The 72,089-nt window shown below is 42.0% G+C and overlaps 1 pseudogene; it reads right to left on the minus strand.

Moving 5' to 3' along the window:
* Positions 1-24,204: 24,204 nt before the first annotated feature.
* Positions 24,205-24,317, minus strand: LOC130041109 (uncharacterized; annotated as a pseudogene).
* Positions 24,318-72,089: the final 47,772 nt, after the last annotated feature.

The raw sequence follows: 72,089 nt of genomic DNA on the forward strand, positions 1-72,089 counted from the left end.
CCTGTTAACACTTTTCTTAAAGGGAAGAGGATTGAACAGTTAGAATGTGGAGCAATTCTAATTATGTGGGCTGCTGAAATAAGATTAGCAACAATTGAAATGCTGCAAAACAGACATCTCAGAAGCAGTTAAGACAAGACCAAGCATCGGTGACTGAGGAGTGTAAGTCTCTTCCCATCTGGTTTATAATAGAACGATTAAAATACAACACATTGCCTGGGCCCACCCTGAAGAACGGCTGACTCTCACTCTTTTGTCTTTTTCATGCTCAATAACATCAAGGGCAAAAAATTAAGCGCCCCTCCCCCAATTCTGAGGTCCATATGTCTTCCATGTATATAGTGACTGATAAGGTCAGTGTCACCGGTAGGAGAAACATGTCACACTTCCCCCTGCACCTTTAACCAGAAGCCCCATCACTGTGTATCTGTGAACCTGGAAGCAATATTCCACAAAGAACAGGGGTGCAACCCATCCAAACACATGAATGAACAGGCCAACGCCAGCCTGAACAGTCAGCCATCATGTATCACTTGATCACTTGACATCCCATTACTCATCGATTTGCTCAAGCGGGCACCAGCAATGTCTCCATTCATCCCTGTCGCGTGCTAATGTAGCCTAATGGCATCTGCTCATTCTAGGAACACGAAGAGCCTCAAACCGATTGTTCAGAGTCTTGAGGAAGAAATCTGACCATCTCATAGGTGGGCTGACTGACAAGCCAGTAAAATTTCCTTCTATGAGAGAAAAGTAGTATTCACAGCCCTTGGCCCTTTGAAGCAGCTTTTGCTCTTTCATCTCCAGATTATCATTTATCTGCCAAGATGTATGCATGTAAAATCTCTTGGACTATTATAATGAGGTTCCACTTAGAACTACTGGCAAAGTCAGAGGACACATTCTATGATGTTGGCCAGCTCTCTGCCAATTCACTGGTGATCTGTAAGTAAATATGGTATCAGAGAAAGGTCTGTCAAGACCATGGAAGTGAGAAGCAGCTGAACTGTGTTAGGGTTCTCTGACAACCCAGAATGCCAATGCTACAAAGTAATGCAAATAGGATGGGGTGAAACAATTCAGGGAAAATGGATATGTAGATTGATCAGCTGGAGCAATAGCACAGTGGGTAGGGCATTTTCCTTACATGTGGCCGGCCCGGGTTTGATTCCTCCGTCCCTCTCGGAGAGCCCGGCAAGCTACCGAGAGTATCACACACAGAGCCAGTGCTGAAAATGTAGCACTGTAGCACTGTCCTCCCATTTTTCATCGATTTGCTCGAGTGGGTACCAGTAACTTCTTCATTGTGAGACTTGTTGTTACTGTTTTTGGCACATTGAATACTCCATGGGAAACTTGTCAGGCTCTGCCATGTGGGCGGGATACTCTCAGTAGCTTGCCGGGCTCTCCGAGAGAGACAGAGGAATAAAACCCGGGTCGGCCACATGTAAGGAAAAACACCCTACCCACTGTGCTATTGCTCCAGCTGAAAATGAAGACACAAAAAACTCCTAAAGTCTTGTACTCTGGGAAACTTGCTTGTTGTAGCTAGCTCTGGTTTAACTAGTTCAACAATTTCAACGACATTATATATATTAGGATGCACAACATGTGGGAAAATATTTTCCCAAGTGTGCTTTATAATCATGAGTTAAAATACCCGAACAACCTGGAGAAGAGGAGATTTTCTATACTCTAAGTAACTGAGACAGATGCTCAGAGACCTAATAATCTGCATTTATATCAGGTACTTAAGGTGACTCTGCTGTATTCTAAAGTAGATATTCAAGTGCAGAAGGATGAAACTGCACTCTCTCCTACACCACACACTGACATCGACTCAGAATATATTACAGCCTTGGAGGTAAAACTGGAAACCATCAAAGTTTTCAAAGAAACAGAAGTAAGCTCCTTAACACCAGTCTCAGTCATGATTTTTTGGATTAGACAACAAAAACAAAGGCAATGGAAGAAAAAAAATTTTTTTTTAATCTACACATGGGACTCCAAGAAACCAAAGGCTTCTGCACGGGACAGGAAATGGCAACAAAAATAAAAGGTGGCCTCAAAAACAGGAAGAGCTGTTTTCAAATCTTGGATATTGCTTTTAAAAAGTTAATGCTCTGCTGAAAATAGACTATAGACCAAACATGATTGCCACTCAATGTTTCTTTTGCAAACCACAACACCCAAAAGGAGAGAGAGAACAGAGGGGAATGCCCTGCCACAGAGACAGGGTGGGATGGGGGGGATGGGGGGTGGGAGGGATACTGGGATCCGTGGTGGTGGGAAATGAGCACTGGTGGAGGGATGGGTGTTTGATCATTGTATAATTGAAACCCAAGCACAAAAATCTGTAAGTCTGCAACTGTACCTCATGATGTCTCACTATTAAAAAATTTTATAATAAAAAATTTTTAAAAGTTAATGCTCACATACTAAAGAGCTCGTATAACTCAACCATAAGAAAATATTTACAAATAGCTAAAGTACCTGAGAGGTCTTTTCCCTGGAGATGATGTTCATATGATACATGAAAAAAAATGTCAACATGACTGTTTGTGAAGGAGATGCAAAGCAAAAGCACAGTGAACTGTCCCCTCACTCCTGTTGGAATAACATTCCTTAAAGTCAGAGATAACAAGAGTAAAAGAGGATCTGGGAAGAGTTGGTGGGAGTTTGGGTTTATTTCAACCACCAGGGAAGAGGATGGAAATGGTTCAAAACATGAAAATACAGGATCACGGAGAGCTAGTGCACAAGTGGCCCAAGTTCGCTCTCTGGAACCTTGAGATTCCCTGGCCACCCCCACTCCCAAAGACTGGACCAGAATAGTCCAAGACAGATGATCAGAGATCTAATAATCTGTATTTATATCAGGTATCTTAGTTGATTCAATAAAATATAAATATATATGCCATAAGATACAGAAATCCCACCTCTGAGCCTCCAAAGATCCAAAAGATATGAGATAAGATGAAAACAAGTTATAAGAGAAATGGCTGCATTCCCATGTTCATTGCAGCATTATCATTTTTTAAAATTTTTTATTAGTGAATCAACGTGAAGTACAGTTACAGACTTACAAACTTTTGTGCTTGCGTTTCAGTCATACAATGGTCGAGTACCCATCCCTCCACCAGCGCCCATTCTCCACCACCAATAGTCCCAGCAACCCTCCCAACACACCCACCCTGTCCCCTCCACCCCACCCCGTCTCTGTGGCAGGACATTCCCCTTTGCTCTCTCTCCTTTTGGGTGTTGTGGTTTGCAGTGGAGGTATTAAGTGGCCATCATGTCTAGTCTATAGTCTACTTTTAGCCTGCATCTCCCATCCCGAGCGGACCCTCCTAGCATTCTTTACTTAGTGGTCCCTTCTCTATCTGAGCTGCCTTTTCCCCCAGCATGCGAGGCCAGCTTCTAAGCTGTGGAGTAATCCTCCTGGTACTTATCTCTATTGTCTTTGGGTGTCAGTCTCCCATTCTGTTACTTTATATTCCACAAATGAGTGAAATCTTTCTATGTCTGTCCCTGTCCCTCTCTTTCTGACACATTTCACTTAACATGATACTTTCCATGTTGATCCACCTATATGCAAATTTCATGGCTTCATCTTTTCTAATAGCTCCATAGTATTCCATTGTGTAAATGTACCAAAGTTTCTTTAACCTGCCATCTGTTCTCGGGCACTCAGTTTTTCTTCAGATTATGGCCATTGTAAACAGTGTTCATTGCAGCATTATTTATAATAGCCAAGATATGGGACAACCTAGTATTCATGGGCAAATGAATGGACAATAAATATGTAACATTTGTATGTGTGTATTTATAAATATCATAGCGATTAATTCTCCTATCACAAAAATATTCCATTGTGAAGGCAATATGCTAAATGAAAAAAGAAGAGATTGATATAAATGAAACATCACTTATATATGGAATCTGAAACAAAATAAAGCCGAACTCCTACAAATGGTACACAGGAAACTGACTGACAGGCACGGGTACGTGGGGCATACAGGGTAAAGTTTGTATACAGGAAATATAAACTTCAGCTATTGGGTAAATAAAGTCTAAGGAGCTGATGTGAAAGATGACGACTTATATAACACAGGGCAATCTAACTGAAATCTGAAGAGAAAAGAAGAGGAAAAGGAGGCAGATATAGCAGCCAGGGAAATAATATATGGGTGCAAGATGCTTGTTTTGCATGCAGTTCAGTTTCCAGCACCATACGTGGTCCCTTGAGTATGAGTGACCCCAGAGCACAGACTCGGAGCAAGCCCTGAGCCCCACTGACAGTGACCTAAAAGGAAAGTGATGGGGAGGGCAAAAAATAAGAATGTAGCTCTGAAAAACTTGTTTTTAATAACTAATTGATGCAATAAATAGACGAGCAAGAAAAACCTTGTTCAGTGACATAATCTTGCATTTTGTAATGTTTTGGCAATTTTCCTTAAACTAAAAAAAACAACAAAGCAGAATGAAGAAAACGGCCCACAAATGCATCCATTCAAATAACTTACTTCCTCAACTAACATTTTCAGACAATTTTATGGAGAAATGCTAATTTTGGTCTGTAATATTATTTTGTCAGAGTGATAGCAAGAGCTCTGATATATTATCTTAGGTAAAGAAATTAAAAACAAATGGCAATTAAGCTTATTTTTCATTTGTACCAGGTTACAATTCTTTCTTTCTGGTGTCTGATATTTTACCACATAGCTCACTTGGCATGTGATTCAATTATCACAAATGTATGCTTTTAAAATTTTATCTTGGGCTGGAGTGATAGTACAGTGGGTAGGGCATTTGTCTTGCATGCAGCTGACCTGGGTTCAATCCTCAGCATCCCATATGGTCCTCCAAGCACTGCCAGGAGTGATTCCTGAGTGCAGAGCCAGGAGTAACCCCTGAGAATCACTGGGCATGAGCCCCTCAAAAATAAAATAAAGTTTGATCTTAGAGGACATCTTAAAGAAAGCAAGTATACCCTTAATATAGAATACCAAGTAAGATATACATTGCATGCAACCCCACCAACAGCAGATTCTGTGGCCCATGGAAAACCAATTCAGCATGAAGAGCAGAAAAGGGCCTTTCCATTGAGGAAGTTGGACGCACAGGACTAGTTCTGTGCTTCAGTTGTGAAAAAAAAAAACACAGGCTGGCATTGTGCTGCCATTTAAGGTTGACACTTCTCAGTGTGGATTCATTTCTTTTTTGTTTGTTTCTTACATAATAGACATCCCCCCTGGGCCAGCAGGGCTTTCCCCACCTCTTTATCTCACTTATTATAGCAATGATTACAGTCAGTATAAAGATTTATTTCAGGGCCCAGCAAATCTTATTGGAGGCTCAACAGCTAAAGTGGCAGAGCAGAATGGCCCCCCAGAGAAATGTGGAGAAAACACTGATGTAGTATGTTCATGGAGGGAAAAGGATAGTTTGTATGTGTTAGTTGAACACCATTCTACTTCTTTGGGGGATTACTGGAAGATGTTTTGGAATTTGGAGCTCCTAGGAATTTAGGAAAAGCTTTCTCTGCGCCTTCTGGAAACAAAAAACCTCATTTTAGATGCAGGAACCAGGGTGGCAAAATTTAAGAAAGGTAAAATGCTCCGCTTTCTTGCCCATTTACTACCTCAAATATCTGATACCAATACGGACCCATCCCCTGGGGGCAGAAGAAGATAAATGAGGTTACTGTTCCTCTCTGATATACTGAAGAAAACAGAGGATCTAGATGGGATCAATACCTCTCAATGACATCTTGAGTTTAATGTACACAAGAAATGATGGAGTTGCTCGAGGAGGCCTCTGATACTCTGGGGCATTTCTCTCGATGATCTCTGCTGTAAAGGTTAGAAAAGAAAGAAAGAAAGAAAGAAAGAAAGAAAGAAAGAAAGAAAGAAAGAAAGAAAGAAGGGAGGGAGGGAGGGAGGGAGGGAGGGAGGGAGGGAGGGAGGGAGGGAGGGGGCATTTCTCTCGATGATCTCTGCTGTAAAGGTTAGAAAAGAAAGAAAGAAAGAAAGAAAGAAAGAAAGAAAGAAAGAAAGAAGGAAGGAAGGAAGGAAGGAAGGAAGGAAGGAAGGAAGGAAGAAAGGAAGGAAGGAAGGGGGCATTTCTCTCGATGATCTCTGCTGTAAAGGTTAGAAAAGAAAGAAGGAAAGAAAGAAAGAAAGAAAGAAGGAAGGAAGGAAGGAAGGAAGGAAGGAAGGAAGGAAGGAAGGAAGGAAAAGAAAATTGGGTTACGCTCTCAAAAAAAAAATTCAAGACCATTTCCAAAGTGAAACTGTGGGCCATAATCTCTTAGGGGACTTGCTTAAAGCGATGCCATTGGAAATCGGTTCCTTAGTTTCCCTCATGTGTACTTTGTTGTATCTAAGACAATGGTGATAGCATGGACGTTGTCTTTTGGACGTGACCAGAGTCCATGCTCTGCCCCAGGCTGGATGCAGAGGATGATCTATTGGTCTGACTCTGCCAATCCCTACACCAGACATGATGAAAGACAATGAAATGTGTTCTTTGTGGGGCCTAGGTTTTTCAGGGGACCCAAGCTACTCATAGTTGCTACCTGTCTCACAGGGAATTCAGAGTAGGGAAGGGCAGTTATCCTAGAGAATCGTATCCCTGCCAATCAAAGTCCTCCAGAAGAAAGGAAAATGGATACTGGCTTGACAAAAAATAAAAGAAAATACCTTTACAACTTCATATGTGTATGCTGCTATTTTTCAGTATCTATTTATCCATGTCTTTTTGTCTTTTCTTATTCCAAGAAGCACTTAGCACCAACTAATTGATTTCAAGAAACCCATATGGTAATTAAAGAAAGATGAGCTCTCCATACTACTACTTCACCAGAGTAAACATTTTTCACGTAAGTAGGGAAAAGTGAGGCCCATTTGCTTTATTTTTTTAAACTATTATATTAATATAGGGATGGCATAAACCACCAGGAAATCTAGAAACAGATCCAAGTGTTACCTCTGAATTTTTCTGTTTCCTTTATTCTTATTCTCATTCTTCTCTATGTACACCAAGGAAACAGCATAAAAGCTTCATGGATAGACCTAAACGCTATATTTCATTATAAATAAAATGAACTAGTGACAGAAAGACAAATACGATATGGCCTGACTTGTAAACACTCAGACTCGGAGAAAACAGAAGTTCAGTAGTGATTTACAAGGGGTGGAGAAGGCAGAAATGAAAGGCAATAAATAAAAAATTACACAGCTGTCGTTATGCAAGGGAGCTAAATTCTGGACTCACCATGCAGCCGACTTCCTATAGCTACCAAATCCGCATCAGACACTCAACACGTACTAGCACTATGACACATCATGCTATTACGGTAGTGCTCAATGAGTCTCATGATGTGTATCCCAGCACTGCATTTACTTGTCTCATGCATTGCTATGCCATCCTAACTCTTGTATTTTGCTCTGTCTAGTCTGCCCCACCCACCACTTTCTGGATCTAAAAAGACAGTTCAGCAGAAAGCAGACCAGTGGAGAATGTCCTGCAGACCCTGAAGAGTTCCACACCTACGGAGTGCCATTCAGCAGCTGCATCAAATACCTAATATATTTATCTCTTGAGCACGACACAGTGTTACTGTCTTGACCACAGATGCTCAGGGCAGATAAGCTGACTGGGGGCTGGGAATGAGTCAAGCATTGTCTCAAGGCTCCTGGCTTCTTCCCTCTCCCTCTCCTGCTTTCATTCTCCAGACTGGCCCTAGGGAACACAGAACAGCTGGCCTGCAGCACTCCTGGCTCCACACAGCTCAGAAAAAATGCAAAATAGAAAGGGTACACAGGGAGCATGGCTCTGCCAACTTGCGTGCTTTACCACTCTTTCCTGGAATCTCTACGAAATGACTTCTGCTTACATCCCATGAGTCATTTTTATCTGTTAGATTGAAAATTAAAGGAGTTTTTGTCTCCCTTTGTTTATCTGTTTTTCAATCAAGATACACCCTATACCTTCCTTATTTTCACTCTTCGTGTATTTTTAAATTATTATTATTATTATTACTATTATTAATGAAAATGGGCTGGAGCGATAGCACAGCGGGAGGGCATTTGCCCAATTCCTCCGCCCCTCTCAGAGAGCCCTGCAAGCTACCGAGAGTATCTCGCCCGCATGGCAGAGTCTGGTAAGCTCCCTGTGGCATATTTGATATGCCAAACACAGTAACAAGAAGTCTCACGATGGAGACGTTACTGGGCCCGCTCGAGCAAATCGATGAACAACGGGAGGACAGTGACAGTGACAGTGACAGTGATTAATGAAAATGGAGACTACTAATAACTATATTAATTATGATTAAGATAATAGTCTATTACAGTTACATTTCTTTTAGTAAGATTATATTATGCTATTTTCAAAATTAATTGACTTTAAATAAAATGATATATAATCTATATAAAATTGTGCATAACATTTATATTAATATTATGTATAAATTTATTCATCTATCTTTTATGCATTAATTTTATATTAATTGGAGATACACACTCTTCACACACAAGTGGTTATTTTAAGGAATGGAATTATTAAAGATAATTCCCTCCCTTTGTTTCTCTAATCCTCGAGGTGCTGAAGCAAAAGAGTATTTGTCTTACTTTACTTGACTTGCAATAACAAGAATTATCTGGTACATATTTTTTCAAACATTAAATTGGGTGTGGGTCTGGAGATAATACAGTGGATAAGGACTTGCTGCATTTAATCTCTCACACTCCCGATAGTCCCCAGAGCACCAACAGGAGTCACTCATGAGCACCAGAGCTGTGGTACCCAAAACAATAACAACAGAAAACTCTGTAGCACTGTCCTCCCAATGTTCATCGATTTGCTCTAGCAGGCCCAATAACGTCTTCAATTTTGAGACTTCTTGTACGTCACGGGTAGCTTGCCAGGTTTTGTGGTGCGGGCGAGATACTCTTGGTAGCTTGCCAGGCTCTCCAAGAGGGACGGAGGAATCAAACCCAGGTCAGTCGGCCAGGTCGGGTGCAAGGCAAATGCCCTACCACTGAACAGAAAACAAAAATACAAAAAAAAAAAAGTTAGCAGGGAATTTGGAATACAGACATTGGTTTTGTCTCCAATAATCATTCCATTGTTGGAGAGCTAGACGCTCACTGTGTGGTCAGCACTGACCCATGCTGACAGTCCCTCCACACTGACTGCCTTCCTCAGTGCCCACCATCAGGAAAACCAACCATCGCTAAATACAGTTCAGTTATTATAGTGCTTAAGTCATATAGAGCAAACATAGAGTGGTTCTGACTTGGTGATGTGTGGCATTTGGAAACAACGTGTAGACACATGTCTATGTAGAAATATAGATATGAATATTCACATATGCAGAGAGGAACAGATACACAGTCTGAGGAATGTGTAAACATATAAATACCCAATGGGAAGACGCATTACTCAGAGCCAGTTGCCTTGCCATCCTTCTCTTCTTCACTTTCTCCTTAAAATGTGTGAGCTGTCCTGTAGCACGGGCAGGGCAATGCTTCTTACAGTTCAGTACATTACTGTCTGCCTAGAAGCTGAAGGAAACTTCAGATTCTTGGAAGTCATCTTCCAAGCTTTCAATGCAGTCACCTGCAGAGGGCCAAAGCATGTGTGTACTTACCAATCGACGTGTGGGGGGCAACGGGGGTAGGGGTCCCTCTTGCAATCCTCCCCTAAGCCATCTTATTGATGTTGCAATGATTAGGGGTGCACACACAGACACATATACACATGGACATACACAGACACAGGCACACAAGCATGCAGACACCCGCAGATACATACACAGCTGGCCATAGCGCTCAAACATTTGACTGCGGTGCTCAGAGGAGTCATGCTGCTATTTAGATGCACTCGCAGGCTTGCGTGTGTGTGTGTGTGTGTGTGTGTGTGTGTGTGTGTGTGTGTGTGTGTGTGTAGGGGGCGGAGCTGACAGGGTGAGGAGAGTCTCACATTTCTGGCCGTGATGCTCTCATGAATTTCAGCCCTGGCTGCTCACACATGGCTGGCTTCGAAATGTCCAGGAACTGCTGAAGAACCCCAAGCTCACCTGCTGCCACGGAGATCCCAAGGTCTGAACCCCGCCTCATACCTGCAAGCCCGGGGCTTTAGTCACCGGCCATCTCTGGACCCTGGGCCCACATCTTTCGATTTACCCAAACACACAGCACTTGGTCTGCACTATTATTAGCATGCACTGCACAACACAAAGCTTATGGGTCTTTTGTTGCTGTTTTTCTCTGTTAGTTTTGGGCCTTGAGAGCTTGTGTGGATGCTGGAACAACAGCTACTCCCACATCTCTGTCTGAAGAATAGTCTGCCTCTGTTCGGGGAAGGCAGTCCTCTCCTTCTGAAAGTGCAACTTAGTGAGGGATGCTCCTGACACCCACCTACCCAGCTAGGTCAGTGAAATCAACCCTGGCAATCAGTGGGGTGACAGATGTCGCAGCCAGATCACCCTCACTTCCACGCTTTGTTCTGAGGTCACACTCTGGCAGTATTCAGGGCTGACTCCTTATTCTGAGCTGAATAGGATCACTCCTGGAAGTGCTCAGGGAACCATCCGTGGTGCCAGGCTCAGCGATGGGCAAGGCAAGTGTCTTAACCCTTGTACTATCTCTCTGACTCAAAAGCTTTTGTATATTTGCATAAGTTAAGAATGAGCTCATCAGGGCTGGAGTGACAGTACAGTGGGCAGGGCGTTTGCCTTGCACGCGGCCGACCCGAGTTCGATTCCCAGCCCCCCATATGGTCCCCTGAGCACCGCCAGGAGTAATTCCTGAGTTCAGAGCCAGGAGTAACCCCTGTGCATTGAAAGGCGTGACCCAAAAAGGAAAAAAAAGAAAGCTTATCGATAACTCTAAGTAAATCTAAAACACCCAACTTTCTGCCATGAGTGGAAATGCTGTCCTTCTGTCCTTCCTACTTTGTCTGCTCTCCTGTTTTCCTCTCGCGTCCATGGAAATTGTGAAAGTACAATGCCCTTCTGTTGAGTCCTGTCTGCTTTTTCTACCTGTGGGATCTAAAACTCTACAAAGCTAAAACTCAACCTCTAGTCTCATTGGGTGTTTCTTTAGAAACTTTCCAGGAAAAAAAGTCCTGATAAGACCTTGCACAAATGAAAATAAAAACCAATTCCGTTTTAATCTCATCCAGCTTTGATTGGACAATAAACATTAAGGACCCATTTAATGAAAAGAAGTACCCATATTTTAGAAGATAATGGTACCGTAAAATAGAGACTCCGCACCACAAATGGGCAATATGCTTTCCCAATTTCTTGAGGAGAAAAGGTTTATTAGCCAGAGTCCCAGCCAGAGGTTACTGCCTTGTTATTGGAAGCCAGGCTATTTAGTTTCCTGCTACCAGATGAGAAATCTGAGCATGGCTTTCATTTATACAGCAACACGGGTATCCAAGTTCCCTAATCTGCTATTAATTTCATCTCATTGGCTTCTAGGGCTCATTCTTTACCTGAGTTCATTAAATTATGTGTGTGTTTTCAGGTCAACAGAAGCAAAAGGACTTCTTATTAATTTGAGGGAATAGTGAAGCATAATAAACTACCTGGAAGCAACTGTTCCCTGGGCATAAATATCCACTTAATGAAGAACCAACTCTTCATCTGATTCAAAGAATCCTTCGAGTCAGATGCTGGTACTCACTAACGTATTCCAGCCTGGCTAGCTTGTGCCTTCTTTCTCAACCTAGTTTCACTGGAAAGTGACAAGTATCACAGTTCTGATCTTGTAGATGGGAGGGTTTCACAAAACAATGTCACCTTAGTTATTTGTCTGGTGGTGCCAGGGACTGAATCCAGGTGTTACAGGCTCAGGGCAGCCCTTGGCTCTGTGTCACAGGTGACCCCTGAGTTTGGTGGTACTCACGGGAGCATATGCAGTGCTGGGGATCAAATCAGCATAGATCGAAGTGGCTGCCTTGCCTCTGGTACTCTCCCCAGCCCTGAACACTGTCCTTTTCTAAGCAGACAGGCACTAGGCATAAAGACGCCATCTGTTCTTTTGTAGTGTACAGCAATCATCGCATCAATTGTTTGAATTCTCTGAGTCACAAAAAAAAACCTCTGGATTTTCTTTGGATATAAAGTATAGCCAAAATTATGAAAGTTAATCAAGTTGACCCTGCAGCATCCAGGAAGACTGGCACTAGGGTCCATCTTCCAAACATTTGAACCTGAGGCAGGTGTAAGTGACTCAAGGTATTCACCCAACAGAAGGACCCTTGAAAGAACATCTGTTCTGTTCTGGCCTTCAGGCTGTGGTTTGAAATGACTGTGATCATTTCTAAAGTTTCTATCTCGACCATTTTGTTTAATGCTCTGAACTATTGCAGAGTCTTCTCTGTAAAAGTACGAATGATACTTTGCTCAGACTTACTCAGGGTCTCTTTTCATGGCTTAGTAACTAAGATCACATGTGAAATGAGGAGCAAGTACAAAATGTTAGAATAGGACAAGCCCCTCCCTCCAATCCCTGCATAGTCCCGAGAGCCATGCTTCCAAAGCAGATGCTAAGGAGAGATTCTTCTTCAAATTTTTAAGGGTATATGTAGATTTTTTCCACCCCAAAACTGCTACATATCTCTAAAATCTTGTCATTAAAACCTCTATGTCCCCCTGATGAATGCAATCTTTCTATGTCTGTCCCTTTCTTTCTGACTCATTTCGCTTAGCATGATACTTTCCATGTAGTACCATTTGTATGTAAATTTCATGACTTCATCTTTTCTAACAGCTACATAGTACTTCATTGTGTAGATGTACCAAAGGTTCTTTAACCAGTCATCTGTTCTCAGGCACTCCGAACAGGTCTGCCACTCATGATTGCCTCTTTTGCCAACCACAGACCCAAAAGGAGAAAACAAAAGGGAATGCCCTGCCACAGAGGCAGGGTGGGACGGGGGGATGGAGAGGTGAGGGATACTGGGATCAGTAGTGGTGGAGAATGGGCACTGGTGGAGGAATGGGTACTTGATCATTGTATAACTGAAACCCAAGAACAAAAGTTTGTTTAAGTCTACAACTGTACCTCATGGTGTTTCGCTAATAAAAATTTTTTAAAAAACCTCCATATCAGGTTTATGTCTTGTCATACAAATATTTTTAATGAGTTAATCCTAGAAATAATACTAAGTGAGGGTTTTAGAGGTGGTATGGTGGACAGACACACACCTTGCACACAGCTGACCTGGGGTTCAATCCCCAGAACCCCATATGTTTTCCCAAGCTCTGCCAAAGGTGATCCTAAGCACAGAGCCTGAAGTCAATCCCTGAGCACCGTCAGATGTACCCCACTCCAACAAGGTACTTCTAAATTATAAGGAACTGCAAACATTTGAGCCAATATGACACTGCTCTAACTATAATTTTTAAGTAGATTATTAAGTATTGGAAATAATTCAAGAGCTAAGAATCACTGAGCATTGTGGGAGGATGAATAGGAAGGTCAACTCCATTCCCAGCCTCTAACACATATGACCATTGAGCCTCGATCTTTATTGCTCTTCCTATACTCTCTTAAAACACCTAATTTTTTCTTGTCTACCTCTGTCAGCTCTAAATCATACTGATTGGGGAATGAAAAGTGGCATTGGTTAAAGGTTCCTCCCTTTGAAAAGATGGAGTCAAATATTCTTTCTTACCATGGTCCTGGAATTGTTGGATAAGTATTTAATAGCCAATGCAACTAATCCAGAGAGTAAGGTGCTACCTGAAAATGAAGGGGGATTATTTCCGGAGAGCCCGGTAAGCTACCGAGAGTATTCAATATGCCAGACACAGTAACAACAAAGTCTCCAATGGAGACGTTACTGGGCCTGCTCGAGCAAATCGATGATCAACGGGAGGGCCTTTACTTACTTTACTTTACTTTTACTATTTCTGGTACTTTGCTGAAATTACAAGTGGTAATGATTGAAAACGTATGTATATTTGGCTTATAAGTAAAGTGAAAATAACTTAAAAAGGATGAATGAAACTCTTGTCTACATATATAGTCTCTAGTCAATTTTTAGGACCGGAGCAATAGCACAGTGGGTAGGGCATTTGCCTTGCACGGCGGCCCATGCGGCTGACCTGAGTTTGATTCCTCCACCCCTCTCGAAGAGCCTGGCAAGCTCCCTGTGATTTATTTGATATGCCAAAAACAGTAACAAGAAGTCTCACGATGGAGACGTTACTGGGCCCGCTCAAGCCAATCGATGAACAATGGGAAGACAGTGCTACAGTGCTACTCAATGCATTAGTGTTTGGGCAACGTTATCAAAGAATAAGAAGTCAGCCATAAAGAGTACCAAAGACCATTTCAGAGAAATATATTAGTATCCTCACAGATTTCTCTTGTTTTCCTTTACTATACATCTCTCTGTCCAACCTTCAACTTAATGCACTATAATAACTTTTTCTAGCTCATCTCTATACAAAAAATAATAATCAGAAGCTTAAAACATGCCTTTTAGACAGCATCTGCCAATGCTGTAAATGGTGCTTGGAGCATCTAATACAATAAGAATAGCTGTCCTTAGTAAATAAAGAGCTCCATAATGACACTCGACAATAACAATTTACATCTTACTTACTTAGCTGCACATTCTATTACCCATATCCAAACAAGAAATTAGTATTCCTTTCGAATTTTAAATCCTTAAAACAGGATATAAAATGATAAATGAGAAATAAACAGCTTTCCTATAAAAGGATTTAGTGATGCTCAAGGGAAATTTTTTTTAAAAAAACTAGAATTAAATTGAATTGCACTGGGGTAGGGAAATCATGGTTGCTTTCAGTTTGCATTTTGGATGTGTAACACCATGGCATAAGCAATAGATTCTTGTTTTATTCCCTTTTTTTTCAGCTGTCAAACAGCATATAAAGCTTTGAAAGTTTGCTAGCTATATGGTTTAAATCATGATAAAAATCAACACCTAATACTCAGAATGCAATTTACAGGGGCAAGTCTTGCAGATATTTCTGGAATCCGTGGAAACTCCTTCCTGGATACCCACACCCCAATATCTCTGAAAGGTAGGTGCTATATTAAATTTCTTTTTTTAATTGAGGCAATATTGATTAACAGATCTGTGTATGTTTGGGGAGTGTAAATTCATACATCAAGGTAGCAATAACTCTTCCCCAACTCCATTCCACCTCTGGTCAACTGTTTTACCCAACATTTCCCCTGCCCCTTGCCCCAAACACTCCTCTCTCTCTCTCTCTCTCTCTCTCTCTCTCTCTCTCTCTCTCTCTCTCTCTCTGTCTCTCAACCTCAGTACTACTGTCAGAATAATCTAAGTGCATGGTTTTATTTTACTCGGTCTCTTTGTTCACTTTGTTTCACTACATTCCACAGAGGAGTGAAGTCACCCAGGACATGTCTTTCTCCTTCTGTCCGATTACAGTAAGCTCAATGGACCTCAACAAATCCATTTATGTTGTCTCAAGTGGAGAGATCTCATCTTTCTTAATAACCCAGTTATCCCTCATGTGTGTATGTGCTTTACCTTTCCTGTCCTATCATCTCATCTGTCAATGGAAAATTGACAGTTTGGGTCCATATTCTATCTATTGTAAAGAACATGGCAATTGACATTGGGATTTCATATATCTTTTCTAAACAGTCAAGATTCTCCCAGAAAATTTAATTTGTCCACTTTGGTTTGTATACTGCAACCGAGCAAACCAGTTGCGGATAGAGAGTGGGGGCCAGGATGCACAAACACAGTAGTTAACTCTGACCTGCAGAGATGAAAGAGCAGTAGCATAATTCCAAATAGAAAGCAGAGGTCAGTACTTTGGGGTGCTAGGGACCACAAAAAGGCCTCTATTCTGAGTACATTTTCTAAAATGGTTACTGGTATCCGACCTTGAAGCATTAAACACGTACACGGAATTAGGTTGTATTAGCAATTACAACTGCACTGAAAACTAAGCTACGTGGCTTCAAATACCTCGTTAATCATCTGGTAGAAATCAGAGAAGCCATGTGACAATGAAAGAGCTAAACTTAATAGTACTTTTTGTTGTTGTTGCTTGAAAGTACTATAGTTCTGGTGATTCAATTAAAAGGGGGGGTAATTTTTTAAAAAATAAAATAAAGTTTTATAATTCAATCCTTTCCATAATGGGTTAAACACCAGAATGATCCTAATGGCTTATAATTACATTTTTAAAAATTTTTTGCATCTTAACATGTCTGTTTTATTTTCTCAAACCTTTATCTAATGTTGATTCTGATTCTGTCTCCACAGAATTCAATAGCGTAATTGCCAACCAAAATGGTAAACATTTTGATATCATGAAGATGCATTAGGTCATCTGCATCTTTAGGAAACCACACACATTAGAGTCCACATCTCTAAACACATATTTTTGGTTTGCACATTATTGGGATTCTATGATGAACTTCTTGTCAACTATAAATTTCTGGTTATGGACACCAAAATAGGTGGTTTTGTTTTCTTCTCCTAAATTAAAGAAAGCTATGTACCAAGTCTGAGTTTGGTATCATGATTTACTGTCATTTACCAAATTGATGATTCTGGGCCAGAGCAATAGTACAGTGCTTGCCTTGCATGTGACCCACCCAGGTTCGGTCCCTGACATCCCATATGCTACCCTGAGCCTACCAGAAGTGATTCTGTGAGTGCAGAGCTGGGGAAACCCCTGAGCAGTGCCAAGTGTGGCCCAAAAACTAAAGGAAAAAACTCAATGATTCTAATGTTAAGATTATCTATATATCTACTCCACTAGATACAACACTGCTGTATGCATGGGACCACAGCAACCAAATTAAAAAAAACTGTCAAGGAGTCAGACTGGAGGCTGGGAGGGAACCTGGGGTAACCAATGGAGAGCTGGGGACACAGTGGGTGGGGACTGCAGGTGAGACCATCATATATCTGAAAACCCATCGTAAACAACTATGTGAATCACAGTGTCTAAATAAAAGCTAAGAAAATAAGGGAAGGAAAAAAATCCTATGTTCTGGATGGAACTGCTGCATCAAGTCAAAGAATGAATTTTTGAGTTGAAATTTTTTTAAATGCTTGAGCGGGCCCAGTAACGCCTCCATTGGAGATTTTGTTGTTATGGTGTCTGGCATATCGAATTCGTCACGGGGAGCTTGCCAGGCTCTGCCGTGCGGGCGAGATACTCTCGGTAGCTTGCCGGGCTCTCCGAGAGGGGCAGAGGAATCGAACTCGGGTCGGCCATGTTGGCTGCGTGCAAGGCAAACGCTCTGCCGCTGTGCTATGGCTCCTGACACTGACTAAATAAACAGCCAGTGAAGGCAAGAACAGCACTGCGATGGAGGGGAAGGTTACTAAGTGGAAGAAATGAGTAAGCACAGTTAAGAATAAGTTGATAGTTAAGCAGGTGATGGTCCGTACCATAGCAGTCTACTACTCGTGTTTATGTTTCAAATTTTCCATAACATTCCTTAGTTTGTTTTATTTTGCTTGTGTGGGGCCACACGGACTGTGATGAGGGTCACACTGGCTCTACACTCAGGTAACTCCCGGTGGGGCAAGGGGACAATATGGGATGCAAAGTAGCATCCACCCACTGCACTGTTGCTCTGTCCTCATTCTTTTTTTTTTAATAACAACTCTAGAGAGATATAATTGACATTTTGATAAACTGGACATAATTAACGTAATTGATCATAATTAACATAATTGATCAATCTGGAGAAATGAACACATGTATGCAACGACTGCCACAATCAAGGTAATAAAGACACCTATCACCTCCCAAAGCATGATCTGTGACGTGGAGAGACGATTTGTTTTAACTTATGGGGGGACTTAATCATTTCAGCACTAGATCTCATCCAAAAACTTTTAAAAATTTCTACATTATGGTAATAACCCCCCAAAAAAGGATAAAAGAGAAGTACATTGTGGAATGAGAAATCAAATGAAAATACTCTAAAATTAAACAGCAGCATGATTCCTGCCTTTCACTGGCTGTATTTTGGTAAATTAGAAATGCATTACTTAGCAAATTAGAAGGAAAATAGACAGTGAAGAATATTCCTTTACTGGGACACACTATGAAGAGTAAAGTAAAGTAATGTTGTTAAAATTACCTTTCAAATACAACTCAGCAAGTCTGCCAGGATGGTACATTTTTATCCCATTTTTAAATCTTTAGTCATTTCTAAACACTTTCATCTAATTAAAACTCAGTTATCTTCAAAGGAACTTGAAAATTGTTTATAAAGACAGACGACAGTGTATTATTGCACTCTATCAAAGGATTTGACTACATATAAATGGTCTCATCTATGCATTCCCAGAGAATATGTAGGTATTTATAAGCATTGTAGTGAGTTGAAGTAAACTCCATACTTCATTAAAATCACTTTGAAGTGGCAAGAGAAATGCCCTTGGCCATTGAGTATAAGGATGAACTACTAACTTACTACATTTCCTTCGAAAGGAATTGCTTTAAGAACACAAGTTATTTTAACCTTAATGCACACTACAACAAGAAAAAAAATAGTTATAATAAAAACATTCAGTTGAAGAATCATTGCCCTGAGGCAAAACAGAGAATGCTACCATCAGGTTTCGTAAAACAATAAATATTTAATATGTCTCATAGGATCCACTAGCAAAGTGTTATGAACAACGATATTAGATCTTAAGACTCCCATGCTTATTTGTCCTTTTCATTAATCACTTATTAATTTTAATAAAATAAAGGTCACCAAGATTGTTGGAATCTGGAAAAGAAAATTAACATTAAATATTAGAGAACTTTCTTGAATAATGCATTGTTTGGATAACTAGACTTGTTTTAATTAGCATTTCCATTGCAAATTTCTTTATCCCAGACAAGGGAATAATTCATGCAGACTACTGAATCACCTTTTAAAAAAATTTTTTAACAAAGTTTAGAGAAACAGAGGACAACGAAGATAACCGGAAACAGAAAAATATGAAAAGTAGCTTGAGGGTTTGTGATTGTCTCAGGTGTTACTCCATATCAAAGGACTTTTACGTCATTGGAAAAACCCAGACCAGGTCCCCAGATCCCGCTAAGCAGTGAGGTCATGTATGGTCAGGTATGATGGAGCCCAGGTCCCACTATGCAGTGAGACGGTGTGTGACCAGGTAGGATGCTTCAGTGGTGAAGCAACAGGAAGCTCACACAACACAGTTCCCAGACTGAACACACCTTCCTCCCTCTACCCACACACTCACTTCCCTCCAGGCTTGCTGAACTCAACGTGAGATCCAGAAGCCCAAGTTGGGGGTGGGGGTGGGGGTAGCGTGGAGAAGAAGCCTCCACCTTAGAACTTTGCAGCTGCAGCTTCTCCTGTTTCGAACTCTTCCTTCTGAGGTCTCCCTCCATGTGCCACCGGCTCCCTCACTTCCTTCATCTTTCTGTTCCACATCCTTTCTCCCTCCACACTACAGAAAGTCAACGATGATTCCCCCTAGGAAGAGGTGGATCTGCTTGTCCCTTTCACCCTGCTTTCGTTGTGGCTGAGGCATTAGTCGCCAGCTGCCATTCTTTGGGATACTTGTTCATTTACTTTCTGTGTTCCATTCCCCATCTTCAAATAAAAGCATGATGCATTTGTGGAAGAACTGATTCATCACTGCTGTGTTCCCATCGACTCAAACGAAACTGTTTCTTTGTACATGTTCAACACATTCCGGTCAATACATTGACACAGGAATAAAAGTTGCTCACAGTGGACTGCCATATTAACTTTCCCAAATAGGGAAACAATCAGCCGACTGTGAAATAAGAAATATATATATATATATATATAATTAATATTGATACTCCTGAGGGATGTACTCTTGGGAACACCCAAACCAGGCAAATGATAAAAAGTTCTGAGTGAATATCTTCAAGAATTCATGCTCATGCTTTTTGGTTCTAATTATTAAAATGCAAATAACACATGTCTTCAAGGAAACCCTTCAGAGGCAGTAATATGTGTGATTCAAAGAGGCAGCGTTCAGCCAGTCCCGAAACCCTTCTGTGAAATAAGCAACTTGCATGGCAGGTCTGAAAGGAAGAGTGTGGAAAATGAGAGCATCACTCATTAGAACTGCCCTTCTGGAGTCCTTTCAAGAATAAGGTTCCGTGACAGATAAAGATAATTCAGAGGCTAAGAGGCACTCTGCTAAGATTTACAGGAGACATTGGCAGGGATCCACGCAGAAGATAAATGCAAATGTGTCTGGGCAGGAGGGACGCGGCGGAGATGAAAACATCCCACATGCTTGGAAGACCCCGAGGGGTAGCGAGATTCGGATGCAAACGCAGCCTGGTGAACAGTCTGGGAGAACATTCTAAATGAGCCTCAAGCAGTTGGGTGGTCTACAGGGAAATGGATTTAGAGTCCAAAACTAGAAAGTCTATATGCTGAAGAACTAAGTTTTCATAAGACTTTGCAAGACACAGTTCCAAAATTTCCCTGTGTCAAAGATCATAGAAATAACAAAGATATGGACAGCCCTGACTTAATGAAAGTAACAGCCAGAGGCAACATTAACATATTATCAAGACATTCTTTTTCCTTTTTAGCTCTTTTATATTTCATGAGGTTTTTGAAGTAGAAGAGACCTCTTTCCAAATTTTAGTTCGACAAACTCCAGATGTCAAATGAAAACTCTTCAAGCCTACTGTTGAAATTAGCCAAATCCCCCCTTTTGCCTACCTCAGAAATTAGCCAAATTCTCCCTTTGGGGAGACAGAACTTAAGTTGGAGGTAGAGCCAATAAAAAGAAAAATACTGCCAGATTACAGAAAACTTGGATCATTTCAGTGGAGTCGCCAACAGATGGCAAATGCAGGGCAATGGGAGATAATGCCAAAATAATTACTTCTCAAACGAGGAGCCAAGTTGGGGCTGTTTTGCTGAGAAACATCATTCTGCTCACCACTTAGGAAGAGGGCAGGAATGCACAAATGGCAGGGGGATAATGAAAATTATAGGGATAAAGAAAGAGTACAAAGTTAAAACCATTCTATGGATGGGAAGGGAAAGGGTGAGAACCCTTTAGACACTCCAATCAAGAAAAGCATCTTTAAAGTCATTCAATAGTGCCTAGTGCTCACCTTTTGAAAGAATTATGTACTGGGTATTGTGCCAACCCCTTTTAGAGGCATATTCTCATTCAACTCACAGTAATGCTCTAAGTTTGATTTTATTGCCTACATGTTATGGGATAAGGATAAAGAAGTTAATATTGCCAAGGTCACAGAACTTGTAAATGGCACCCCCCCTTATTCAGGACTAAGTGTTCTGATTCTAGACTGTCTACTCACACCACTATGCATCTAGATCAAATTTTCATATAAAACCAACAAAGGCACTTAGTTTTCTGTTTGAAAGCAACAAAACGATGCAGTTACCATCTTCACCGAAGATTCAAAGAGGCATTGATTCATATATTCACTCTCTGTGGGGTCTGGGAAGTTTGGGCCATACCTGGGAGTTCTCAGGGGTTGGACCTGGCTCTATGCTCAGGAATGACCCCTGACCATGCTTAGGGGACCATATGCAGAGTCAGGGACTGACTCAGGGTCGACAGCATGCAAGGCAAACCTTACTTCTTACACTAGCTCTGTGACCTTGACTCAGACACCATACTATGCACAATAAATGGCCAATTAGTTCAGAAACTTCAGGAAGAACTTAACATTTACTGGGAATAAGACTATTAGGTAAACATGTGACCATATGCCAAACATGGTATGACAGGAGATATAGTTGAAGTCTTCAAACCTGGGGCGAGAGCAATAGTACAGTGAGTAGGGCATTTTTTTGCACACAACTAACATGGGTTTGATCCCTGGCATCCCATGTGTCCTCCCCTACTCTGGAAATGCCAGGAGCAATTCCTGAGTGCACAGCCAGAAATAGCCCCTGAATATAGCCAGGTGTGACCAAAAGAAAGCAATAAATAAATATATTTATAAAATACTACTGACCTATCACAGGATTCTATTATATATTTATCTCTGGCAAGGAGAGGAATGTGGGAAGGAGGGAGGGAGGGAGGGAGAGAAGGAAGGAAGGAAGGAAGGAAGGAAGGAAGGAAGGAAGGAAGGAAGGAAGGAAGGAAGATTGAAAGCTTACCAAATTTTGGGAAACATTTGGATACATGGTACAAAAGAAAAGGCAAAAGGAATTTGACATTAATAGTGTACCATAGTTAGGCGAGTTGTCTTACATGGCTATTTAGATTAACAATTCTAAATAACTATTCATGTACACTGGAGCTGAACAATAGAGAGAATTCTATATGGTAGATGGTAGGAACAGATTTGTCATGTAACAGACAAGTCAAGGGAAATGTCCGTGAAAGAAAGGGTAAGGTGAAATAGGGAGACAGTATAGTGGGTAGGGCACTTGCTCTGCATGTGGCCTACCTGGGTTTCATCTACAGCATTCCATAAGATCACCTGTGCCCCACTGAGGGTGTACCCTGAGCCCAGAGTCAGGAGTAAGCCCTGGCCACTACTGGAAATGGTCCAAAAAGAAACAAAAAGAAAGAATTCGAGTTGAAAATATTGTTATAAATTCGTGTTTGCCTTAATTCAGATACAGGTGGAGACCTATAAGATATTTAAAGCTGGGTATACACACAGTGAGCACGCCGAGATTTCTTATTCCGCCAGCTGTGAAAGTCTTTTAAAAAAATGCCACAAAACAGTGAGCACCATGGAGTCCAGATCGTGGCCTCTAATAAAACAAAAATAATGAAAAGCAAAGAAACAAAAAGGCCAAGATGCCTTGGAGAAATATCCAATTCTAGAACTGAGGCCACAAGTCGACAAGTCAAGTCTTAAACCCGAAATTCGAAGTCACAAAGCCCAATCTGGTGAGACCATGCAAGAGGAGCACAAGAGACACCCACAGGAGCACTTAAAGGCAAGCTGGGGCATTCAGAGCAACAAATAATAAAGTTGCTGCAGTTCACCACCCAGAGTAAAAGGGAGCTGCCCATAAACCGACTCTGAATAAGTAACTGACTGGGGAAGTGAGGGATGGGGGAGCACAGAGAATACATGCAGAAGCCACCTCACTGATGACGATTCACAGGAGGCGATGCAGAATCCCTGCTGACTGAGGTCCACATCACCAACCAGAGTTCGTGGTTGTAGTACATACCCTGGATATGGAAATTGATTTTTTGAGGTACCAGACACTGAGCCCAGAGCCTCCCATACATATGGCATGTGCTCTACCACCGAGCCCTGTCCTTGGCCCCCTATCCTGGATATGATTCCATGATAATGGTATGTTACTTCTTTATTTTAATTTTTATTAGTGAAACACCATGAGGTACAGTTGTAGACTTACAAATTTTTGTGCTTGGGCTTCAATTATACAATGATCGAGTACCCATCGCTCCACCAATGCCCATTCTCCACCACCACTAATCTCAGTATCCCTCCCACCCCCCATCCCCCCATCCCACCCTGCCTCTGTGGCAGGGCACTCCCCTTTGTTCTCTCTATCCTTTTGCACGCTGTGTGGCACTTCTTGATCTGCCCCCTGTCCCCATACCTATAACAGCAGGACAATCATGAGCCAATCACAAAATAAACCCAAACCTCAGAACATCCTATGAAATACACAAGCAGATACCTCAAAGCAACCAAAGCCATCAAAAGCAAGATAAATCTAAGAAGCTGGCATAGCTCAGAGGTGCCTAAGGAGACAGGATAATTAAATGTAATATGGGCTGGAGCGATAGCACAGCGGTAGGGCGTTTGCCTTGCACGCAGCCAACATGGCCGACCCGAGTTCGATTCCTCCGCCGCTCTCGGAGAGCCTGGCAAGCTACCAAGAGTATCTCGCCCGCACAGCTGAGCCTGGCAAGCTACCCATGATGTATTCGATATTCCAAACACAGTAACAATGAGAGTCTCCAATGGAGACGTTACTGGGCCTGCTCGAGCAAATCGATGAACAATGGAAGGATAGTGACAGTGACATGGTCATATGTACTACTGGTCAGAAGTTAAAGAAATCTGAGTGAAATCTAGACTCTTGTTAATGAGACAATATCAGCGTTGATTCATTAATCTTTCTTTCTAATATGATTGGGAAACCAGGTACTGGATATGTTAGAATGCTCTACAATCTATCTGCAACATTTTTTCCAAGTTCAAGTCAGACAGGTAATGTCCTGATGTCATAGCAAGATTTAAGAGAGGCACATGCCACACCACACAAATGTATGAACACCCAATCATTCATCATGCTTATGAACCAGAAAAGGATCAGCAATTTTTGTGTAAATCTGAGTCTATGATTTAGCGATAGCACAGCGGGTAGGGCGTTCGCCTTACAAGTGGCCAACATGGCCGACCCGAGTTCGATTCCTCCGCCCCTCTCGGAGAGCCCGGCAAGCTACCGAAAGTATTCGATATGCCAGACACAGTAACAACAAAGTCTCCAATGGAGACGTTACTGGGCCCGCTCGAGCAAATCGACGATCAACGGGAGGGCCTTTACCTTTACCTTTACCTAATTGGAAGAAAAGAAGTATGCAGCAAAGAAACTTGAGTAGTTTTGCCTACTGGAACTATTTACAAAGAAAAATTTCATCTCCTAAACGAGTAACTCCAAATAAGTAACAGTTTAAGTCTCTTAAGTCCTCTTGGGAAAGATGGATACTAATTCTTGGAAAATAGGAACACCTTGGGCTGGAGCGATAGCACAGTGGTAGGGTGTTTGCCTTGCATGCAGCCGGCCTGGCCGAGCTGGGTTTGACTCCTCCGCCCCTCTCGGAGAGCCCGGCAAGCAACTGAGAGTATCTCGCCTGCATGGCAAAGCCTGGCAAGTTCCCCGTGACGTATTCAATATGCCAAACACAGTAACAACAAGTTTCACAATGGAGATGTTATTGTGCCTCCTCAAGCAAATCGCTGAACAACTGGAGGACACAGTGTTACAGTGCTACAGGAATACCTTATCTCGACGTACCACTTGCCCGGACTCAGCGCCAGGCTGTTTTCACTCGGGGTGCCCCAGAGGGGGGTGGGTGAGAGCCTTCCCTACCCTAAGGGACCAAGCCCTGTGGCATATACAATATGCCCAAACCAGTAACTATAACATGTCTCATTCCCCTGACCCTGAAAGAGCCTCCAATCATTGGGAAAGACAAGTAAGGAAAGGCTGCTAAAATTCAGGGCTGGGACAAATAGAGACGTTACTGTTGCCCACTTGAGTAAATCGACAAAAAATGGGATGACAGTGACAGAGTGATACAGTGATACCTCAATGTATAATATAAATATTAAAACTTTCTAGCAAGCTCCAAGAGTTGGGACTTTGGAGAGGAGTGTTAATTCAAGCAAACAGGTGAGTTTAGACTAAATTGGTCTTACCAAAGCAGATAAAACTTATATTACCTGGAACAAAGCCAGGGCCACAGACCAATGGAACAGGGTGGAATATCCGTACACATAACCTCAAATGTATGAATATCTAATCTTTGGTAAGGGAACAAGAAATGTGAAGTGGAACAAGGAAATTCTCTTCAACAAGTGGTGCTGGCATAACTGGACAACCACGTACCAAAAAATGGGCTTAGACCTTGACCTAACACCATGCACAAAAGTCAGATCAAAATGGATTAAAGATCTCAACATCAGGCCAAAATCCATAAGATACATTGAAGACAAGGTTGGCAAAACCCTCCACGATATTGAGGCTAATGGTATCTTCAGAGATGATACTCCACTGACCAACCAAATGGAAACAGAGATAAACAAATGGGACTATCTTAAACTAAGAAGCTTCTGCACCTCAAAAGATACAGAATACAAAGACAATCTACAGAATAGGAAAGGGTATTTACCCAATACCCATCTGATAAAGGGTTGATATCAAGGATATACAAAGCACTGGTTGAACTCTACAAGAAGAAAACATCTAACCCCATCAAAAAATGGGGCAATGAAATGAACAGAAACTTTCCCAAAGAAGAAATCCGAATAGCAAAAAGGCACATGAGAAAATGCTCTACATCACTAATCATCAGGCAGATGCAGATCAAAACAACAATGAGATATCACCTCACACCACAGAGACTGGCCCGCATCCAAAAGAACAAAAGGAACCGGTGTTGGCGTCGATGTGGCGAGAAAGGGACCCTCCTTCACTGCTGGTGGGAACGCCAAATGGTTCAGCCCTTTTGGAAAACAGTATGGTCGATTCTCAAAAAACTAGAAATTGAGCTTCCATTTGACCCAGCAATACCACTCCTAAGAATATATCCTGGAGAGGCAAAAAAGTACAGTCAAAATGACATCTGCACTTCTATGTTCATTGCTGCACTATTCACAATAGCCAAAATCTGTGAAAAAAAACTGAGTGCCCAAGAACAGATGACTGGTTAAAGAAACTTTGGTACATCTACACAATGGAGCACTATGCAGCTGTTAGAAAAGATGAAGTCATGAAATTTACATACAAGTGGTACTACATGGAAAGTATCATGCTAAATGAAATGAGTCAGAAAGAGAGGGACAGACATAAAAAGATTGCATTCATCTGGGGAATATAAAGTAACAAAATGAGAGACTAACACCCAAAAATAGCTGAGATAAGTACCAGGAGGTTCACTCCATGACTTGGAGGTCAGCCACACATGCTGGGGAAGAAGGCAGCTCAGATAGAAAGGTGTTGGGAGGATCCTCCCAGGATGAGAGATTCATGCTGAAAGTAGACTATAGTCCGAACATGATTGCCACTCAATGCCTCTTTTGCAAACCACAACACCCAAAAGGAGAGAGAGAACAAAAGGGAATGCCCTGCCACAGAGGTGGGGTGGGTTGGTGGGGGGGGATGCTAGGAGCAGTGTAGGTGGGAAATGGGCATGGTAGAGGCATGAAACCCAAGCACAAAAATTTGTAAGTCTACAACTGTATCTCATGGTGTTTCGCTAATCAAAATTTAAAAAGAACTAAAAAATAAATAAAATAAAAACTACCCCCCCAAAACTGATATTATTACAAAGCCAATTATCTCTCCGAAGGACGATCAGCATTCTTCTTGTTTTTCTTACCAAAATACTCCAAACTATGGATCTGTAATAAACCACCAAGGACTGAATGACCTATATTCCAATGAACTATCAACTGAACAAAAAAGATCACATCTCAGGATTGGCAACAACAGATCAACACTCTATTTTGTAGCTTATCACACGCAGCTATAGACTCAGTGGCATATCAGACACTCCACTTGAGGACCAGCCTGTTTCCCAATGTTTAACACTGGTGAGAGGGAGTAACAGTGGCCTGTTCCTTCTTACAGCCCAATACTTTCTTTCCCAAGACTCTTGGTATCTCTTTAAGGACACAGGGAGATGGCCATGCAATCCTCCTGAACAGAGGCAGAGATTAAAACGGTCTTCAACAAAATAATCCCAAGTGTACCCTTTTGCTAAGGATAAAATTCAACATATAAGAGGGCAACATATATTCCATCTCGGAAACAACAAGAAGTCATATTAGAATCTAGCAGCAATGCCCTAAGGTGATATGTTAAGACTGGAATAAGAGCAAATAACCGCAGACCATATTAAACTCAGAAACTTCATTAAAGTAATGTTTTCTTATTAAACTGGAACCAATTAAAAGTAATCAACAAAAAAAAGTGATCCATTTCTTCTACTATATTAATTTAATTTGGATGAGAATAAGCTATCCTTCGAATTAATCACTTTCGAAGGGAGCTGGTTAAAATGGTTAGGTTTTCTAGTCTAGCAAATTTAAGACTGAAATGGAGACAAACACAAAAGCAGTTCAATTTAAATAAAAGTACAGCTTTGAACCTCAAAATAATCAGATATTGAGCAGACACAGCTATTTTTCCAACTTAGATTCTAATTAGTTTTCTTCCATCTGAGGTTGATATGCATCCAATAAACTTGCAAATTTAGCAATTATCTGTAAAAAAAAAATCTTTTACTTTAAATAACTTGAGAGTTGTCTTCTGGGACTAAAATATAAGCAACAGATATAGAAATGTTGAATTTTAAAAAAAAAAATCTGCCTAGCTAAAATATACTTAGAAACATGGGCGGGGTGGGGGGGAATCTATGCTTAAGTAACTTACCTCCAAATTGCATCATTTGACCACGAATTTTAAATGCATTAAACATTCAAAACCTCAGCAGCAGAAGGAAAATGTCAGCAGTTGATGGCAAGCGAGAGTCAACTTTGTATTATGGTAATGCCCCGCAAACTGCAAAATCTGAATTTCAGAACAGGAAGAAATGTCTGCAACCACCTGAGCCAAAGTCTGTTTTTCACATTTGTGCAACATCCTCCCAGAGTGATTTTGCAGAAGAGACCAGGGCTATGAGATTAGATGCCCAAAGCCTGCAGACTCTGTGCTCGTGGCCTCTTACCCACTAGGGCTTACACCCTGATACCTTGTCCTTCTCTGTGTTTATGGGTTCCCCTTCACTCCTCAAAGTTGATGCTATTTACTTTGGGATCTTGATTCCCCCAGAGTCCATGAGCGTTGACTACTTTGCGGTTTGAAGCTCTCCATCTGAAATCTAACACCCACCTTATAACCTTTATTCTTTTCCTCACAGAAGATGCTGGGGGTAAGAAGCACATATCTTTCAGATCCAGTTAAGTCAAAGAGAAGCCATGAGAGGTAAATGTTTATTAAAGAGAAGACAGAGTTGGTGCAGCTCCCTTCCATGTCTCAAGAGCCAGGCAGTGGAATCGAACTCAAAATCCTTCTTTATCCACCCATTGGCTCCCATACGCACGCACAGCCACTACACTCCTCTCACTTCCTTATATTTCAAAAAAAAATTAAGGACCCCAAGACTGCTGGGGAGGTCCTCAGGGTCGCTGGCATTATGGATCTCAAGCAGTACTACTACGGTGTCCTTGGACCCTAACACTAAACACTCCAGCCCAACTGGCTGAAAATTGTCGGGATGGAACCTTCACCTCCTGAGATCCACTTTAGAGACCACTCATAAAAGGGAAAAGGAGATAACTGGGAGATGATAAGTGGATAGAGAGATGGATGGGTGGATGGATGAGTAGACGGATAGGTGGATTGGATGGATGGATGGACGGACGGACAGACGGATGGATGGATGGATGCATGGATGGATGGGTGGTAGGTGGGTGGGTGGGTGGATGGGTGGATTGATGGAAGGAAGGATGGGTGGGTGGATGGACGGGTGGGTGGGTTAGTAGATATATAATGGATAAATAGATATAGATCAGCCCAGATGGATGAATAAAAGATAGATGGACAGGGAAAGAGAGGGACTGAAAGAAAGTAAAATCTCTGGGGATATTTTTCAGTATTTCTCTTTCTTTTAAAAATATCAAATAATAATCATCTCATTGTCTTTAATCTTACCGTGTTTAAAAATGAGTCTTGCTGCCTATTTTATAATTCAAAGGCTGCTTACACAAGTTTCTCAAAATTTCTAAGCCCAGTTTCCTCACCTGTCATTGGAGAGTTATAAACACTTGTTAAAAGTGGCCCAAAATATTCTGCTGCGTATTGACTGCAGAAATGTGGCCACTTCACCCTCCCCGTTAAACCCCCTACACACTCCTCCCAGCTTAGAAACTTAGAGAGTTCTGCACCGACTGCTTTGCCAGCATGACTCTAGACACAGTTTCAGTTCAACCAAGTTGGGTGAGTTTGAAAAACACAGAAGGTAATCAAAAGTCTGTTCTCTCCTGACAGTAACTGCAGACACCACGGGACCTTCAGCAGATGTGAAGCTTTACAATGGTTGCGGATTATATTTCCTTTTCATTTTTAAGGTTTTCTAGGCTTTTCTAACAAGGAAGAAAAAAATAACATCTTCATGATCTTCAAAAATCTAAAGCAAATAGGAAGCCAAGGGCAGCTTTCTCTGACCTGTACTTTTCCAGCCCATCCAATCACTTGGTAAATCCCTCAGTCCCCTACATAAAATTCCTCTTCTCAAAATTCTCAGAACAGAACCTTCCCTGATATACCAGATCGCATGTGAGGATTCGCTATAGCAATGTACATGATAAATATCTGAAGTATTCATCACAATACCTAAAAGTATAGGTGATCCATAATAATAGTAATAGCCAAAGGAAGAATAACACTCCAACATTTAGATAAACCTCACATTTCAAAGAAAGATTATCAGAAGGTCCAGATCACATGAGTTATGTGGATAATTCAATTTAATTCCACTGTAGAATCAATATATATCAATACTGTATTTGCAGATCAATATATGAATTTGCATCATCTCCCAACAGAATACAGCAGATTTTTCAGACCTCACTCAGCCACTTCCTAAAATGTGATTTTGTGCAAAACAAAATGAAAGGGCCAAGCAATTGTTCAGCAAGGCCCTCTTTAGCTGTTTACTGTTACTCTTTCAGAACTGAATATGTGAGGGCCTTTCAGGCCACTGTGGTCTATAGTCGAAAGTCATTTAAATATTCCCCAGAAATCAAATGTATGTGATTAATTTTTCTGAAGAAAGAAAACATTTGCATATCAAAAGGTATTTTTCATTTTAACATAGCCTAGCTGCTGTCCCAATTACCACCAAATTTTCATTAATAAAGTAATGCTGTCTCATTCCAACCACTTTAGAGTCAAAAGAGAAGAGAATTGAAAAGCATGCATCCCTCTATGCAGCCCACCACATCTCAGACAGCAATTATGTGCAGGCCTTAGCAGTCGCCAAAATCAACAAGCAAGCAGCTTCTAGAAAAAGGGAGAAGAAAAAAAGAAGGAAGAAGGTTGCAAAGACAGAGAAAGATGATACAGAGAGAGAAAAGGGAAGAGAAAGAGGAGATAAAGAGACATAGGGAATATGCAAACATTCTCAAAAGTATAAAACACCTAATAACTGTAAATATTAGTTATTATTTATATTACTGTGTCTGGCATATCGAATACTCTCGGTAGCTTGCCGGGCTCTTTTTAGTATTATATTAGTAATGTATATTAATCACTAGAGAATTCACCTAACTAGAAAATTCACAAATGCTATTTCTTTGCACTTTTTTTTTTCTTTTTGGGTCACACCTAGTGATGCCTAGGAGTTACTCTTGGCTTTGCACTCAGGAATTACTCCTGGCGGTACTCTGGAAACCATATGGGATGCTGGGAATCGAACCCAGGTTGGCCCATGCAAGGCAAATGCCCTACCCACTGTACTATCACTCCAGCCCCTCAACAAACGCTATTTCTTTATGTTGCAAAAAAAAATTTAAGACTTCCAGAAAGGAAGGGACAGCCATAAAAGGACTGCACTCATTTGTGGGATATAAAGTAACATAAAAGGAGACTAACACCTAAGGACAGTTAAAATGTCAGGAGTCAGGAGGACTGCCCCCACTGCTTGATAGCCAATCTCATGAAGAAGAAGATGTTATTAAGGATACATAATGAGCAAGTTATAATTATAGCAAACAGGTTTTCAACCCTGCTAAAGATGCTCTTTGTATTATCTGGATTAATAACCAGAAACAGAAGAACTAAAAGATAGAGTAGAATATATCCTAATGGTATTTCTATTCTTAAATTTTTAAAGCATGTCCAAATTGTCTGCTATACTGGTAACATTAAGTACATTTCCCATCATCATGTACTGAAGTTCTCTTTTTTTCCCTCTCTTCCCCAACGCTGCTCTGACAGTAGAAATCTGGAAGAATGGTGTGTTTTTGAAAACTAAGGCCCCAGGGGCACTGAGGAGATATCTGAGCATGGTAAGAGATGTTTGGGAAACATGACGTCCACTTACTAAGCTGAAAATCAACTTCTCCTTTAAAAATCTATATGAATATTAAAGTTATTTTTAGTACAAATAAATTGAGAAGACTGTAGCAGTTTTTGGTGTTACTTTTCTGCTTTGCTTTGTTTTGTGTTTTACCACACCTTCACTTCTCTGATACAAGTTTGTGGGTCTTTTTTTTTTCATCTCAGACATATTCTCCATCCAGACACAAATACACAAGTGAGTCTCTCATTTTAAAGCCCAAGATAAAGCTTAACACAGCTTGAACTATTATAAATAACAAAGCTAGTCAACAGTGTTCTCAAATAGTGCTTGTTAGCCTCTAAATTTTCTAAAATGCGGAGCTAATTACTTAGTGGGCCATAATGCCAAATGAAACGAAATGGAAAGAAGGCATGGAGTTGTCAATAGAACGAATCTCGGAAACAAAACAACTACTTACTGGGTAGTCAATAAAGTAACAGGGAACCTCTTTCTAGAAGTTTCTTTTTGGCGAAAAAACAGACATCAAGAGAACAGTTTATGCTTTCTTCTAATAGGACATATTATATACAGGAACATGCCTTTCAGGCTCCTGCTGTCATACAGCAATTAGAAAAACGTTGGCTGCATGGTATTTATACATTGGAAATAAAGACAAATAAATGGAGACTTCAAGAAACTCTGATTACATTTATCCAAAACATAGGCTCAATGACGCTGGAAACATGAGCTCTAAGCTCCAACCACTGGAACTCTGTAATGTGCCTTAGACCTGACATGCAGGGATGGGGTGGGGGTTGAGGGTAAGTAGGGAGTAGGGGGATGCTGGTGCAGAGAAGTTGATACTGGTGTGGAATTGCTGTTGAAATATTATATGCCTAAAACTCAACTATCAATAACGTTGTCAATCAAAATTCTTCAATAACAATAAGAGAAATTCTGCTTATGTTCAAGTTTAGGTTTTCTTTGCAGGGTTTAAGTCATTCACACGCACACAATACATACACAACACAAACACACACACAAAACCAGGGATAAAATACGTGTAAAAGAGGGTAAACAAGGTCCCCAAATTATGAAGTGACAATAAAAAGGGGATCTGGGATTTGGATGCGGGTATGTCTTAGGCCAGGGCTCTCTTAATCAAATCACGGTGGTTTTTTTCCCCTCCTATGAGCTCCTCTATTAAAATAAGTCTGCTTTCTCATGAGGATTAACCCAAGGGTCATTATTCTAAATAAGCAAGAAAAGTAAAATATGAAGCTTATATTTGAATTTTACTGAATCATCAAAAGCTGCTTACCAGTGAACTGAAAAAGGAAACTACGAAAAAGTAGGCTCACAGGGTTAGAATTAAGAATTCATCAGATGACATCAGTCTTGGGTTATCTGGGGTGATGTGACCACAACCAAGCCTGGCAGGACAGGGGTACATTTTAGCCCATCTGGTGAATACCATGCAGTTGGCTGCTAACTTCTCATCTTGCTTATGGAACAACAGACATGCAAAAATCAAGAATCAAGCCCACTTACATTTAGATTTGGGGGAATACTATTGGGAAAGAATGATGGAGACAGGGTTTTAAATCTGACAGAGAAGTAAAAATAAGATAAATAAATGGATTTGCCTCGGGAAAACAAAGCTTAGTACAAAAAGCTTTCTCTGTGCAATAAGACACTGTCTTCTCAACCACTCAATCCAATGCAGTGATGTCCCCAAATAAAGGTTTCTAGGCTCTACCTTCACTCTGACTATGACTCCTACCCACTCCACATAGACATCTCCATTTACTCCAAAGAAACCTCTAAAACTCAGCTTTGGATTGCTGTCTTCTCCAAATCTTTCCATCTCTTGACTTCTGCATGGCATTAAATTATACTCGCCACCCAGATATTTAAGTTAGAAATATGTGCTGAGTGAATGATGAGAGTCATCCTATTTCTTCATACATGAAGTAAACATTTTCAGCAAATCCTGTTTACCATGTCCAAAATCTGAAAGAAATGCATGCAGTAGTCCCCAACTCTGCTACCACCAGCATTATCAAAATAACCACCAATCCTTTTCTGCATTTCCCTGTTAATCTCTGCCCCAAAACATCCCCTCCTCAAATTAATTCAATTGGTACTCACACAGATGCCAGCAAAACACAAACCTGATCCTGTCATTTTTTAACCGCCTTGAAACACCCAGACCACTCATCTTTCTTCTTATCCTTCATTGTTGCTTTGAAAACTTTATATATATATATATATATATATATATATTAGTGAAACACCATGAGGTACAGTTGTAGACTTACAAATTTTTGTGCTTGGGGCTGGAGCGATAGCACAGTGGGTAGCGCATTTGCCTTGCATGCAGCCAACATGGCCAACCCGATTTCGATTCCTCCGCCCCTCTCAGAGAGCCTGGCAAGCTACCTAGAGTATCTAGCCCACAGGGCAAAGCCTGGCAAGCTACCCGTGACGTATTCAATATGCCAAACACAGTAACAACAAAGTCTCACGATGGAGATGTTACTGGGCCCGCTCGAGAAAATCGATGAACAACGGGAGGACAGTGACAGTGACAGGGTTTCGATTATACAATGAGCTTTGAAACCTTCTTAACTCAGCATCAGTACCATCACCTCAGAGTCTTCTAGAGACATCCAATTTGAAAAGAAACACACACACACACACACACACACACACACACACACACACACACACACATACTTTCCACCTGGCAGCAGTTTAGTCTCAGCTTTCTCTATAGCACTTAGGGCAACAGGTAATTAGAGTTTCTTTGCTTTGTTTACCACTTACTCCTTCTTTTTAATTTTATTTTCCTCTATCGGACTATGATCTCAGAAGACTGGGCTTGGTTCAGTTCACTAATACATATCTAGCATCAAGAACACTATAAGAGAAATATGTCCTGAGTGAATGATGTAGGGAGGATGGTCTATGTGTCGGTCGACTGGAGGAGGTCATGCCGAGGATATGTCAGCTGGCCAACCTGTGAGCTAGACACAGATAACCAGAAAGCCCTCTTTGTTTCCTTTGTTCTTGGACTGTGTATTCTGAGCCTTGTCTCTGTAATGGGAACCCCAACACCTATTGGTGTCAGAGCTTTAAGCAAGTTCTGTGTCTTTGAGACTGACTAGAACTAAAAGCAGTTCAAGTCTCCAAATAAACTCAAGATTCTGGCAGATGGGTGCAGACACCCATTAGCCTTGAGCCACCCAAGACAAGGTAAGGTCCCTTGCTTCTGAAACCTTCCTTTCACCAACTAGCAGTGGTTGGCATCTTTCTTCCTGGTTCCCTGGCCTTCTGTATGGATGGGTCAGTTTGCAAACCAACAGTGATAATCAACTAAATTCAGAACTTGTTGTAAGTTTTTTGAGGGGGAAAAATAGAAGCAGAAAACCAAATCCACAGTCTGGCAGTTTTTGCTGGGGGAAAAAAAAAAGATGATTTTTCTTTTTCATTTTGAAAATGCCAGCCACAGAGTATATCATTGATATTTCCGATTTCACAACTTTTCTTAGATCTTGGGTTGTATTTTTAACTTCTCCCCCAGTTTAAAAATGAGAGTTTCAGTCAGCATTCATGGGAATGCTTGTCGATTGCAGAGCCGTGAAATGAAAATTTGAGACTTTTATTTCCAGTCAATTACTCTGGATGTTGTGAAAAACTGGAAGTTCAAACATCTCTAATCTTTCACAATCAGCATATTGTTAGGAAACTATTTTTAACAATGAGTGGATTCAAAAATGACAATGTGGCACAGAAGACATAGGCATATATATCAACACAGTAGATGTAAATACACACATACATTCAAGGTGTTTCTATAGTCAAATAAAAACAAACTTTGAGTTGAACAAAGTTAATTAGGTCTTTTAACTGCCCACCTCAGATCCTTTATTAATACTTGAATGTGGTTATAAATTTACAAAGTAATATAAAACACCCATCATTTCTTATTTGCCCCGAAGTCTCTGTCACCTGCTATCATCTTGTAGAAGCAATGCTCTACAGAGCACACTATAGAAAATGTTTTCCTAGAAAGGAGGAGTTAGAATCCAAAAAGTTTTTAAATTATAGACCCGGAAGTTATCTCAAGAGAAAATCTCACTCGGGCTCTTGGGAATCCGTCGTCACAGATTCAAATCCTTAAGCCTTACGGCATGTAGCAGATAACATAGATGGGTCTCATCAGGCTGGGTGGGGACGATGGAAAATTCAAATGCATTTATCCAACATGAAGGAGAGAGTAACCATGACTTAGATTCAGCCCTACTGCACAACTAATACTTCAGACTGGTTTTTCCAAAAGGATTTGGACACCCATTAAGACTTCCCTTTTCAAGGCAGCTCAGATAGAGAAGGGAGCACCAAATAAAGGGTGTTGGGAGGATCCTCCCAGGATGGGAGAAGCATGCTGAAAGTAGACTATAGACCGAACATGATTGCCACTCAATGCCTTTTTTGCAAACCACAGCATCCAAAAGGAGAGAGAAAACAAAAGGGAATGCCCTGCCACAGGGGGGGAGGGATACTGGGAGTGGAGAATGGGCACTGGTGGAGGGATGGGTACTCAGTCATTGTATAACTGAAACCCAAGCACAAAAATCTGTATGTCTACAACTGTACCTTATGGTGATTCACTAATAAAAATTTAAATTAAAAAACAGACTTCCCTTTTCAGATGCTTGTAACTATTTGAAAGCAATGTATTTTGTTTCATTTTGTTTTTTTAAAAAAATACATCACAGACCAAACAAAAATATCTGCATGCCAGGTCAATTCCATAGTCTATCAGTTGGCAATTGATTTAAATAAATTAATATAGATATTTTATCCTTTATTTCAAAAATATCATTTTTTTATCTCATTCTAATATTGCTGCATGTCTAAGCATCGTCAAAGTATTTTATTTATGATCCTCTATACGTTCTTCCATACTGCAATGCTTTTAACTGGAGGTACAAGTAACATCAGAATATTCCTTCTCATAGAACATTAAGAAAGCCAGACAAGAGAAGATGATGCTCCCCAAGGTGAGTCAATTCATTAAAAAGATCTATTTACTGCCATATGTCATTTTCCTCTCAAGTAGAACTATCCAAAAAAAATCAAAGCATACTTTGCTTAGAAAATATTCCAGAATTTTCTAAAGAAGGTTTTTATAGGTCCTGGAAACAATAATTTTAATATTATTAGGGTCCAAGTGTTCATTACTGACAAAAATAAGTGAATAACAATTAGAAGCATAAGCAAGCACATGAGTTTTGAGTCTCCAAATAAACTCAAGATTCTGGCAGATGGGTGCAGACACCCATTAGCCTTGAGCCACCCAAGACAAGGTAAGGTCCCTTGCTTCTGAAACCTTCCTTTCACCAACTAGCAGTGGTTGGCATCTTTCTTCCTGGTCCCCTGGCCTTCTGTATGGATGGGTCAGTTTGCAAACCAACAGTGATAATCAACTAAATTCAGAACTTGTTGTAGGTTTTTTGAGGGGGAAAAATAGAAGCAGAAAACCAAATCCGTAGTCAACCTTTATTCCACAGGCAACCCAGCTCTTGCAGGCTCACTCATTTTCAGCAAGACCTCTTCACGGAGTGTAGGTTTAAATGAGAAAATAATAGGACCTGCTTCAACAGGCTAGTGTTGAGCCCATCAATAGGACAGGTGCACAGCAATAAAATTTTCATGAGGACAGAGAGCAGTGACTAGCAGGGTCAGAATATCTGACTACCAAAAGATAATATAAAGAAATTTTGATTGTTGATCTATTTGAAAGTGCTGATGGTTACTAGAATTTTTTAAAAAGGATGTGACAAGCCTTCACAGAACTATAGACTCTCAGACATGAAAACAAGAGTGATACCATCTGATTATGCTTTGAACGCATGTGAAGAGCATTACATCCATTTCTTGGTTTTGAGAACGTACAATGTTTGATTCTTTAAGAAACTATTATTGTGGAGGGTGAGGGAATTGGTACGTAGGCACACTATAAATTATTTGAAACTATAATGAGTCAAACTCAAAATTAAAAACCAAAAGAGGAGAAAGGAAGAATATCTGCTGAGAGGATATGTGATAATGATGCAAAGAACTTAGACGACATATAATGCATTATAAATCTGATGCGTTAATTACATTAGATGGTAGCCATACTTTTTATTACTAAGACTAAAACTTGAAACTTAGTAATGATCAACATGGATTATATCATTGATTAATGAGATGATGGTTATCAGTTATTAAAATTGAATTTTGTGTATTAAGAGCAATAAAAGGGCAAGAGATGAGGAGACAGCACCATTAAGAATTCATCAAGCTTCAAATTCATTTCTCATGGCCCACCTACCATCACTTTAGTCATTTGACATTATAACCAAGAATCATTAATGCTGAGATATTTGTTTTGCTTTAAAAGATCCCATAATTTGATGTAAATAGCACACTAAACTTTTCCATCTTTATATACTTTGATACTAATGATGCTTTGAATACTTACAGCTTACTAATAGCTATAATGCATTATAAATAGTTTATTACCTAATTATTTTAATTCATAGCAGGGCTTAAACATTAGACAAAAATAAATTGTGATAAATCTTTACAGTCATGTTAAACTGAGTTTCTGGTAAATAAAAATATTTCTTTCTCTCAAAGTAAACTCAGAAAACAGACATCAGATAATAAATGCATACTATTTTTCTTTCCAGATACACAGCTGAAGTAAGTCAGATATTCTAGTTTTGATGAAGAATCATAAAAAGTAGGTTCTACACAAAGCAACAAAATGGGAGACTAACACCCAGGAGTGGCTGAGATTAGTACAGGAATTTTGCTCCATGACTTGGAGGTCAGTCACACGTGCTAGGGGAAAAGGGAGCTCAGATAGAGAAGGGAGCACCAAATAAAGAGTGTTGGGAGGATCCTCCTAGGGTGGGAGAAGCATGCTGAAAGTAGTCTATAGACCAAACATGACTGCCACTCAATGCCTCTTTTGCAAAACACAGGACCCAAAAGAAGAGAGAGAGAACAAGGGGGAATGCCCTGCCACAGAGGCAGGGTGGGATGGGGGTATGGGGGGTGGGAGGGATGCTGGGACCCGTGGTGGTGGAGGATGGGCGCTGGTGGAGGGATGGGCACTTGATCATTGTATAACTGAAACCCAAGCACAAAAATTTGTAAGTCTATAACTGTACCTCATGGTGTTTCACTAATAAAAATAAAAGTAGGTTCTAATTATTAAGTGCAAGATCTCTAAAATAAACATACAAACAGATAAAATAAACATACGCTCGGGATATAATGGGAAAAGCAAATGATTTGGGATGAGACAGCATGGGCTACCTTTATTCAAATGACTGATCTCAGATTGTGCCAGTTGTTCTAGCTATGAATGAGATGATGTCTCCTCCCTTATACCACTTGCATTCCTGCAGGAAGATTAAATAAATAAATATGAAGTGGAACACCCCGTGTCATAGTTTTTTTAAATGATGTAGATTTTAAAAGGCGATGAGCAAGCTGGGATGTGGCTGAGTGGTAGAGGATTTGCTTTGCATATGTGAGGTCCAGCCCCGCCAGCCCCACCAGGAGTGATCCCTGAGTGCAGAGACAGAAATAAGCCCTTGATACAGTCAGGCATGCCCCACCACCAAAAAGGGTGCTTACCTTACATGTGTCAACCCCAGTTTGATCTCTGGCCCTACATACCATTCCCCAAACGCAACCAGGAGGGATTCCAGAGCACTTATTCCAGAGTCAGAAATAAGCCTTGACCACCCCACCTTCACCCAAATATATGTGTAACTTTAAAAAGAAACTCGTAAAAGCTTACCAAGCTTACCACAAGCATGTGGGGGAGGGGGTGGAGAAGGCAGTTAGGATAGAGAAGGGACCATTATAGCAGTGATAGTTGGAAATGATCACTCTGAACAAGAACTGAGTGCTGAAAGGAGGTAAAGGGATAGACATGCTAACAATGCAGTACCTGAACTGCAAACCATAATGTCCAAAAGGAAGGGGAGAGAAAGACAGAGACAGAGAGACAGAGAGAGACAGATACAGAGAGAAAAGTGTCTGCTGGAGAGTCAGACTAGGGGTGGAAGGTGGAAAGTGGGGGTGGGGGGAAGATAGGGATATTGGTGGTGGGAAGCATACACTGGCGGAGGGATGGGTGTTGGAACATTGGATGACTGAAACCTAGTCATGAACAACTTTGTAGCTGTGCATCTGATGATGATTAAATTTTTTTAAATAAATGGGAAGGAAGGAAGTTGGAAGGAAGGAAGGAAGGAAGGAAGGAAGGAAGGAAGGAAGGAAGGAAGGAAAAAAGGAAGGAAGGAAGGAAGAAAGAAAGGAAGGAAGGAAGGAAGGAAGGAAGGAAGGAAGGAAGGAAGGAAAAAAGGAAGGAAGGAAGGAAGGAAGGAAGGAAGGAAGGAAAAAAGGAAGGAAGAAAGGAAGGAAGGAAGGAAGGAAGGAAGGAAGGAAGGAAGGAAGGAAGGAGGGAGGGAGGGAGGGAGGGAGGGAGGGAGGAGGAGGGGGGAGGAGGGGGGAGGAGGGAGGGGGGAGGGAGGGGGGAGGAGGGAGGAGGGGAGGGAGGGAGGGAGGAAGGGGGAGGGAGGGGGGAGGGAGGGGGGAGGAGGGAGGAGGGGGAGGGAGGGAGGGAGGGAGGGAGGGAGGAAGTTAGAAGGAAGGAAGGAAGGAAGTTGGAAGGAAGGAAGGAAGGAAGTTGGAAGGAAGGAAGGAAGGAAGGAAGGAAGGAAGGAAGGAAGGAAGGAGGGAGGGAGGGAGGGAGGGAGGGAGGGAGGAAGGGGGGAGGGAGGGGGGAGGAGGGAGGAGGGGAGGGAGGGAGGGAGGGAGGAAGGGGGGAGGGAGGGGGGAGGGAGGGGGGAGGGAGAGAGGGAGGGAGGGAGGGAGGGAGGAAGTTAGAAGGAAGGAAGGAAGGAAGGAAGGAAGTTGGAAGGAAGGAAGGAAGTTGGAAGGAAGGAAGGAAGGAAGGAAGGAAGGAAGGAAGGAAGGAAGGAGGGAGGGAGGGAGGAAGGGGGGAGGGAGGGGGGAGGAGGGAGGAAGGGAGGGAGGGAGGGAGGAAGGGAAGGACGGAGGGAGGGGGGAGGAGGGAGGAGGGGAGGGAGGAGGGGAGGGAGGGAGGGAGGGAGGGGGGAGGAGGGAGGAGGGGAGGGAGGGAGGGAGGGAGGGGGGAGGAGGGAGGAGGGGAGGGAGGGAGGGAGGGAGGGAGGGAGGGAGGGAGGGAGGGAGGGAGGGAGACCAGCGTCAGTTGCTCAGCTGTGGCCTCTCACTAGCAATATTAGCAATGGATTCAGAACACTTGGGGGTTGTGAAGAACAAAACAATATGAAATTAGATCAGTACCAGGGAAAAGGTTGCTCCAAGAGAGAGGTAAGAAGAGGTCATAGAAGCTGGGACATCCCAACGGCTACCATGCCACAAAGCTAGAGAAATTGTGGGACTATTATTGTATCCACAGTCTGCTGTAAACCAAAGCGTCACTGATCAGCATACATCTGAGGTCAGAGATGGGACCTTTGAGGAAACAGCATGTAAACAGAAAAGAAGGAAGAGAAGGAACACAGTCATTTGAAGAGCTGACAAAAGAGTGCTCCCAGAAAAGATGGGCAGCAAGGAGGCATGTCCTGCAATTTTTTTCTGCCTCTTCTCTTGAAAATTGACCTTGCTCCTTGTATCAACTGAATTTTAGCACTATATAAACCTGCAAAATAAGCATCTCCCAAAGAATGACACAGCATGCACCGTTTTCTGGTTTTTGTTTGCTCTGATTTTTTTTTTCTTTCTTATTATTGAGGGCTGGAGCGATAGCACAGCGGGTAGGGCGTTCACCTTACACGCGGCCAACATGGCTGACCCAAGTTCGATTCCTCCGCCCCTCTCGGAGAGCCCGGCAAGCTACTGAGAGTATTCGATATGCCAGACACAGTAACAACAAAGTCTCCAATGGAGACGTTACTGGGCCCGCTCGAGCAAATCGACGATCAACGGGAGGGCCTTTACCTTTACCTTTACCTTATTATTGAATCACTGTGAGATACAGTTACAAGCTTTCATGTTTGAGTTTCAATCATGCAATGATCAAACACCCATCCCTCCACCAGTGCACATTCTCCACCACCAACGTCCCCAGTACTGCATCTCCCCTTTCCCACCCTCCCCCTGCCTCCATGGCAGACAATTTCCCCCATACTCTCTCTCAACTTTGGGGCATTATGGCCTGCAATACAGATACTGAGAGTTTCTCTGGTTTGTTTTTAAACAAACACACCCTACCATCCATCAAGAACTCTCTTCATCATTGCCTCCATCCCAGCCTTTTCCTCCTTACTAACGTAAGATGTTGATGCCCACTAGCTTATTTTTTGTCCTCGCTACTTTGTCCGATCTGTTTTCTTAAATTGATCATATAGGCGAATTTTATCTTTCACTCTCTGAGGTATTTTGCTCTGCACAACCCCTTCAAGTTCCTTCTATTTTCCTGAGAAGGGGAAATAATTTACTTTATTTATTCTTTATTTATTTATTTTTAAATTTTTATTAGTGGAACACCATGAGGTACAGTTGTAGACTTACAAATTTTTGTGCTTGGGTTTCAATTATGCAGTGATCAAATACCCATCCCTCCACCAGTGCCCATTTCCCACCACCACGGATCCCAGTATCATTTCCACCCCCCAGACCGCCCCCATCCCACCCTGCCTCTGTGGCAGGGCATTCCCTTTTGTTCTCTCTCTCCTTTTGGGTGTTGTGGTTTGCAAAAGAGGCATTGAATGGCAATCATGTTTGGTCTAGAGTCTACTTTCAGCATGCTTCTCCCATCCTGGGAGGATCCTCCTAACACCCTTTATTTGGTGCTTCCTTCTCTATCTGAGCTCCCTTTCACCTAGCATGTGTGGCTGGCCTCCAAGCCATGGAGCAAAATTCCTGGTACTAATCTCGGCCATTCTTGGGTGTTATTCCCCTTTCTTCTTACTTTATGTTCCCCAGGTGAATGCAATCTTTCTATGTCTATCCCTCTCTTTCTGATTCACTTCGCTTAACATAATACTTTGCATGTTTAAATTGAATTACTGTGAGATAGACCCCTAGAAAGTGAGACAGACTCTTAGAGAGCTGTTCACAATTAGGTTTCAGTCATACAGTGTTCTGACACCCATCCCTCCGCCAGTGTACATTTCCCAGCATCAGTGTCCTCGGGTTCCCTCCCATCACCCCCCTCACACACACACACACACCTGCTATTATGGCAGGAACTTTCCTCTCTGTCTCTGTCTCTCTCTCTTTCTCTCTCTCTCTTTCTCCTTTTGGGCATTGTGGTTTGCAATACAGATACTGAAAGGTTATCATTATTATGTATATCTCTTTACCTACTTTTAACACTCAATAGTCGCTCAGTATCACACCGTGCATGTGTGTATATATATATATATACATATATATATATATACACATACACACACTTTTGTCCAATCATGAGTGGGCTCTTAGGAGTGCTTAAACACAGTGATGCCTATGATCCTCTGAGTTTAATGATTTTATAATACTCAGATACATACCCAAAGTGGCAGAGTGGTATTACTGGATCATTTGGCAACTCTATTTTTAATTTTTAAAGAAAGCTTCATGCTGTTTTCTAAGATTATTGAACCAAGTTAGATTCCCACCAGCACTACTTAATGGTTACTTTTTCTCCTTACTCAATCCAACCTTTGTTGTTAATAGACATTTTCTTTTTGGGAGGGGTGGGGGTGACACATCCGGTTGTGCTTACTCCTGGCCCTGTGCTCAAGAATCCCTCCTGGTGGGGATCAGGGGACCATATGTGAAAATCAGGACAACCACATAAAGATGAGCACCTTACCAGCTGTACTATCTCTCTGGCCACAATTAATCCTTCTTTTTTTTTAACATTGGTCAGTATATTTTATTTAAGTCCCTTTAATGTAAACTATTCCCACTGCTGTGAGATGATATGTCATGTTTTTATTAGCATTTCTCTAATAACGAGTGAAAACAAGAATTTATTCCTTGTGTTCCTACTGGCTATCTGTGAGCCCTTTGGAGAAGTGTTTGTTCAAATCACACAAGCATTTTTTAAAGGAATTGCTGCATTTGTTATTTTTGTTCAGAAAAAAACAAATACTTGCTATGAGATGGTCTGTTCTTAGGAATGTTACATATGCACTTGCAAAAGATGTCTGTTCTACTGCTTTGGCTGCAATGTTCAGTAAATGCCCATTAAGTTTATTCTATAAATGTCAGTTTATCTCATCATTAAAGACTTGTGCTTTCTAGTTTGTTTAAAGTCTACTTGACCTGGTTGCATGTAGGTTGCAAAAATCCCTTATTATTATTGTGTTGCTGTCATTCTTTAGTTCTATTAGAAATTGATTCATGTTTTTTTTTATTTTTATTAGTGGAACACCATGAGGAACAGTTGTGGACTTACAAATTGTTGTGCTTGGGTTTCAGTTATACAATGATCAAGTACCCATCCCTCCATCAGTGCCCATTTTCTACCACCACGAGTCCCAGTATCCTTCCCACCTGTGGCAGGGAATTCCCTTTTGTTCTCTCTCCTTTTGGGTGTTGTGGTTTGCATAAGAGGCATTGAGTGTGCCTCTTTTGCAGACCACAACACCCAAAAGGAGAGAGAGAACACAGGGGATTGCCCTGCCACAGAGACAGGGGGGATGGGGGGATGGGGGTGGGAGGGATATTATCCATGGTGGTGGAAAATGGGCACTGGTGGAGGGATGGGTATCTAATCATTGTATAATTGAAACCCAAGCACAAAAAATTGTAAATCTACAACTGTAAAAAAATAATAATAAAGGGAAAAAATAAAAAAATAAAGAGGCATTGAGTAGCAATCATGTTTGGTCTATAGTCTACTTTCAGCATGCTTCTCCCATCCTGGGAGGATCCTCCCAACACCCTTTATTTGGTGTTCCCTTCTCTATCTGAGCTCCCTTTCCCCCTAGCATGTGTGGCTGGCCTCCAAGCCATGGACCAAACCTCCTGGTACTAATCTCGGCCTCTCTTGGGTGTTAGTGTCCCATTTTGTTACTTTATGTTCCCCCAGATGAATGCGATCTTTCTATGTCTATCCCTCTCTTTCTGAGTCATTTCGCTTAACATGATACTTTCCATGTAGAACCATTTTTATGTAAATTTCATGACTTCATCTTTTCTAACAGCTACATAGTACTCCATTGTGTAAATTTACGAAAGTTTCTTTAATCAGTCATGTATTTTTAATACTACATCATTTGGTATTATTTAAGCCCTGAATCATTACATAATTTCCATATCTATGTCTTACAGACTTTTCTCACTGAAAGTCTATTTCATCTGATGTAAGTTTTGCAATACCTACTTTAAGTTCCCATTTGCTTGTAAGAAAATCCTTGTATTGTGAGTCTGTTTGCTTCTTCAAAAGCAACTTTTTGTGGGCCAAAAAGTAATTTCTTTGTTTATCCATTCAACCATATCAAACTCATTTTTAATTAGTGGATTGGGACCCTTAACATTTTATGCTAATTACTGAAATGGAAGTATTTATTACCAGTTTACTACCTGTTGGGGTGTTTTATAATTAGTCTTTGTTCTTTTTTCCCCCCCTTCTTATTCTCTTCTCTTAGACTTTAATCTTTCTTTTGTGTTATGTTTGAATTCCCTCTCCAATATTTATTGTGTTCCTTCTATGGATTTTTGTTTTGAAGCTATCAGGAGGTTTATATGTAAGGTTCTATACTTAAAGCATATTGTGTAGATTTATCTCAAGCTCATCCTAATGGTCCACAGTTGTCCCTTATTATGTATTTTTAGTGGCTTACTGCTTCTTGGTTTGTTTAAGTCCCATTGGTATTTTTTGCAAGGTCTGTTTGCTGATGATGTATTCCTTTAATTTTTGTCTATAGAGTGCTTCATATCTCACTCAATCCTGATTGATAATCTGCCGGGGCAGAGGAATCCCAGTTGAAAATTCTTTCCTTCCAGCATTTTAAGTGGCCATTCCCTGACCATTCCCATTCCCTACTGACCACGCCAGAGTTTCTCCAGAAACCTTGCCTATAATCTCCGAGGAATCCCCTTGGATGTCAGTTTTTTTCCAGGCTGTTTTTCCATACTCTAAGTCGATCTTTTTTTTTTTAACCACATTTTGTAACATCCTGGTGTAAACTTTTGAGGCTTATTTTCAATGGGTAGGGCATTTGCCTTACATGCACCTGACCTGGGTTTGATTCCTCTGCCCCTCTCAGAGAGCCTGGCAAGCTACCGAGAGTATCCCGCCCACATGGCAGAGCCTGGCACTCTCCCCAGTGGCGTATTTGATATGCCAAAAATCGTAACAAGTCTCACAATGGAAACGTTACTGCTGCCTGCTTGAGCAAATCAATAAACAATGGGAGGACAGTGGACAGTGGGCAGTGGATTTTCTTTTCTACTCATTGAGGCTCTGAGTCTTTCGCATCTGGGTGCCTGTGCTTCTCCCGAGGTTATGACGATTCCCAGCTATCATTTCTTGCTATAAGGTTTTTGCCCCATCTCTTCCCTTTCTTCTTCTCTCAAAGGTCTTCTGGGACCCCAATAATGCAGATTGATATTGTTCTTAATGTTTCCCCCAAAGGCTCTCATGCTATTTTTGTACCTTTAAATATTTTTATCTTTTTTTTCTGGTCTGTGCGAGTGTTTTCCACTGCCAAACGGTACTGTTCTCAACTGCCTTTTTCATCTTCCCTGTGGATAAGAAAGGCAGATGCTTTTGGAGGTACCAGCAACATACTTGAGGAAAATAGGCCTTTCTTTCCACCCTATAAATATTTATGCTCTAATCCATTGCTGGGGGATACATCATTATTTTCCCCCTAATTTCATTGTCTTTGTAACTAATTAGAGGCATGTGAACTCTGTCTGGTGAATAAAACATTAAGAGGCCAGAGGCTGGAGGTGTCTACAAGAAATGGCAATCTATCTTCCTAGGTGAAAAGGAAAGAAGAGACTCTGAATGGCCCTGGTGACAGTCTTGCTTCCTACCTTCAAACATATATGTAATGTGTGGAAAATTTGGAGTCATTGTGTAGCCAGGAGTACGTTTTAGAATGGACATCCAACAGGCCAGCACAGTGGGACAAAAGAATAGAAAGTGCGAGCTTCTAGATGCTGACAGTGAAGAAACCTCTTAAGGCCATCAGTTGGTGCTGAATGAAATGGATCAAGTTAAACTACCCTTCCACAGAGATGCCAAAGCGATAGTATAGTGGGTAGGGCCCTTGCCTTGCACATGGCTGGCACTGGTTCAATTCCTGGGCACCCATATTCCCCTCACCAGGAGAGGTGAGCTCACCAGGAGTGATCCCTATGGACAGAGCTGAAGGAAGCCCTGAGCACTGCCGGTGTGGCCCCAAACCAAACAAACACACATACAAATGAAAATCACTACCTTCCACAGAGACGGGAGCTCAACCTCCTACTCATTTTTAGGTTCACTTTTGTTGGTGATTTTGGCTACACTCAACGGTGCTCACAGTTTAATCACAGACTCTGTGTTCAGGGACCGTTTGCTAAATCAGGGATCAATCCAGGTGTACAAGGGGTGGAACCAGGGTTACTGACATGCACTAGCTCTCTAGCCCTCACCCCTCCTCTCCTTTCCTCTTCCCCATCCACCCACACCCCCTGCCTCCACTCACCCCCCAATCCCTGCTCTTTTTGATGCCTACATTTCAAAGGGATGACTCTGTACTAAAACATGATGACCTCTCAGTGTCTGTATTGCAAACCATAATGCCCAAAAGGAGAGAGAGAGAGAGAGAGAGAGAGAGAGAGAGAGAGAGAGAGAGAGAGAGAGAATGGGGAATCATGTCTGCCATGAAGGCTGGAGGGAGGGTGGGGAAGGGGGTATACTGGGAAGATTGGTGGTGGGAAATGTGCATTGGTGGAGGGATGGGTGTTTGATCATTGTGTGATTGTAACCCAAACATGAAAGCTTGTAACTTTCTCATGGTGATTCAATTAAAAAAATTTTTAAAAAAGATGTTCTTGAGCTGTAAAACTGGCAGGAGACTAGAAGATTTAAATCCTAAAGGGGAGGCGAAAGAATTTACAGTGGCAAATTCTCTGAAGTGAGAAAGGAAGGGATTCCCAGGGGCTTATGGTACAGACAGAGACTTGTCAAATGGTCTGTCAAACTGAGAACTTTAAAGCAACCTTGGCCAGCGAACATGATTCTTCTCCCTGACCACTTCCTATTTGAAAGGCCTGTACTAAGGAATGGAAGAAGCCTTCCACGAGTCTCTGGAAGTGCCCTTGGAGCTGGCTACCGTCCCTTTCTGAGGCTTGATGCAATGTTATCAGTTCTACATTCCTTATATTTCTTTGTTTTGGAACCTAAGAAATGCAAAGCATGTCTCACTATGGGTAAAGTTGCCAAGAGACAGTAAAGAACAAGGGAACTGGGCTCAGAAATCTGAAATCTGGATTCTAGTCATAGTACGATCACCATGTGTTTTGAGCACAGAGGCTCATTTTTCTCAATCTGACAAACATGCAAAGAAAGGGTTGATCCAGATGGTCTTTGAGGCCCCTTCCAACTCTGATATTCCAAAAATCCATGACAATTTTGACCAGTTCAAATAAATGCATCTTTAGAAATGGAAAATTAAAAGATCAGTTCTTTAATCTTAAATTTTCATTAGCAAAGGGGGGGGGGAAGTAAAGATAACTATGTCAAAGCTTTTCGGGGCTTACGCGGTGAAATCACAGGCAGAATTTCGAAAGGCAAGTTTTTGATTAAATGGGAGTGCAAAGCAGTCATAATTTACTGGCTTTTCAAAGAGGCTCCTAGCAGAGACCTACGCAAATTACCAATATAAAACGGTTGGTCGGTACGAAGTGAAAGACAGGTATTATCCTGAACAGACAAAGAGTTTTCTTAGACGCCAAAGGATGCTTTAGAACGGTTACCCAAGAAAGGAGGAACATGACAAGCAGAGCATTATAAAATAAGTTCATTCTTTGAGCCAGCTGCAAGCAGCAATCCACAGCAATGAAATAAAATCAGCAAACCTTACCGCATCAGGCAGCTAAGAATCCAGACTCCACAGGGAGAATAAATGGAATGTGTCACAGGGGATTAGGTGTTTAAGGGAGTTGAAAGTTTTGTGATGATCTCAAGAATGTTTTCAAATGAACAGATAAGGAATTGAAAGCCTTGTGTTCTGGCTGGGTTCAATCTCTCAGTAAAGGAATAGGGTAACAGGCGGAAACTGGAATGTATTGCAAGAAAATGCAGCCCATGATTTTAAAGACAAGGTTTCCCTCCTTTGACATATAATCTGTGCTCATCTGAGAAAATAATCTGCAAAGGGTACGCACAATAGAATTTTTAAAACGTTTAATTCCATTTCTCATCTGGATGCAACTCAACTTCTTGATGTTTCCTGAAACCAGAGCTAGACATCCTATTAAGGGGATTATTTCTCATAGTCCCTGTAAGGGCAAAACTGGTGCCATGACAGGTAGGAGAAATCAGTAAGATCATATAGGCCTCAGGCTCAAGTTCCTGGAACTTAAACAGTCTCGGTTTTCCAGCGATGAAACAATGCATAACTAGCCAACCTGAACCCACCTGGGAAGGTTCCTGAACCCAACAAGTGGGCTCAATCAATCACTATGCCCCCCAGTCAAAATGCCCCCCAAATTGTCTTTTGTTAACCCTAAAAAATGAGTAGCTTATGTAACCATGAACTGTTACTGGAAACTATTGTTTAACTATTGCCTGACCACTGTTCCCCTGGACACTTGCCAAAACACCTTTGTTTGGTAACTAGGTAAGTTTTTGTTTTTTCTGAAATAATAAGACATGTACTGCTTATGTAATCAAACTCTATATAAACTGCTTGCTGCCTGAAGTCGGGGTCGCTATCAAGAGACCACTCTGTGGGTGAGATAGTTGACCCCGGTATACTGGAATAAAACTCTTACTGCTTTTGCATTTTTGAGTCAATGTTTCTGTCAGTCTCGCCACTTGGGACCCCAGAATCCCAGGCTTAACGGTCCCAGCCCCCAAACCAGAAGTTGCGTGTTCAAATTAGGAGACTGAGCAGAGCTAGGCAGCCGTAATTTCTATTACATCACCTGTACCAAGTATATCATACAGATGTTACTGAAAGAGTCTAAGAATGGAGAAGGCTTGATGCTGAAGCGATAGCACAGCAGGTAGGGTGTTTGCCTTACATGAGGCCGACCAGGGTTCGAGGGTTTGATTCCCAGCATCCCATATGGTTCCCCGAGCACTGAGTGCATGAGTCAGGAGTAAACCCTGTGCATCACCGGGTGTGACCCAAAAAGAAAAAAAGAATGGAGAAGGCTTAATTTGTTTTACCCAAGGTACTAGTTTAAGTTATCAGGAAACTGTCGACATTTACTTATACAACCAGATCTTTTATAAGATCTGGCATGCTTTCTTAGACAAAGATTAATATTAGGTTTACCTACAAAGGGAATTATCAAGGAAGTGTTCCTGATACTTATCACTTACATCCCCCACCCCCGCCATTCCCATGTTGTTCAGTGATGGTTCATGTGAGTAATAGATATTTAAGTATAGACTTTCTATTTTTACGTTAAAAAATTAGGAGGGTGCACATCTGGTCATGCTCAGGGGTTACTCCTGGCCCTCTGCTCAGGGATCACTCCTGGTGGTGCTCAGGGCACAGTATGGGATGCTGGGGATCAAACCCTGGTTGTCCAGGTGCAAGGCAAGCACCCTACCCACTGTACCATCGCTGAAGTCCCATAGGCATGATGCTTTCATCAGCATTTACCATACCTCTACTTACTCAGGGTAAATGTTTTAACACATGGCACCACCTGCCTCCTCCAACTCCTTCCAGCCATCTCAGGAGGATTGGGAAATTCTTGTGAGGCACCTGACTCTCAGATACACCATAGTTATTTCCTCGCCTGCAAACAGGGTCACAAACACCCTGAGTGGCAAACATGTGTCAAAGGGACTAAGGAGGATCTCAATGGGGCGAAAGAACATTAGTCAAAGTAGCATTCGATTTTTCATTTCAAGTCAGCTGCTAGTCCCTGAGACAGAGGTAAATCGGATCACTCACATATTTTAAGAGTACTACGAAATAAATCAATACATTTAACAGCAAGATTCTTGCAGAAGAGGCATAGTTCAAACCACAAAGTTGACAGCAGCTAGAGTTTTGGTGATATTGGAAAGACAACAATAGAAACAAATAACCAGTGAACATTCAAATCAGTGATGATACAGTATATAAAATGTCACTCTTGAAGAGCATGCTCACTGTCAGGCCCTGACTTCCACAAATTAAGCACCAAAGGAAGCATAACAAAGTGTGTTGATTGTGTTGGGGTTTTTTTTTTTTTTTGCAAAAATGGCCTAGCCTTAAAAGACACATGAGAAAATGTTCCACATCATTAATCATCAGGGAGATGCAGATCAAAACCACAATGAGATATTACTTCACACCACAGAGACTGGCCCATATCCACAAGAACAAAAGCAACCGGTGCTGGCGCGGATGTTGTGAGAAAGGGACACTCCTTCACTGTTGGTGGGAATGCCGACTGGTCCAGCCCTTTTGGAAAACAGTATGGATGAGTCTCAAAAAATTAGAAATTGAGCTCCCATTTGACCCAGCAATACCACTCCTGGGAATATATCCCAGAGAGGCAAAAAACTATAGCCGAAGTGATATCTGCAATTGTCTGTTTATTGCAGCACTCTTTACAATAGCCAGAATCTGGAAAAAACCTGAGTGCCCGAGAACAGATGACTGGTTAAAGAAACTTTGGTACATTTACACAATGGGGTACTATGTAACTGTTAGAAAAGACGAAGTCATGAAATTTACATGCAAGTGGTACTACGTGGAAAGTATCATGTTAAGTGAAATGACTCAGAAAGAAAGGGATAGACATAGAAAGACTGCATTCATCTGGGGAACATAAAGTAACAAAATAGGAAACCAACACCCAAGAATGGCAGAGATTTGTACCAGGAATTTTACTCAATGACCTGGAGGCCAACCACACATGTTAGGGGAAAAGGGAGCTCAGAAAGAGAAGGGAACACCAAATAAAGGGTGTTGGGAGGATCCGCCCAGGATGGGAGAAGCATGCTGAAAGTAGACTATCGACCAAACATGACTGCCACTCAATGCCTCTTTTGCAAACCACAGCACTCAAAAGGAGAGAGAGGGAAATGCCCTGCCACAGAGGCAGGGTGGGATGGGGGCTGTGGGGTGGGAGGGATACTGGGATCCGTGGTGGTGGGAAATGCTCACTGGTGGAGGGATGGGTGTTTGATCAATGTATAATTGAAACCCAAGCACAAAAATGTGTAAGTCTGCAACTGTACCTCATGATGTCTCACTATTAAAAAAAAATAAATTAATAAAAAAAAAGAAAAAAATGGCCTAGCCTTTAAAAGGAATGCCCGAGATATTAAAATTTGTGATTCTGGGGCTGGAGAGATTGTATATAGTGCTTGTGGCATATTAAACTTGCATTACAAGCACCAAGCTAAGTAGGGTGCTTGCCTGACTCATGGACAACCTGGGTTCGATTCCAGCACTCCATACAGTCTCCTGAGGCAGCCAGAAGTAATCCCTGAGCACAGAGCCAGGAAGTAAGCCTTGAACACCATCAGGTGTAACTCCAAACCAAAATAATGGATTTTATTAGAAAGAAGGCTTTCAGAAAAGGTTGTTTTATAGTAATTATTTTTGGGTTTTGGTTGTTTTTAGGTTCTTGGGAAGAATCTCAGAATTCCCTTTCTTTGCAATTCTTCAGAAGAAGAACGTAGGGCACATTCATCTGAAGGAATAGTATAGAAATAAAAATAATTTTGAAGAATTTTTCAGAAATGGATGGAACCTAAATGTACTTTCCAGAAGTTTGAACCGAGTGGAAAGTGTTCCCAAAGTCTTTCCAGTTAGTCTCCTCCTGATAGTCTATTGACTGTTGATAAAGGGTGAAAAGTTTGAAAAATAGTGGCATATAATGTAAACCACTGTTGCTGCTGACTGATGATTAAGCTGTACCAGCAATACGGCTATGGGATAGCATCTCTGTGATGTGGCCTGGGGCGATACTATATCATCCCACAAACAGAAGGGGCAGTGAGGCACAAAACACAAGGATGTCCCTAGTTTTCTCAGTTGGAAAAACAACCTGACAGACCCCTCAATTGTTCTGTAACAATTCCATCTCTATTCAAAGAACGGCGAAGACCATCCGGAAGCAGGTCAGTTCTGTGAAGAATAATTTATTGTCTCTTTACCATCTTCTAGGTGTGCTGTCTTGCAAGTTTCGGAGCAAATGGTCATACTTCAAAACGTCTGATTTGATACTCATTTATATCTACGTGAAATGCCTGTGACCCAGATGCCGTAATGTTAGTCCTGCCTCGGTTCAGACCTTACCACTTCGGGGAAATGCTCCTTACCTGACTGATCTAAAATAACCCCATGCCTTAGGTAACTCTATGATTCCCATGTTTCTTATTTCTGTCTCACCCATGACCTAGTTGATTTTCTGATTGTCTTTTTGTTCCTATAAGAACACCAATTCCATGGGGAAAGAAAATTGTGTATCATGTAATTGTAAGATTCCTATTTTTGTACAAGAATCTGTGAAATATTGCTTAAGAAATGAATGGCTAAAGACTACAGTGGCTTCCCAAGAGAAAAAATTTCAAGAAATATTTTGTTACTTTAGTACTAGTACTTGACATATCTCATGAGCATCTTCTTACAGAGGGATAGAATGCAGAGCTTAACCAAAATGATCACTATAATTAAAAGAGGCTAAAATACCTCTAGCATCCTTCATGTATAATTGTTATCCACAGGCATGAATAAAATCAAAGGTGCATGTATAATTTTGTTGAAAACTGACTTCCAGCATTTAATTTCCTTCTGTACAAAGATAGGTTTTAGAAATTTGTTCTGATCCATCTCTGACCTAATCAAGCCCAGTACACACTTTTATTTATTTTAGGGTCTTTTCCTGTGGGGTGGATAATTCTCAGTGGTGCTCAGGAGACCAGGAAGTGCCAGGGTTTGGACTTGGGTCTTCCATCAGAAGAGCTTGTGTACCAACCCTTCACACCACCTTCCTGGCTCATATGCCTGTACTAGCAAGCAAATACTGCATGACTCAATTTCCTATGTTCACTGCAGCACTATTCACAATAGCCAAAATCTGAAACAACCTTAGTCTCCAAGAATGGATGGCTGGATAAGGAAACTATGGCACATCTATGCAATGGAATACTATGCAGCTATCAGGGAAAATGAAGTCATGAAATTTCCCTATAAATGGATGGACATGGAGAGTATCATGCTGAGTGAATCAATTCCTTCCATGAGTCAGAAAGAGAGGGACAGATATAGAATATTCATTTGTGGTATATAAAAACATATATATAGTATAAGAATAGAGTTTAATTCTACTTTTAGTTAATTAATTACTTTTGCTAATTAAACTCAAGTGTGAGTTTTAGGGTCACACATGGCAGTGTTTAGAAGCTAATTCAGGCTTTATTTTTTTGGTTTGTTTGTTTGTTTGTTTGTTTGGATGCCACACCAGGCTGTGCTCAGGGCTTACTCCTGGCTCTTTGCTCAGGGATCATTTCTGGCTAGACTTGGGGAACCATACTTGGTGCCAGGGATTGAATCAGGGTCTGCTGTGTGCAAGGAATAAGTCTTAACCTTTTGCTGTGTGCTCAGGAATAGCTCCTTCAGTGCTCAGGGGACATTGCAGTGCCAGGGATCAAACCAGGGTCAATCACAAGCAAAGCAAGTCAGGTATCTTAATTCCTACACTATCTTTGCATCTCATGGAATTTATTTTTCATTCTATTCTTCACTTTTTTTATACTATTCTATTATTTATTCAGTAATATTTCTATTTCCTCTTTAATCTTCTTTCTAATGAGAGAGTAGGGAAAGAGAGGAGACATCAGAACATAGTTTTGATCTTTGCCTTTGGTAAACCTTTGAATGTCTTATATATTGGGGCTGGGAGATATGGTAGACAATCTGGTATGATTCTTGAATTACTACACTGTATAGTCGGGATGGATATGAACAAATATTAAGGTATTTTGGTATATGTAATCCTGGATGTAGAGTGAAAACCTAAGGAAAATTAACCCTTTGTTTTTTCTTTCTCTATTTTTGGTGAACTTTCCTGATGGATGTGCATGAAGGTCAGGCTACCCCCTGGTCTGAATTTTCATAATAGAGAAGTAGTTCCTTTTGTAAATTTAGTGAAAAGAATAGAAGTCACCTTAGATTAAGGTGAAAAGTTGGTACATGTATGCTTGCTCTTCTTTTCTTCTTTTTGTTTTGAGGCCCCACCTGGCAATAACCCTCAGGAGTTACTCTTGACATTCCATTCGCGGCTGCGCGACATCTTATTATTTTATTCCTACTTTGGACAAACTGGCAGGCTACCGAATGTAACCTGCCCACACGGCAGAGTCTGGCAAACTCCCCGTGGTGTACCCAATATGCCAAATACCAGTAACAATGATGGGTCTCATTCTCCTAACCCTGAAAGAGCCTTGAATATGGCACTTTAAAAAAAAAATCTCAGCGCTAGGATGAAGGAGACATTACTGGGGCCTGCTCGAGGCAATCGACGAACAACGGGATGGTCATGATAAGACTAATATCCACGGCCAGGGAAAACACAGCTAGGAAGACTGGTCAGTAATAGCTGGAAATGATCACACTGAACAAGTACTGAGTGTTAAGAGTAGGTAAAGTGATATACCTGTAATTTTTTAGTATTGCAAATCACAATACCCCAAAGAAGAGAGAGAAGGAAAAAGAGAGAGAGAGAGAAAGAGAGAGAGAGAGAGGCAGGCTGGAGGATGGCAGTGATTGGAGAGAAACGTAGGACACTGGTGCTGGGAAATGTACACTGGTGTAGGGATGGTGTTGGAACGCTGTATTACTGAAACCTAGTCGTGAACAGCTTTGTAAGAATCTAACTCACAGTGATTCAATTTAAAAACTCTTTTTAAAAAAATTCCTTACAGGCATCCATCAGAGAAGATGGCTTATGTCAGCATTTCTGAACCAGGTGTTATATGGGCATCTATGCACCCCCAAGATATTTCAATGGGACCATGGTAAAAAAAAAATCGATTAAATGAATGGTCACAGCATGATATAAAGGGACCAAACAGTAGGAAGGGGGTTTGGGGGAGGGCAGGTCACAGGAAGGCAACAGGATTGGGAAAAGATTGAGAAACTCTGGTTTCTCTTATACTCTGGATTTCAACTTCTCTTTAACACTAAGTTATCTCACCCCCGCATGTGGCCCTTGGCCATTCCGACAAGAACTGCATCCCTCGCCTCACACTGGGTTCCATCATAAACTTGGGAACTCCATCAAGTCTATAAGAAAAGGGGCACAATGGTGTTGGAATGATCATGTATGAAAAATGTAATCAATGGTAATATAAACCCTAGTAGATCAATTTAAAATGGTAATAAAAATTGTTACATATTAGTGGTACAAATTAAACCCCCATCCAGAGTTAGAGGCTAATTTTTTGAACAATCATATATCATCCAATATTCTTTGGGGCATCCCTGGAAAACAATTTAAATTAGATAAATGATTAAAATCCATCCCAAATCACCCCAAACTCTGCCCACTCTTACAACCCCTGTATTAAAGCCTTCTAACTTGCGGTGGGAAAGAGGTAGAAATTGAAAGATCCCAACACCTTCACATCTGTAGTCTCATCAGGCAGTGTGTTTTGACTCTTGACTGCTTCATCATGCTTTCAGCAGAATTAATATCAGATGCCTATTTGTCATCAATGTCAATGTCTTTAAAACCCATTCACTGGGATTCTAATGGAAAGGTATCCGATGATAAGGAAATAGATTTCTCTGCCTTCCTTTTGGTGTCTGACACCATTAATGTGATTAATGAGGTGACCAGGGAACCCAAATCACTTGTCACCATTTGACTGTTAATACAATAGCCAAAGCTCAGAGTTCAGGAAGGAGCAGGCAGGAAAAAAGAAGGCCTCTTGTGTGGACCTTCCATTTTATCAGGGAGAAAAGACACCTGCCTGGGGTGTGACTCTTGGTAAAAGGAAGCATTCTGTAACAGAAAATGCCGAGAGAATGAACTAAAAGTTGTTTACTAGGATCCAAGTTATTTGTGATTGCTAACCAAGATTTATTTTACCTTCCAAAGCATAGGAGTACCTTTTGGGTGATGACTAATTATAAAATAGAAAACAAAGCTAGAGCAATGCCTCTGAAAAGGAGTAAAAAGAAGGTCAGCTCGCCTATGGAAATGATTGGTTTGCATTGGAAGAAAGTTCTTGATTTATGACCCTCTCATTCTGCTCCCCATCACCCCTGATGCCACCATTTGCCCACTTCCTGTTAGTCTGGAGATCCAAGGGATAGACAGAGATGAGAGAACCTTTCTCTCTTGCTGTAATAAATCTTACAATTAATGAAACAAACCAACCAACTTGTCTTGGGTCATTTAGCCTTAGAGGATGAGAGCTAACACCGCTGGGCACTGTAGGATGGAACGTGGCATGTAACATGGTGTACAGGATGTCATATAGCATGAACACAAGGCACTCACATGAGCTGAGTCCTGGAGTGGGGCAAAGTGGTTTGCCCCAATATGCAACACTACTGAAAGTGGAAAATTACAAGTGATTTTTTTCTTAACTCACAAAAAGAGAAATCAACTCTGGGCATCCAAATAAGGTAAAGGTAAAGGTAAAGGCCCTCCCGTTGATCGTCGATTTGCTCGAGCGGGCCCAGTAACGTCTCCATTGGAGACTTTGTTGTTACTGTGTCTGGCTTATCGAATACTCTCTGTAACTTGCCGGGCTCTCCGAGAGGGGCGGAGGAATCGAACTCGGGTCGGCCATGTTGGCCGCTTGTAAGGCGAACGCCCTACCCGTTGTGCTATCGCTCCAGCCAGGCATCCAAATAAGAAAGTAAAAAAGCAACCAAACAGTGAGTAAACATACATTTGGGGCCCCAAACTGGAGCTCAATGACATAAATCAACCACCCAAACAAGTTTCAGGTCCCAGGTTCAATCCCTAGCACCATCCCCGGGGTAACAAAGTACAGTCCCTGCAGGTTGGCTGTTTAGCATGGGTTCTCTCTAAAAAGACTGCACTCATCTGTGGTATATAAAGTAACAGAATGGGACACTGACACCCAAGAATAGTAGAGATAAGGACCAAGAGGTTTACTCCATGGCTTGGAAGCCGGCCTTAAATGCTGGGGGGAAAGGCAGCTCAGATAAAGAAGGGAACACCAAGTAAAAGGTGTTTGGAGGACCTGCTTGGGTTGAGAGATGCGTGCCAAATGTAGGCTATAGATCAAACACAATGGCCACCCAATGACTCTAGTGCAAACCACAACACCCAAAAGGAAAGAGAGAACAAAAGGGAATACCCTGCCTCTGAGGCGGGGTGGGGTGGGGGGGTTAGGGGGTGGTGGGAGGGATACTGGGATCATTGGTGGCGGAGAATGGGCACTGGTAGAGGGATGGGTAGCTGATCATTGTATGACTAAAACACAAGCATGAAAGTTTATAAGTCTGTAACTGTACCCCACGGTGATTCACTAATAAATATATATTTTTATTAAAAAAATAAAAGCACCACCACTAAAGATGTGTGAACAATAAACCATGAGTGCAACCCCCAGTGGGCACATGCAGGACCCCAAAACTGCTCACAATATCATTAGTATTGAATAAGGAAGGAAAGCAGGAGAGTGAGGAGAAGAACATGTATTTTCATGCACTGTTGTTTCACTTTTCTTTAGAAACTGTGAATATCCATGACTCCCGAATTGCAAAAGGGACTTTTTAAATAATAAAAGGAAGAATAAGTCAATCAGCCTGGATTCTGATCAGACCTACATCACACAGACTCCAAGCTCACTAGGCTTCAAAACGCAAGAGGAGCTTCTTTGCACTAAACCCCAGTGAGCCCTGGTCCTGCCATAATTCTTTGTTAAATGATGATTTACAGAGGTAGATAGTTCAGAGTAAGGACTTTGGATTTTCACATAAAAGAACTCAAAAACACATTTCCTCAGACTCATCTCCTCTAAGCCTCCACAGCTAATAGTAAGTCCCAGGCAGGGAGCCTCGGAAGAGATTGCAGTGATTTGAACAACGTCTAACAAACGCCATACAGAACTTTGTGCAGAGCTGATGCAACTGAGACTGTTGCCCATGAATGCTCCATCCCTATCCCTTCTCTGCTTTTTTTTAATTTATATTGCAAATGTGTAAAAAGGATGGTTTTCTGCTTAAAAATATTAATCCCTTACTGAAGTAGTTTTAAGGTCAAGTTAATACTGCTATGTGTTCTGGTGAAGACTTTCAAGGATAAAATGTTCTAGGACTATCACATGAGATTGTCCCTATCTATACTTGAAGGTGACAGAAAATAAGTTTATTTGAAAAGGGTCTATCAGAGAACAAGTATATGTCTGGAATCTGAGAGTGTCCTCCCAGGAAGTCAGAGAAAGCAAACAGAAGCCAGAATCATCACAAGGTAGGTAAATGGAGCTCGTGATGTTGACTTCCTCCTTTTAATCAGCTCCGGGATCCAGTCAATAGTCTGATGAGCTCTGATTATGGAGAACTCCAGCTAAAAATATTTTGAATTAATAATCATCTTCAATGTGACACTTGGATTTCTGAAGCTTGAGTCCCCCACACCACCCCCTCTCACACAAACTCACACCCATTCTCTTCCAGGGGATAACTTGAGGTTTATATCTGAGGTACATCTTTAATTAAAGCCCAGCTAATTTGATTTTTGTATTTTGCCAGAAACTTAATGGAAAAATTTACTTGTACTTGAAAAAAAAGGTGTATTCCACTAAAAAGAAATCAAGGTTTAAAATGTTCCCGAAGGCTGAAAGATATGCTTCCATAACTTAATATGTCATGGGGATGGTCGGCAGTCTAAACGGAAATTTTCCAAGGCAATCTCATAAAAAGAAGCTTTATGCTTCTAGCCTTAAAATAGATTAGACTTATATCATTTAATTAACGAAGTCCACTGTAATTCTTTAGAAAAAGAAAACCCTTTCAATCTTTCAAATGTGGGGCTTTCATCACTGGTGCAAAGGATATCTAATCCACAATGACATCTAGGTCTTTCCATGAAGCTACTCAGAGTGCTGAGAACAACCAACGGATGGTACACATGGTTTAGTTCTCATCAGAAACCCACCCACAGAGAGAAAATCATCTCTGATTTACCTTGAAGATGTTTGCTTGGCTCTAACATATTCCACTATACGCAAACTTTTCTTCCTGTAGGCAGACATTTGAGAACCATGTGCCAGTTCTTGCCAAGTCAAACCCCTTTGGTTTGAGCTAGCACTGTAGCACTGTCACCCCATAGTTCATTGATTTTCTCAAGCGGGCACCAGTAATGTCTCCACTGTGAAACTTGTTACTGTTTTTGGCATATCAAATACGCCAAGGGTAGCTTGCCAGGCTCTACAATGCAGGTGGGATACTCCTAGTAGCTTATCAGGCTCTCTGAGAGGGACAGAGGAATCGAACCCAGGTCGACCGCATGCAAGGCAAAGGCCCTACCTGGAGTTAAACCCCTTAAAATGATAGCAGTATGAGCAAAAAACACAAGGTTTTGATAGCAGCAATTTTGCTTACAGTAAAGGTTCTTCCTAAAGAAGTTCCTAAAATAGACTTTGCCCAGTTAACAATGATTTAAACAGTTGTTTGAATCAACATCAATGTGTTTCCCACCTTTAACATAATGAGTTGACTACATTTTCCCTTTTGTGACACCTCTGACCACCCCAACACTGTTCCTTGTGATATTCCTCCTCATTGAGACCAGATGCTCACTGGCTCCCAGCAAGAGCCTTGGTACCTTCCAGCATTACAAGACTTGGGAGCTGAGAGATAGTCCCGTGGGGAGGGCACTTGTCTTGCATGCAGCCAACACAGATTAAGTCTCCAGCACCCCATTTGGTTCCCAGAGCACATGAGTAGTGAACCATGAATGCAGAGTTGGGAGTAAGTTATGTGCATCCCTGGGTATGGCCCCCCAAAATTATATGACTTCATTTTTTTATGATAACAGTCCTTCTTTTGTCAAAACATGTTCTAAAATGTTGGGTTCAGGGAGAAAAATTTTACTTAAATCTCAAAAATGTTTGCCTGCATCATTTTAAAGCACAATTCCTATCTGGAAGGATTTATATGTTGTGCTGAGAAAATGTAGTGGTTTTATTTGTGGTGTTAATAGAAGTTCAAATTGTTAAATTAGATTCAGATAGCATATTCATGGTCTGCATTAGCAAGCAAGCAGCAAACCAGACGGCTGAATGGATTCAGAAACTGTATGTTCAGGGCAACTAGCATATTAAGTGTGAAAAGAAAAATAATGTCCTCTTCGGGGAAAGGCTTTCTTGTTTAACCTCTCATCCATGATCATCAGATTTTGTTCCTTCTCACTAAATCTTCATTCGGTCTTTAATCCTGAAAAGACTGTTCTGCAGAGAGAGAGGAAGAAAATGAAATGTGAAGAAGTCACGCTACTGGAAATCCTAGCAGTTGCTAATATGATGTCAGAACCATGGGCAGACTCACCCGATAAGAGGAGGTATGTTCAAGTGGTACTACATGGAAAATATCATGCTAAGCGAAATGAGTCAGAAAGAGAGGGACAGACATAGAAAGATTGCATTCATCTGGGGAACATAAAGTAACAAAATAGGAGACTAACACCCAAGTATAGCCGAGATAAGTACCAGGAGGTTTACTCCTTGGCTTGGAGGTCAGCCGCATATGCTAGGGGAAAAGGCAGCTCAGATGGAGAAGGGAGCACCAAATAAAGGATGTTGGGAGGATCCTCCCAGGATAGGAGAAGCATGATGAAAGTAGACTATAGACCGAACATGATTGCCCACTCAATGCCTCTTTTGCAAACCAGGGCACCCAAAAGGAGAGAGAGAACAAAAGGAAATTCCCTGCCACAGAGGCAGGGTGGAATGGGGGGGGGGGGGGATGGGGGGTGGGAGGGATACTGGGATCCGTGGTGGTGGGAAATGGGCACTGGTGGAGGGATGGGTACTTAATCATTGTATAATTGAAATCCAAGCACAAAAATTTGTAAGTCTACAATTGTACCTCATGGTGTTTCACTAATAAAACTTTTTAAAAAATAGGCAGTATGTCCTCCTACCAACTTCCTCCCGTCAAACCAACTAGATGGACAACAGGACCTTGAACAAATAGAGGTCAAACCCCAGTGTTTAAAATACTACTTGTCCCTTCTATGCCACAGGTGATTAGTCAAAAGATGGTTCTTTGAATTTGCAAACTTTTGCTTAAGAGCTGAATGCCATCTACGGGGAGTTTCCCCTCAATTCTTTTTTTAACTAAAAAAATACTTTGGAATGCTTAGAAGGGAGATTTATAGAATCCATGCAAGATTTGGCATACAAACTGCAACAAAGGAATTATCAATCCCACCAACATCAGGACTGAAGAGGCCGGATTTAAAGCTCTGCACTCTGGTTTCCAGCTGTGGAATCTTGCACACATTTCTTGCTCTCTCTAATCACTCAAAGGCTCAAATTCTTCACATATAAAATGAGGAGATGAACACAATCAGTGTTGAGTACAATAATACCCTGCAGTTCTCATGCTATAAACACGTAATCCAATACACGATAATACATGTATTACATGTGAGTCATTCACTATGCTTACTCTATTGCTGTTCTTAATACACCTTAAAAGCATTACAATTTTGGAGGCATTTTTAAGTATTCAGAGTAGTATTATTTTTCTTCTCCAGCATTTCTTTAAAGTTTTGTTTATATATATAATATATATACAACTTTTATGTTTGTCTTTTTCTGCTTCCTTGGTTATTATGCTTTTCTTATTTCTTCCAACCTCTAAATTTATTTATTTTTGCCTTCCCATATAATACAGGCATTGGGATTCTACGTATATAATATACCTTAGATTTGGGATTGACATTTCTCATATTAATGCTTCATAAAGAACTTGCAGTTTTTAGACTTTTTATTTATTTTTTTTTTTAGTGAATCACTGTGAGGTACAGATACAGATTTACAAACTTCTGTGTTTGCATTTCAGTCATACAATGATCGAGTATCCCTCCCTCCATCAGTGCCCATTTCCCACCACCAATAGTCCCAGAATCCCTCCCATCACCCCCACCCCGTCCCCTCCACCCCACCCCACCGCTGTGGCAGGGCATTCCCTTTTGCTTGCTCTCTTCTTTTGGGTGTTCTGGTTTGCAACAGAGGTATTAAAAGGCCATCATGTTCTGTCTATAGTCTACTTTCAGCGTGCATCTCCCATCCTGAGCGGATTCTCCTAGCACCCTTTACTTGGTGATCCCTTCTCTATCTGACCTGCCTTTTCCCCCATCATGAGATGTAGTTTTCAGTCTTCTGATTCAAGAATAATTGGATAACGAATGTCCTGATTTCTTTATTTTTTTTTAGTTTTTTAAATGCATTGAGTTAATAAAGGAGCTTTGTTATATAATCATTTTTTTATTTTATTGAATAACTGTGAGATAGAACTACAAAGCTTTCGTGTTTGAGATTCATCCATATAATGATCGAACACCCATCCTTCCACCAGTGTACATTTTCCACCACCAATGTCCCCAGTATCAACGCCCCCATCCTAGTCCTAATCCTGCCTCCATGGTAGACAATTTCCCCAATACTCTCTACTTTGGGGCATTGTGTTTTGCTCAAATTTTCCCACCACCTTTCAAGACTACCTGCCAGGGGCAGATGCCAGATAATTTCTTTTCCATTGCTCATTTTGAATATCATGAGACCTCTGGAATTCTTGATTGTAAATGTTCGGGTTCCAGAGACATCTCTGTAGGGCACAAATCCATTTTGGATTCAATTGGGAGTCTCTGGACAAGGACTGTTGGTGTGCTGAGATAGAGTCCAGAGGCAGAATGTGGGCATAAGAGCCAGGCTGTCCCCAGGAAGGGACAACCCAGCTACTCTGCTACCAAGAGGCCTGGAGATTTAGTCCTGGAACCCATATATCTGGGCCTTCCTTGTGGAAGCTCTTGGTCACTGGGATTCCATCTGGAGTAGGTGAGGAGACTGCACCTGCTCCATCTAGGGTGATCTGGTGAAATTGGCTCGGTATGGGGCCCAGAGAGATCTCCAGCGCTGTGGTGTCTTCCGAGACTCGCTGCTGTGTCTCTGGGCCAGGGCTGTTGGTGTGTTAAGATGGCGCCTGGAGGCAAATTGTGGGCATGACAGCCAGTCTTCTGGGTGGGCAGGGACCTGGGGAGGGACAACCCAGATCCTCTGCCACCATGCAGCCTGGAGATTTAGTCCTAGAACATGCATACCTGGGCCTTGCTTGTAGAAGCTTTTGGTCACCATCTGGAGTAGGCGGGGAGACTGCACCTGCTCCACCTGGGATACCCCAGTGAAATTAGCTTGGTATGGGGCCTGGAGAGATCTCCAGCACTGTGGTGTCTTCGAGGACTCGATGCCATGTCTCTGGACCAGGGCTGTTGGTGCGCTAAGATGGCCAGATATCCTGATTTCTATGTAGTTGATATTCTTTTGGGTCACTTTGATTTTTGGAAGGCTATATTTACTTGATCACACCCTTCAATTCAGAGTTACTTCTGCAAAAATACTTGTAGATTTATTTTTCTTGTACAGTGGGAGGAGTTGGGTCCACCCCAAAGGCGCTCAGGGCTTACTCTGGGCTCTGTGCTCCAGGATCACTCCTGATGCTGTTCAGGGAACCATAAACAGTGCACGGGATTGATCTGGGTTCTGCCAAATGAAAGGCAAGAATTTTAACCCTTCTACTCTCTCTAGCCCCAAATATTTCTATCTTTTTGACAGCTGAGGATCCATTATCACTTAGGGAAATTTTTTTTCAGTGATCAATTCTGTTAGACTACGATTTTCTGAGAAATTTGTACCAATTACTGAGCCTCTATGCTGAAAAGAGTGGAACAATGAACAAAATCCAGAGAAAGCCCATATTTGATTGTTTTGTTTTAATTGACCTAAAATGCTTCATTATAAAATTTAAATGTCCACCTAAGGAACAAGATTGGAAAAATTTCCCATGCATACTTCTTACTTATACCCCTTGCCTTACCCCTTTGCCTCAATCGGTTTTTTTTAAGGTAAGTTCTTATTTATGTTGGCTTGGGGGGGGAGGGGTCACATCCAGCAATGCTCAAAGGTAACTCCTGGCTCTGCACTCAGTAATTACTACTGGCGGTGTTCAGGGGACCATATGGGATGCTGGGGATTGAACCCCAGTTGACTGTGTGAAGGTCCTACTCGCTGTATGATCCACTCAAGCCAGCCCACCTGACTCAGTTATAATGATATATAGCTTATAACAGAGGTCAGTTCAGGGAATTTTTCTGGAAGTGAAAGTAATAAGAGCACAAGCATCAAGCAGAGGATCAAATGCAGCTCATGCCAAAGGCACAGGGAGGGCGCAGATGATAATGGCAAAGCTTTGAACGAGAAGAGAAGAAGCAGAGTATCTTAGCTGTCTGTAGGAAGCCCCAACTCCAGCACCTCTGTCTTGAGGAGGAAAGAAACGCAGGAACAGGGGGGCTGAGGCCATAACTCTGTCCCTATCAACACTCAATGCAAAAGCTTCCCACAGGTCCCAGCAGCTCATGACCTAATCCTCATCCTACAAAGACAAGAAACTTTGGCCGGGGGTCCAGACCTCTCTCCTGTTCCAGGTCGAGTTAGAAAGCAGCAGGGATAAACGAGATATATCCCCAGCCATGAGCGAGTTGTTCTCTCTGAACTGTGATTTCCTCATCCGCGACAGGGGCCTACACGATCTGGGTGGTCATTTTCAGCTCTGTCTTCGGTGTTTTATGATTCTTGTAGACTTATTAACAGATGCCCATCCCTAGCATTCAAAGTGTATAAAGACATTTCAAGTACAAACCACAAGATCTTACTAAAATGGTTCTGGTCAAATGTGTAATACTCTCCCCCAGGTATTATTTAAGAAGCCATCCATACCAGAAACTTAAATACTATTGCAGCCTTAGCAAGAGTATTTTTTAAATTTTAACCTTTTTTTAAAAATTTTAAATATATTAATAAAAATAAGACTCAATCACTTTGATGAGCAGATATCTTTTTCCCATCACTTTTTAAACATATATACTTAAATGAATCACCATGAGATACAGTTACAGACTTACAAACGTTCATGATTACATTTCAGTCATAAAATGATCAAGTACCCATCCCTCCACCAGTGCCCATTCTCCACCACCAATGTTCTCAGTAATCCTCCTGCCACCCTCACCTCACCTACCCCCCTCCCCGCCTCTATGGCAGGCACATTCCGTTTTACTCTCTCTCTCCTTTTGGGTGTTATGATTTGCAATACAGGTACTAAGTGGCCATCATGTTTGGTCCATAGTCTACTTTCAGCATGCATCTCCCATCCCGGAAGAGCCCTCCAAGCATCATTCACTTAGCGATCCCTTCTCATGAGCAGGTATCCTAATCAAGAGTAAGGAAGGAGCAAACTTGAACATCTCCAAGGAGCCCAGAAATGCATGCTAGGTATCTTACAAATGCCCAGAAAGTGTGAGAATAAAACTAGTGGACTCTCAGCCCCAGCAGCTGCTGCTGGTTCCCTGTCTACATCTCTCAGGTCTTGATATCTGAATCTGCACCTGCACAAACATCAGCTACCAGTATTCCCTCCTCTTTGTCTGAGAGCTTCCAAGGCCAGGTAGGGTGCTTCTGGGGAGCAACACATACCAAAAGCTGAATGAAGTTCCTACAGAAACACCCATTTTATTCACCCTGCAAAATAGATATGCATTTTGCACTATTTTCCAAAAATTCCCAGCGGTCCAAGTAGTGATTTGTCTTAAGAGCTTTCCTGCACTGCCTACCGCAATTTGCCTGAGTCATTTTCTCCATCCTTATTTTCCGTGCCTCTGCAAAGCCAACTACTCACAAGGAATCTTTGTCCCAAGGTCTGTATCTGGAAGGAAGCCAAAGATGTCTCCCAGAAACACACCGACATCCTTGAGTAGTCAGTCTTGAAATGAAGTTCTGATCTGACCTTCCCTGGTTGACTTGCGTACGAACTTTTACTCTCTTTGCCTAGGATCAGTAATCCTGGGCATGTGGTCAATAAAACCGATTTGGGGAGATGTCTCAAAAAAGATTAGAGTGCATTCTTTGCATGTGGGACTGACCCATATGACTCAGATTCAATTCCCAGGACTGCATGGTCCTCTGCATATCCCTGGGGAGGTATCCCTGAACTCTGCAAAGTATGAGCTCAGAAAGGAAGGGAGGGAGGGAGGGAGGGAGGGAGGGAGGGAGGGAAAAGGAAGGAAGGAGGGAGGGAAAGGAAGGAAGGAGAGAGTGAAAAGGAAGGAGGGAGGGAGGGAGGGAGGGAGGGAGGGAAGGAGGGAGGAGGAAGGGAGGGAAGAAGAAAGAAAGGAGGGAGGGAAGGAGGGAAGGAGAGAGGGGAGAGGGAAGGAGGAAGGGAGAAAGGGAGGGAAGGAGGGAGAGAGGGAGGGAGGGAGGGAAGGAGGGAGGAAGAGGGAGGGAAAGAGGGAGGAAGAGGGAGGGAAGGAGGGAGGGAGGGAGGGAGGGAGGGAGGGAGGCAGGGAGAAAGAAAGAGGGAGGGAGGGAAGGAAAGAGGGAGGGAGGGAAGGAAAGAGGGAAGGAGGGAAGAAGGAAGGAGGGAGGAAGGGAAAGAGGGAAGGAAGGAAGGAAGGAAGGAAGGAAGGAAGGAAGGAAGGAAGGAAGGAAGGAAGGAAGGAAGGAAGAAGAAATGGAGGTGAAACATAATACTGACCCTGGTATTAAACAACATGAAAGATACTTTTGTCACAAGTCAAGATACAGCCTGGAGGAACGAGGAGTGGTGGTGGCAGCTATTCCTTTCATTCCCATATCTCCTTGGAAAAAATTGAAGGATGTGAGTGAAGGGTCCCTTCTGCTGAGACCCTGATTCTGAACCTCACAGCAAAATTCCAGGAGGAGTTTGCAAAACTGTCCTTAGGCGTTGCTGACTCATACCTACGGGCCCTGAGCCCCAAGGCTGGGCAGCAGCAGTCAGATCAGAAGGAGAGGTATCCATTTCCATCCCAAGCATCAGCTTTCAAACTAAGCCCTCAAGTGCAGAGGAGGAAACACCGGCTTTCCAGCGGGAGGAGAGGGAGCGCCCCGACCCCCTCCCCATGCCAGGCCACCTGAGAGCAGCAGCAGCAGGTGGCTGGCTGTGTGTGGTGCATGACCTTGCCCTCCCCCCGGCCCAGCCCTGCAGTGGGGTGGGGCACTGGTAATCCTCGGCGCTTGGGAATCTTCTGGACCTTCCCGCCAGCACCGCTGTGCAGTGAGCTACTCACTGCAGTGCGCACTACAATCCTTGGCCTGTGCTTGCAGAACCAATATTCCAAGCGGTCTCGGGCAAGGAGTGAGTTAGAGGCAATGGAAGGACAGAGGTGGGAGGTCCTAGATACTCTGGTAGCTGTAAATGTTTGTCCATCAACACCAGAAAGGTTATGACCATATTCCCTAAGCTACAATCAATTATTTTGAACTAAAAAATTTCAAAATAGGGACTGGAGCGACAGCACAGTGAGTAGGGCGTTTGCCTTGCACTCAGTCGACTCAGGTTCGATCCCCAGCACCCCATGTAGGTCCCCTGAGCACCGCCAGGAGTAATTCCTGAGTGCAAAGCCAGGAGTAACCCCTGAGTATCACTGGGTGTGACCCAAAAAGAAAAAAAACTCAAAATAGGGGCCAGAGCGATATCCCATTACAGGTGAGGCACCTGCCTTGCATGTGGCTGACCCTAGGGTCCCCCGAGTTTTCCCAGGTGTGATCCCTGAGCACAGAGACTGGCGTCAATCCTGAGGACCGCCAGGGGTGGCCCCAACTGCTCTGAAAATAATGAAGTCATTAACAAACAATGAAATGGAAATGTCTTAAATTCAAATAGAAGTTCTGTCTTAAAATGATCATTTCATTTCATTTCATCATCCTGTTAATCGTCGATTGCCTCGAGCAGGCCCCAGTAACGTCTCTTTCATCCTAGCCCTGACATTATATTCACGGCTCTTTAGGAGAATGAGACCCATCATTGTTACTGGTATTTGGCATATTTGGTACGCCACGGGGAGTTTGCCAGACTCTGCCCTGTGGGCAGGCTACATTCAATAGCCTGCAAGTTTGTCCAAAGTAGGAATGAGATAATAAGATGTCATAAAAATAAAGTTTTGATAAGATGTCGCACGGCCGCATTCGTAGCCGCGCGGTTCCGGGAGCTGAATTTTATAGTCTCTGAGTCTTGGCCGCTGATGGGATTACACGGCGCCAGGGGGCCAGGTGGTGGGTGTGACCCCCGCCTGCTGGAATTTGGAGGATCTGGATGGAAGATGCTCGACTCCAATCCAAGTAGGCTTGGAGGTCTCGGCCCCGGAACCCGCGTGGCTTTGTCCCTCTGCCAGTACCTTCATGTGTGCGGAGAGTGGTCTCAGCATGGTGGTGGCTGGTCCTGAAGATCTTCGGCTGCCGGAGCCCTGGTCGGGGCGGGGAGGAAAGCTCAACCCGCTCCCCTCCAAGGGGTCCCGGCGAGGGACACCCAGGCACGGGGGCAAAAAGACTGCAGCGTTCTCGTCCGGGATCTGCATTTTATAGTCTCTGAGTCTTGGCCGCTGATGGGATTACACGGCGCCAGGGGGCCAGGTGGTGGGTGTGACCCCCGCCTGCTGGAATTTGGAGGATCTGGATGGAAGATGCTCGACTCCAATCCGAGTAGGCTTAAAATGATCAACTAGACCTTATGACTCAGGGGTCTCCATGACTTTCTGGCTTTATCTCCGGGAATTTATCACTACATTTGTCATGGATAATGACATGAACCTGTAAGTCCCACAGCTAAAGAAAAGTCCGTTAAAAACTGGAGTCAGGGGCTAGAGCAATAGCACAGTGGGTAGGGCGTTTGCCTTGCGAACGGCCAACCCAGGTTCAATTCCCAACATCCCATGAGCACCGCCAGGGGTAATTCCTGAGTGCAGAGCCAGGAGTAACCCCTGTACATCACTAGGTGTGATCCAAAAGCAAAAAAAAAAAAAAAAAAACCTGGAGTCAATCTTTTTTTTTCTTTTTTCGCTCCAGTCCCTGGAGTCAATCATTTTAAGCTGAAATCATTCTTAAGCAATGTCATGGTGTTTGGGGGCTAAATTCTCAGTAGGCGTAACACATCTTCTTGTTTGTTTGACATCAACCTTTTCCATATATTTCAGGGATCCAGGGAAATGGAAGGTTGGCTGTCTCTTCCTTTTTCCGTAAATAATGCGCCTGCATCTCATTGTCCAGTGAACAGACCAAAACTCTTTGCCGAGAGTTCACTCGGCGGGTTCATAAAGATGCCTTTCAGGAGCACTGTTGGACTCATGATACACACAAGTTGTCGCCTCTGAATTAATCTTCTAATTGAAATATGTCCACAATCTTCTCATCTCCAAATTGCCAAATGATATGGCAGTCTGCGGAGCAGGATGGATTCTAAGCATGTGGGACACATTTTAAACAAGAGAGAATCTTGTTTGTTATTTGTAATGTGACGGCTAATGCCCTGGAAACAGATTGCATGGACATTAAACTTCTGTCCACACATCTTTTCTCTGTCTATGTTCAACAACCCAAACAGTAAATATTGGCTGTGATTATTGTTTCTGCGCACATCATGCAAACTGACACGGCTCCAATTTTTTTCTATACTTTTAGATTGTTTTTTTTTTCTTTAAATTTGACTTAAATATAAACACTGACCCTTCCAAAGATACATTCTTTTAATACATATTTTGGAGGCCCATTTTGGAAAGTCGTCTCTGGGAACAGACACTGAAATCTAATCAGTCCGCTAATAGGAGCCGAAGAAAGTCGTTTCTTCAAACGATCTGACAGTACCTTGTTAATGTGGCATGATTTGAGCGAACTGATTTGATTGCTGCTTTCTTCCTGGGAGAGGACTCAGTGCGTGAAATGGCTGGCATGGATAATTCGAGACTCCGTGATTTCCAGCAACCTAATGATGCACAGAGAGGGGAAATAAAATCCCCACTTTGCCCCAGACCAAATGTGCACATTCTCGCTCTGGAAACATCTGTCTCTTGGAGACAGAAAGGATACTGGGGTAGCTTAATGTCTGTTTGGGTGGTCCAGTTTTCTAATAAATAATTCCGAAATTGTCTTGCTAGGATGCTTCTGCCATTCACATCCTGGTATGGTGTATCACATTACGACAGAAAGAGGGTCTAAGAGGGCAGCTCAGCTTAGTATTCTAGGCAGGCAGTATTCCCTAGACGATACCACTCGATCTGAGAGTATGTGCTCTATGTGCAGAATGCGATACTGTGCCACATACTCTAAGCTTAGACTGTAAGACAAATATGCAAGTGAAGTGAAGCCTAACCACAGTTCTGTAAAACAGCACACCCCTGAAACTTCCCTCTCTCTCCACTTCTCATCCACGCCCACGGCTGCTGACCGCCTCCTCATCCTTCTCCCTCTGCTTACTTTACCAAGTCCTGAATCCATTGTTTTTGTTTCATTTTTATTTTATTTTATTGAATCACTGTGAGATACAGTTACAAGCTTTCATGTTTGAGTTACAATCACAGAATGATCAAACACCCATCCCTCCACCAGTGCACATTTCCACCACCAATCTCCCCAGTATAGCCCCCCCTTTCCCATCCTCCCCCTGCCTCCATGGCAGACAAATTCCCCCATACTCTCTCTCTACTTTTGAGCATTATGGTTTGCAATACAGATACTTAGAGGTTATCATGTTTGGTCCTTTATCTACTTTCAGCACACATCTCCCATCCCGAGCGATCCCTTCAACCATCATTGATTTAGTGATCCCTTCTCTATTCCAGCTGCCTTCTCCCCCAGCTCCTGAGGCAGGCTTCCAACTATGGAGCAATATTCCTGGCCCTTGTGTCTACTGTCCTTGGGTTTCATTCTCATGTTATGTTAATTCATACTCCACAAATGAGTGCTAGTCCTTCTATATCTGTCCCTCTCTTTCTGACTCATTTCACTT

The sequence above is a fragment of the Sorex fumeus genome, unplaced genomic scaffold (assembly GCF_029834395.1).
Source record: "Sorex fumeus unplaced genomic scaffold, SorFum_2.1 ptg000097l, whole genome shotgun sequence".
In the NCBI taxonomy this organism is placed as follows: domain Eukaryota; kingdom Metazoa; phylum Chordata; class Mammalia; order Eulipotyphla; family Soricidae; genus Sorex; species Sorex fumeus.